Consider the following 72,089-nt stretch of genomic DNA (forward strand, 5'->3'; position numbering starts at 1 on the left):
GGTCATTTTTGAAATAGAAAGCTAAGATGGCAACACGATGCGGCCTTAAGCAGGCCGAGATTCTCTACTATGTGGAGAATGTTGCACTGACCAATCGAGTGATGAATCTCGTGCTGAGATGAATGCAGAGGAGGACGATTTTATTCTAGTGGAAATTGCTGACACAAGTGATTCACACGCATCAGAGGAACAGCAAGCAGAAACTGCTTCCGCAATATAAGCTTGAATTACTCTACCTGCTGCGTTGTGCAATGTACTGCTTTCTTCCTTCTTTTTTTAGGTGTCAGATTTAAGGATTCTACTCAAGAGCATGGACATCCCTCCCACTGATGAGCGAAATGTGTGTCCTATGCAGCACAGGGCCTTTGACAAGGACGGTGGGGTAGAGGAGCTATCGGTCAGCTACCTGATGGAGTCGGTAAGTCACCGAAGTCTTTACTCAGAAGTTATATAGCACTGGTCGTCTAATGTGCCGATGCAAATCAAACTGCGTCGTGGCCATTCTTTTGCCGTCATTCCATATCTCTCACCAATTACAAAGAGTTTTGACAGCTGACAATGGCGAGGATCCAGATGATGTGAGCTGCTCTAAGACGGCGACGGCGTAACAATGGATGCAGCTGACGGAGCAGTGAGAGGGGGACGAGGTCGCAGTACGTTGGGTTCCAGACGTGGCGCAGCAGCCTACCGTGGACGAGCAAGAAGAACTGCTGTGCGGCATCCACTGCGTGGTTAGGATCTGGAGAGTTCCAGTGGCACCAAGTGGACGCGGATTGAGCCAGGCGACACAGCAGGTAGACGCAGCGCACGGAATGTGTTGCGGAAAATATGTGGCCGACGGCACACGCCATACGATATGTTGTAGACTACTCGTCACTGTCCGCGCTGCGGCTGTTTGTCAGCGACATGATCCTGAAATTGATAAAAAAGTACACCGAAGGAAGCGCGTACTGAGTGGTCCCTAAGCTTGGGAGAACTAGATGCTTCCGTTGTGTTACTCTACGCTCGTGGAATATGTGGCACTCGTGGAGTGTGTGACGCTCCATATAAACACTTGTGGAGCAATACGTTAGGACCTCCTTTCTTTCAAACCACCATGCCAGGGAACAGATTTACAGAAATACGCAGTTATCTTAGATTTGATTCTATCTCATCAAGGAGACAATATAAGGAGGCTGATAGATTTTACTTTGCTTCAGATATACGGAATCAATTTACTGACAACTGCACTGAATGCTACAAGCCTTCGAGACCACGACTATCGACGAGCATCTGAATCCTTGTAAGTACAGGTGCCCATTCATACAGTACATGCTGAGTAAACGTGCTAAGTATGGGATAAAATATTGGCTTTTGTGTGATGCTAGAAAGCACTACATCCACAATGGATTCCCTTACTGTGGGAAACAGAAAACCAGTTACCGAAGCAAGGGTCTGGGTCACCATGTCATCATCAAGCTGGCACAGCCATTCCTCAACTGTGGTCGTAACATCACGACTGACAATTTTTTTCACCTCAATGAACCTGGCTGACGAGCTGGAGAAGAAAGAACAAGTTTAATTGGCACTCAAAGAGTTTTACAAGTTAAACGAAAGTCTTCTCTCAGTATACCATAGGAAAACGAAAAAAGTCCTTATTCTGACTAACATGCAAGCTGGATGTCAGGTGAATGAGAAGAAACTCCCAGAATCTGTTAAGTTTTATAATGATACTAAGGGCTGAGTCAACATACACTGAAGAGACAAAGAAACTTTTACACCTGCTTAATACCGTATATGGCCTCCGCAAGCTCGGAAGCGCCGCAACACGACGTGGCATGGACTCGACTAATGTCTGAACTAGTTCTGGAGAAGACTGACACCATGAATCCTGCAGGGATGTCCATAAATCCGCAAGAGTACGAGGGCGTAGAGATCTCCTCTGAACAGCACGTTGCAAAGCATCTCAAATATGCTCAATAATGTTCATGTCTGGGGGGTTTGATGGTTAGCGGGAATGTTTGAACTCAGAATCGTGTTCCTGGAGCCACTCTGTATCAATTCTAGACGTATGGGATGTCGTATTGTCCTGTTGGAACTGCCCAAGTCTGTCGGAATGCACGATGGACGTGAATGAATGCTGGTGATCAGAGAGGATGCTTACATACGTGTCACCTGTCAGCGTCGTATATAGACGTATCAGGAGTCGCATATCACTACAACTGCACACGCCCCACACCGTTACAGAGCCGTAACCAGCTGCTGATATGCAGGGTTCATGGATTCATGAAGTTGTCTCCATACCCGAACACTTCCATCAGCTCGATGCAATTTGAAACGAGACTCGCCCGACCAGGCAACAAGTTTCCAGTAATCAACAACCCAATGTCAATGTTGGCGGACCCAGGCGGGGCTTAGTTTTGTATCGTGCAGTCATATAGGGTACACGAGTAGGCCTTCGGCTCCGAAAGTCCATATCGATGATGTTTCGTTTAATAGTTCGCATGCTGGCAGTTGTTGATGGCCCAGCATTGAAAACTGCAGCAATTTGCGGATGGGTTGCACTTCTGCCACTTTCAACGATTCTCTTCAGTCACCTTTGGTCCCATTCTTTCAGGATCTTTATCCGGCCTCAGCGATGTCGGAGATTTGATGTTTTATTGGACTCCTGATATTCACGGTAAACTCATGTAATGGTTCTAATGGGGAAAAAACTCACTTCATCGCTACCTCGCAGATGCTGTGTGCCACTCGGGCACCGTCTCTAACACGACGTTCAAACTCACTTAAATCTTGATAACCTGCCATTGTAGCAGCAGTAACCGATCTAACAACTGCGTCAGACACTTGCTGTTTTAAATAGGCGTTTCCGATCGCAGCGCCGTGTACTGACTGTTTACATATATCTGCATTTGAATACGCATGCCTATAGCAGTTTCTTCGGCACTTCTGTGTAGTTTACTAAATGGCTAGACACTACTGTGTCCAAGCTGGGACCCACCGATGGCCTGTGCACGTGATTTGCAATATTTTTTTACCTTTCCATGATAAATGCCAACGGTTTTTAAGTTACTTAACTCTAAGATGATCTCACGGAGGGACTTTATCCTCAGAGATGTAGATGAGTTTTCTGCCCTCTACAAAATGCAGAGAAGACCCAATTTTCCCTTGCAGGCACACTATACCGGCGATGGCTGATGTGGAAACAGAAGGCGTCGTCAAATTCAAGTTTACTGCAAAAAACACAATGGGAATAAGACATCAAACTTATGCTTCAAGTGAACAAATATGGGTCCAAAAGCTGCCGAGCTACAACTTATTTGTTGAATGTCTGAACTGTGAGCCCATTCGAGCTTAGACAATTGTGTAAATCTTTGTTTCTAAACATTTCCAAATAATTAAAATTATAGACTGAAATTATTTGTTCTTCTGTTCCAGTTCTTTGATTGCAATAAGCAAGGAAATAAGCAGAGCATTTTAGTCACCTGCTGTGTTTTAGAATCTTTCACAAATACTCGGTACTAACCTTATTTGTCTGTAAAGTAAAAATACTGTTAGTACTCACATAAGTAGTATGTTTTGACTCAGTTCCCATCTTTTTATAAAGAGAAACGTTGTAACATAATTTTACTTACCAGTCTTAGCGATAATTGGTGAAAGACTGTGGAGTTTTTCTCTAGAATGTGGAAGGAAAAGTGCTATTCATTATGGAGACCAAGGTATCCTTTGGGTACACTTAAGTCTTCCAGCCGGCCGAAGTGGCCGTGCGGTTAAAGGCGCTGCAGTCTGGAACCGCAAGACCGCTACGGTCGCAGGTTCGAATCCTGACTCGGGCATGGATGTTTGTGATGTCCTTAGGTTAGTTAGGTTTAACTAGTTCTAAGTTCTAGGGGACTAATGACCTCAGCAGTTGAGTCCCATAGTGCTCAGAGCCATTTGAACCATTTAAGTCTTCCTGAACGTGTTTTTGACATGACGACACTCAGAACAACACTCAATTACGAATAGACCGGTTGCTTCCTACTGTGGGTCGAAAAGAGCGACATGGTGCTGCTAGGGGTAAGACAAAGTCTGATACATCTAGTGTCAATGTAGTGGGCTTTTGTCTCGTATATTTAGCGTTTCTGGTATATTAAGTTTGTTGTAATTGTACACAATGCGTTGAAAACTGTTTCTGTTTATGGTAGGGGTTTAAAACCCCTGACGTCAAGATCAGGCATGATTATTTGAGTGGATTACTAGTTCAGTTAACTATCTACCCATCTTCATATCATAAAACATTCTTGAATATTGTTGACATCATCTTGGCTTCATACATCGTTAAAATCTTACTTAAAATGACAACATCCGTACATGACTAATTAAAAAACAGCTTTGCATCGTTGGTGGCCATTGTAACTGAACAAAGTTCATAAAACAAAAGTATTATGCCGTTTCAAGTCACTGACAGAATCAGTATTTACATCATTTTGTAACTCGGATTATCATATATATATTTGTTGCTGTAAGTATACTAAGACAATCGACCTACTATCGATATAAAACCGTCCAAGTGATAGCAGCGTCACATGGAGAGGAATTACTCGTAGTCAGACACACCTACAGGGCATGTGGTATCAGTGAGCATGTTGTCCTTGTGGAATGGGCAAGACGCGCGATCCATTTGAGTTTGACTAAAGGTAGATTGTAATAGGCTGGAGTCTCTGAATTAGCATTTCGGAAACTGCACGACTTCCAGGGTATTCGAGGTGCGCTGTGGTGAGTGCCTTCAACACGTGGCGAAACCAAGGTGAAATCACGTCCACACATCGTGAGACTGGGCAGCCACCCCTCATTGCAAATGTCGTCGTCGTAGGCTGGGCAGAATGGTAAGGCAGGACAGGTGGCGAACTGTGGCGGAACTAATACTGGACTTTAATACTGGGCAGAGTACAAGTGTCTCTGAACACACAGAGCACCGAACACTCCTAACGATGGGCCTCTGCAGCTGACAACTGCAACTGAAACGGACACATGACCACCAGCACTGGATGCCGGCGCAGTTGCATGGTCTGATGAATACCGATACCTTCTTCATCATGCCGATGGGAGGGCGCAAATCCGTCGTCTTCCGCGGGAACAATGTGCCGTCCCCCTCCATGCTGTTACCTCCCTTTTGCGTTTTCGTGTTATGCGTCAATGGAAAGAGGAGTGGCAGGCAGTCGGTAAAAATAAGCTGCGTTTGGTCAAGGCCACCACGCGGCCATGGCGTACGTCCTACCAGTCCCGCAGGCGGGATGAGGTTCTCCTCACTCGCCTCCGCATCGGGCACTGTCCCTTAACGCATGGTTTTTTACTCCGGCGGGAGGACCCCCCAATCTGCAGTGCTTGTGGCGTCCAGATTACTGTCCGCCACATTTTACTTGACTGTCCTTTATTCTCTGAGCAGAGGGCGGTGGTTTCCTTGCCACCGGATTTGCCCTCTATTTTGCAAGACGACGCAACGACTGTCGTTAAGGTCTTACGGTTTTGTGTCCTGTCCAATTTGTTGCCTCGGATTTTAGGGAGAGGATTTTAATGTGCTGCTGGGTGACTGGCTCACCCAGGTTTTAGGTAAGAAGTCCGCCAGTCACGATTACCTACTTGTTTCACTTCGATTTGCGTTCTCTTTTCCTTGTGTTTCCTTTCCTTTTTTAGTGCGTTTCTTTTCCTCTTGTTTTGCCTCTGTATGTGAGGATTTGTAACTGCGTCAGGCCTGTGTCTTTCAGCCGTTCTCGTTGTTCGCTGTCCGTCTTCGTCCCTTCACCGCATGTGTTCCTGTTTCTATGCGTTTGGGCGCTGATGACCACGCTGTTTAGCGCCCGAAAGCCTCAAAACACACACACACGGGAACAGCTCTCTGACGCGTATACTGGGGATGGAGACAGTCTGGCAGCACCTCCACTATGTTCTGGGGAACACTCACGTGGGCATCCATGGGTCCAGTAGAGCTCGTACAAAGCACCATGACGGCCGAGGTGTATCGCACACTGCTTGTAGACCACATACCCCCCTTCATGACGATCATGTTGCCTGACGGCAGTGACCCTTTTCAGCGAGATATTGCACCGTGTCAAAAGGCTGGGAGTGTGATGCAGTGCTTCGAAGAACCCTGTGGCGAGCTCCATTTGAAGTGCTGGCTGCTCAGCTCGCCAGATCTGAACCCGATCCAGCACACGTGGGATCTGACTGAATGTGGCGTCAGAGCTCATCGCCCTCTTCCCTGGGACTTTAGGGAATTAGGTGACTTGTGCGGGCAGATGTGGTTACAAGTCCCTCCAGCGACCTACCAAGACCTCATTTCTTCCGTCCCACGATGCGTCGCTGCTGTTATCGGTGCCAAATGTGGGCATACAGTCTATTAAGTAGGTGGTCGTAGTTTTCTGGCTGATCAGTTTTGAGTTACTAAGCTGAAACGGCACATCGCCTTTGTTTGAAGACCTTAATTCAATTATACTGGCCACAAGCAATGAGAAGTTGTTTTTGTAAACTATGCACGTTGTCATGTCGTGTGACTAGGGCCTCCCTTCGGATAGACCGCTGCGTGCAAGTCTTTCGATTTGACGCCACTTCGGCGTCGATGGGGATGAAACGATGACGATAAGGACAACACAACACCCAGCTCCTGAGCGGAGAAAATCTCCGACCCAGCCGGGAATCAAATCCGGGCCGTTAGGATTGACATTCTATCGCGCTGACCAGTCAGCTACCGGCGGCGGACTGCAAGTTGTCATTCTAAGTAAGAGTTTAAAGATATTTGAAGCCGTGAAACTAATGAACAATGTTTTATGATCTGAAGATGATTAGACTGTCAGCCGAAACTGCTTACTCACTCAAATAAAGAAGATTTCATGTGGGACCTTGACTTCATGGTTTTCACCTCCTAACGTCAGAAAAGATTCTGGAGTACTATTTTGGGATGTAAGATAGTAAAAGTCAAAAATTTACTCGCCACACTTTACCAGCCACCTTTTGGCTAGGACAGTAATAACCTACTATTGTAGGATTACACTTTTGTTAGGCTTATCCTCAATTTTTTATCCATATAACGGATTACTTAGCTAAAAAGAATGTAACATGTATTAGAAAAAAGTAGCCAAAATGTGTTTGTGATTGGCTGTTTACGGATTTAAATAACTTAGAGCGCACTAACTTAAAACTACGCTCTCCTGGGTTATCACTTTCTTCCGTCAACCACTCCAAGTAAAAAGCTGGTAATGTTTTGCTTCATCTTTCACTATAGACGGTACAAAATTTCCAGCGATGGTCGGAGAGTTGCCAGTCCTCTCTCTCTCTCTTTCTCTCTCTCTCTCTCTCTCCCTTTTCCCCAGCTAAGATTCGCTGTCAGCGGCACACAGGTCACCGTCAGGCCTAACGCATTCATAGGCGCAGCAAACTTGCGCGAGGCGGGCCGGCGCTGCTGCTGAAACATTCAGCGCCGCCCCCGGAGGAACTGCGCGCTCTGTCGGCCGCGGCCGAGGATCAATGTAGGGGGGCGGAGGCGGCTGGGGGCGGCTGGGGGCGGCTGGGGCGGCTGAATAAGGCATGCGGGCCGGGCCTCTCCGGCACGCGCCGTTTCACTTTATTCGCACTTTGTTTCCATTTTTCTTATCATTTCATTCTTCTTTCATCAAAGGCGCGCGAGGTACAGTCTCGAAAAAATTGCCTCCACCGTTCAGAATTTCGATAGCTCCGAATTGCACACTTCGTTTGTACTTCTGTTCCTCTCTACACCTCTATCTACATCTACGTTCCGTGAGCAACTTTAGTCTTCGATGGATGATGCCTCTAGTAACAATATCTATTCTCCACCTCTAGAATCATTATTGGTAAAGCTCCATTTGAGCTCTAATGTCTCTGTCTTTCTCATCGTGGACATTTCACGAGACATATGTGGGAGTCCCAGTCAGAAAGAAACAATGTTTAAAGATGTAGGAAATGGAAGCACTGATGAACGAAGAGATACGCTTGAAGGCTGTAGATAATGCGGTAGGGAACAGCGCAGTCCAGTTGAAGAGGAATTGATATTAATGAAAAGGTCAATCACAGAAGTAAGAAAAAGAAACATATGTACAAAAAAAGATAGCCTCGACGAAACCATAGGTAACATAAGAAATACTTAAAGTGATCGGTGAAAGAAGCAACTACAAAAATGTTCAGGGAGATTCAGGGATACAGAAGTACAAGTCACTTAGGAAGGAAATAAATAGGAATTACAGGGAAACTAAAGAGAAATGGCTCCATGAAAAGTGTGGAGAAATCGAAAATGAAATGAGTGTCGAAGGGACTGACTCAGCATACAAAAAAGTCATATCAACCTTCGGTGAGATTAAAAGCAAGGGTTGCAACATTAAGAGTGCAAAGGGAATTCAAATCCAGAGGAGGGGATGGACAGTTTGAAAGATATACTGAAGAGGACCTGTATGATGGGGCCGACTTGTCTGATGAGTCGATAGAAGAAGAAACAGGACTCCATATAGAAGAGAGAGCGGATCCAGTATTAGAATCAGACAAGAAGATCCATGCCTTTATGAAAAAATGTTTGCTGTTGCCTACGGAACCATGATTGTACCCACACGTTCACCTCTTCGTCCGAAGCCAATTGACGACCTGTATGGGGGCAGGCATTACCCTGCAACAGAATCAGCATTCCTGTCGTTAATGATGTGGACCTGTAGTTTAGTGGATTATTCATATTATGATTCTTGAATAGTAGTGTGACCTGTACAACTTTACAGTGTTTGGGTACGGATCTATCGTAGAGCGAACGGATGTATATGATTGCTAAGTATGCGGCTATTGCATCAGCATACTCTGAAAGAAACCTAGCTGGTATACAGTCTGCACTGGGAGACTTGCTTTTATTAAATGATTACAGTTGCTTCACAACTCCGAGGTTATCTACTTCTATGTTACTCATGTTGGCAGAGTTCTTGATTCGAATTCTGGAATACTTATTTAGTCTACTTTGGAGAAAGAATTTCGGAAGTCTGTGTTTAGTAACTCTCCTTTAGTGGCACTGTCATCGATAGTAAATCCAATGCTATCGTGCAGAGAAGCCATCGGTTGTACTTTACAGAGGGTAGTTTACATGCAACGAGAAACCCTTTGGATTTTCTGCCAGGTTTCGAGACAAACTATTCGTATTATAAGCGTCTCGCACTGAAGTCCGCTCTTAATTTCGAGCTTCTAAAAATTGGTCAGTCTTGGGGATTTTGTGTTTGTTTCAATTTGGGATGCTTTTTTCGTTGTTTCTGCAACAGTGTTCTGACCCGTATTGCATACAAAGAGGGATCAGTTAAGTTATCCTATTACTTACGTGGTATAAATTTCTAAAGTGCTGTCGATACTATTTCTTTGAATTCAAGCCACATCTGGTCTACATTTTCATTGTTAATTTGGAATGAGCGGAGATTCCTTCTCAGAAAGGCGTCAAGCGAATTTTTTAAAGCTTTTTCGTATAGGTACAATTATCTTTAATTTTTGGAGGAATTGGTTGTTGCAGTATTCAGTCTCGCTACGACAACCCTGTATTCACCAATTACTGTGTCCGTTTTGATGCTCGTCATTACCTCAGAATTATTTGTTGCTAAGAGGTCCAGTGTGTTTTCACAACCGTATATTATTCGAACATGCTCATGAACTAACTGCTCGAAATAATTTTCAGAGAATGCGCTTAACACAATTTCGGATGATGTATTACGTGAACTTCCGGATGTAAACATGTATTTTCGACAACATGTCGAGGATCAATTGAAGTCACTACCAAATATAATTCTACGAACGTTTTTGAAATTAGACTCAAGTTTTCTCTGAACCATTAATCAATCTGAGATGAGAGGTCTGTGAAAGGATCCAATTATTATTTTCTTTCGTTTGCCAAATATGATCTCTGACCATAATAATTCACAAGCAATGTCCACTTCAGTTTCGGTACAGGAAAAACTCTTCGAAGAGCAACAAAGTCGCCATCGCCAACTGTGTTTATCCTTTCAGAACACTGTTAGGCCCTTCGCAAAAATCTCGTTTGAACTTGTCTCCGACATTAGCCAGCTTTCAGTGCTTATAACGATTTGAGCATCAGTGCTTTCTACTACCTCTTAGAGCTCTGGTACTTTCCAAACGCAGCTTGGACAATTTATAACTGGTATACCGGTTGTTCCTAGATCTACATTCATCCTATGCTTGACCAGCACGCTTTGAGACTGAGGCACTTTATGTGTTTCCTCGAGACCCTATCACCTAAAAAACCGACCAGTCCACGCTAAACAGCCCCTACTACCCGTGTACCAGCCACCGGCGTGTAATGTTCTCCCGACATATTTAACGGAACCCGAAACCCCACTACCCACACGGCCGCAAAACTGTCTGAGCCTCTGATTCCGACCTGACACTCGGCTCTGTACCAGAGATCCGCAATCGGTCCTGTGAACCATGCTGCAAATGGTAAGCCCTCCTTTCATCTCACAAGCAGAACTGACAGCCTTTACCACGTCTAATAGTCGCTCGAAACCAGAGAGAAACTCTTCTGATCCAAAGAAACACACATCATTGGCACCGAAGTGAAACCACCTGAAATTAGCTGCACCCTGTGCTTTTCATGGCATCCGGAAGGACTAGTTACACGATTGTAATGACTCCACCCAGTGTGCACACAGAGTGCGCATTGTCTTTCTTCGCGTCCTTGGCTGCCTTGTCCCTAAGCGACCCAATAACGCATCTACCGATAGTCCCCACCATCTGTGACTACACAGATCTTGTCAGACTAACCGTGCAGGCCTTACGTTCGGCCCCCTGGGAAACCTTTCGCCACCTGACACGCACTGGCACCACGTTCCACTGGACCATGTGTGAGGGGTCACTGGTGTGGACCGATCGGCGGATTCGAGAGTCTTGGCGAACGTCCATTGGATCCCCATGGCCTATTCACTGTAGCCTCAAGTCGTGTAACCGAAGCGAACACAGCCCGGAGCTGAGAGCGAAGTTTCACCAACTCAACTCGCATCTCCAATCATGCAGCAGCCCGCCTGCAATCGCAGTCCCTGTCAATATTAAAGACCGCGTAAAATTACACAACACAGACAAACAAAGGATTATTGACATGCGATACGGAAATGTACCACAGACACTGACGGAAATGCAAAAAATTGTGCCTAATAAATTAGATTAGCTCGCAAAAATCCAAAAATCAAAATGCCAAAGAACTCAGGTGAGATTAAATAATTCGATCCTGATTAGGCACTAGTAATACGTCATCAATTCGGTTTACCTTCCGAACAAACTAAAACGCGAGATCTGTGTCTATTAAATATTCAGATACGAGAAACTAAACTGCCAAAGCACGCAGATCGAAGTATATGATTTTCTCCTACCTAAGAACTCGTAAAATGACACAAAATCAGTTACTTCCCTGTTGCTACTTATGTCCTGGACAGCTGCTGCGTGACTGTCTGACTAATGCCAACGAGCGTCATTTATACGAAGATTGCAATACCAGAAGTCTGTATCAAAATGCGGAAAGACCTGCCAAGGATCGAAGTTCAGTGCAGGAATCGGCAACTGGCAATAAACTTAAAATTAAGCAGATGTACCATATTGTTCATAAATAGCCTGAAAATACCACTCCTATTCGATTACTCTACTAGCGATAACCTACATAAATTGCAACCAGGCGTAAACATCCAGAAGAACTTAAAGTATAAGATTCAGTCAACACCGTTCCTTCAGTCCAATAAACACTAAAATAATTACTGAACATAAAATTAGTTTCTAGACATTACCGTCAGAATCAACAGACGTAGAACTGTATAGTACCACATTTTGGGAACCAAGGTTGTAGGTAGACAGCGCTTGTGTTGTTTGTTACGGTAAACTGAAGTCATAAAATGTTGATGTTGGTTGAGCTCTTAGTTCTGTAAAAAATTCGGAATATGATCACTAACGAGGCCTTGATCTTAATGTGCCTAAGAACAAAATATTCTGGTGGTAACGATGGACCCTTGTACTGTATTCATGAGATGAATTCTGTCAGTAATGCAACTTTGTTCAATTAAGCGAAAACAAAACCGGATGATCTTGTAAACTTTTGTAATAAACACTTTTGAAAACCAACTTTTCGTGTATTTCACATTGATCAATACAAAACAGTTCTTGAATCTAAATGTCTTTAAACTTCGTAGAATTTCAGTAAGTACGTTTTATAGAGTTATCATTGAGTCAAGTCTTTGACTTGTGTCTCCATGTCCGATACTCTCCATTACTTCATATAGACTCCCTCCAATTCTTGCAAAAATTATAAAGGAAACAAGTGTTACTAATCAACAGAACAACAGTGCAGTAAGACCACCATAAACTTTATATAGAAAACAATATTCGAAATAAAAACATATTTTGTAAGGAATGATTGATTAGCTAAGCGTAAATCCAATTTGTACGGACTTTTAACAATTTATGTATTTCCAAAAAGTAAGCTTATCTGCCTATAACGGACAACGGAAAAAAATTTGACTACATTCTATAATTAACGCTTTCAGAGATAAAGTGAAAATGTAAAGGAATGGAACGTTAAAATACAGTGGTAAGAACATAACACGATAAATGTAATTTCAAATAGTAGTTGTTAGAATTATAATAGTTCCGAAAACTCCCATGCTGAAAATAATTTCGGCAATTGCAAAGAAAGAGGCTTAGAATATGAATGGTAGCGAACGGTTCATAGTTATATCATTATCTGTTACTTAACATACGTTACAATGGCACAGAATCGTTTCACCAATGAACTAGGGTGTACACAGGAGTACACCTCTTGGTCCGAAGCAATCTACAGCCAGGTACGTCTTTCTTCAGAGCTCCAAAAATGTGGGAAGCGCTTGGGTTGGAGAATCCCATGACAGCTTTGCAAAGAAATGCGTTAACGACAAACATATAAACGATTCAGGATACAATTTGAACAGCCGTCTTAGGTTGTTTGCAGACGTACGCCAACCCAAAACAGCAGGGAAACTCCACTTACTGCACTCGCTGGACAGTGTGTCAAAGGCGTTGAAGGCATATGCGACATTCACCGGTGCGGAGAACGTGATGCCAATCCTGAGCGGTCCATTCGGAATTTCGGAATGTTGCTGGACCCATCTGTACCGTTCTGCATGGTGTCGTGGTTGCAAAGATGGACCTCGCCATGGACGTCGGGAGCGAAGTTGCGCATCATGCAGTTTACTGCGCACAGTTTGAATCGTAACACGACGTCCTGCGTCTGCACGAAAAGCGTTTTTCAACATGGTGGCGCTGCTGTCAGGGTTCCTCCGAGCCATAATCCGTAGATAGCGGTCATCCACTGCAGCAATAGCCCTTGGGTGGCCTGAGCGAGGCATGTCATCGACAGTTCCTGTCTCCCTCTATCTCCTCCATGCCCGAACAAGATTGCTTTGATGCACTCCGAGACGCCTGGACACTTCCATTGTTGAGAGCGCTTCCTGGCACAAAGTAACAATGCGGAAGCGATCGAACCGCGGTGTTGACCGTCTAGGCATAGTTGAACTGCAAACAACCCAAGCCGTTTACATCTTTCCTGGTAGAATCACTGGAACTGATCGGCTGTCACACCACCTCCGACTAATAGGTGCTGCTCATGCGTGGTTGTTTCCATCCTTGGGCGGGTTTAGTGACATCTCTGAACAGTCAAAGGGACTGTGTCTGTGATACAATATCCATAGTCAACGTCTATCTTCAGGAGTTCTGGGAACTGGAGTGATGGAAAACTTTTTTTCATTTGTGTATTTGTGGTAGTACTCCAAAATCTTTGTCTCCTATACTTTTAACCGCTTTAGAGCTTCATCTTGAACCCTGGAAATTATTCCCTGATGTCTTTAATACATATTCTATCATCCTGTCCCTTCTACTTCTTAGTGTGTCTCACAAGTAATTTCTTTGCCGATTTTGCGGAGAACCTCATCAACCATTACCCTGACAGTCTACTTTATTTTCAGCATCCTTCTGTACTATCAGATTTCAAACGCTTCGATTTGTTTTACTGTTTCCCCACAGTTCTTGATTCACTATCCCATTTTTTTCAGAATTTTCGAACATACTACGCCATTTTACGTGCTCGACTCTTTTTCCATGCGAGCTAGGTCATGTAAATGTATCTAAATTTTTCTTAAACGTCAGATCTACCGCTCCCATGCTCTTATTTTTCCGAAAGGCAAATTAATCTTCATCTAATAGATCCTCAGTTTTTTTTCAATATTCTGTAAATTATTTTTTTCCCCAACGTTGATATATAAGTCCCAAAAACAGGGTTGCAATAGTTCCCACACTTATCCGTCCTTGACAACTTTGGCATGGTATGGTAAGGATGACGTTTTTCCGAAAGTCTGGTACGTGTCCAGACTTATAGATTCTACACACCTTCTTGACTAGTCACCTGGCCTGGTTGCCGGACCCCCCTCCCTCAATGATTTTAGATGTTCCGTTGGAAATGGCAATTCGTGGGCAGTTCCTACGGGACCAAACTGCTAAGGTCATCGGTCCCTAGGCTTACACACTACTTAATCTAACGTAAACTAACGATAACACGCACAACCATGCACCAGTGCGGACTCGAGCCTCCTTCGGGGGGGAGCAGCGCGAACCGTGGCAAGCCGGCCAGACCGCACGGCTACCCCGCGCGGCTGTTCCGTTGGAATGCTATCTATTTCTTCTGCCTTATTTGATCACAAGTCTTCCAAAGCTATATTAAACTCTACCTCTACTAATGAATCCCTTATGCCTATCATATCGGCTCCCGTTTCTTCCTCAAAAATGTTCAAGTGTGTGTGAAATCTTGTCGGACTTAACTGCTAAGGTCGTCAGTCCCTAAGCTTACACACTACTTAACCTAACCTATCCTAAGGACAAACACACACACCCATGCCCAAGGGAGGACTCGAACCGAACCTCCACAGGACCAGCCGCACAGTCCATGACTGCAGCGCCTGAGACCGCTCGGCTAATCCCGCGCGGCTTTCTTCCTCAATCAAATCATTAGACAAGTCTTTCCCCTCGTAGAGGTCTTTGACATACTCTTTCCACCTATCTGCTCTTTCTTCTGCTCTTAACAGTGGTATTTCCATTGAACTTGTTTGTCATTTTAGCGAAAGTTGCTTTGACTTTTCCATACGCTGAATCAGCCTTTCAGATGATCATGTCGTTATCTCGGTTTATTCATATTTTTCTTCAGCCATTTCGCCTTGGTTTTCCTTAACTTCCTATTTATTTCATCCTAATTAACTAATATTTCTGTAGCCCTGAATTTTCCAGCACACATTCACACTTCCTCCTTTCGTCAATTAAGTGAGGAATTCCTCCCCCTCCCCCTCTCCCTTCACCCTCCTCCCCTCCCGGTAACCATGGACGTGCCGTTAGGGAGGTTTGCGAGCCTCAGCGACGCAGAAAGCCGTACCATCGTTGCAACAACAACGGAGGGGTATCTGTTCAGAGGCCAGACAAATGTATTGTCGCTCCTAAATAGGGGCAGCAGCCTTTTTAGTAGTTGCAGGGGCAACAGTCTGGATGATTGACTGATCTAGCCTTGTAACACTAACCAAAATGGCCTTGCTGTTCTGGTTCTGCGAACGGCTGAAAGCAAGGGGAAACTACAGCCGTAATTTTCCCCTAGAGCGTGCAGCTTTACTGTGTGGTTAAATGATAATGGCGTCCTCTTGGGTGAAATATTCCGGAGTTAAAATGAACCCCCATTCGGATCTCCGGACGGGGACTACTCAGGAAGACGTCTTTATCAGGAGAAAGAAAACTGGCGTTCTGCGGATCGGAGCATGGAAAGTCAGAGCCCTTAATCGGGTAGGTAGGTTCGAAAATTTAAAAAGGTAAATGGATAGCTAAAACTTAGATATAGTGTAAATTAGTGAAGTTTGATGGTAGGAGGAACAGGGGTACTTCAGGAGTAGGTTTGATTATGAATAAAGAAGTGGGAACGCTGATAAGCTGATATGAACAGCATAATGAACGCATTGGTGTAGCCAAGACAGACACCAAACCCACACCAAATACAGTAGTAGAAGTTTATATGCAAACTAGCTCCGCACATGATGAAGAGATTGAAGAAATGTATGATGAGATTAAAGAAATTGTACAAATAGTTAAGGGAGACGAAAATTTAATAATCATTGGGGAATTTAATGATCATGGGGGACTGAAATTCGATCGTAGGAAAAGGAAGAGGAGGAAAAGTAGTAGGTGAAAATGGACTGGGGGTATGGAATAAAAGAGGAAGGATCCTGTTAAAATTGTGCACAGAACGTAACTTAATAACCCTTAATGCTTGGTTTAAGATTCTTGAAAGAAGGTTGTATACGTGGAAGAGCCCTTGGAGACACCGGGAGGTTTCAGATTGATTTTATAACGTTAAGAAGAGACATCGTAGGACATTTTCTCGAGCATATGGGTCTCTGACCACAATTTATTGGTAATGAGTTGCTGATTAAAACTGAAGAATGTGCAGAAAGGTAGGAACTGAAGGAGATGGGATATGGAAAAACTGAAAGAACTAGAGGTAGTAGAAAGTTTTATAGGGAGCATTAGGGAGCGATTGACAAGAACAGGGGAAAGGAATACAGTAGAAGAAGAATGGGTAGCTTTAATAGATGAAATAGTGAAGGCAGCAGAGGATCAAGAAGGTAAAACGACGGGGGCTAGTAGAAATCCTTGGGTAACACGGAAGATATTGAATTTAATTGATGAAATGAGAAGGTATAAAAATGCAGTGAATGAATCGGGTGAAAAGGAATACAAAAGACTCAAAAATGAGATCGACTGAAAGTGCAAAACGGCTAAGCGGGAATGGCTACAAGACGAAAGTAAGGGTGGAGAAGCATATATCATTAGAGGTAAGGCCGCCTATAGAAAAATTAAAGAAACCTTTGGAAAAAAAGAGAACCACCTGTATGAATATCAAGAGCTCAATCCTAAGCAACGAAGGGAGAGACCGTAAGGTGGAAGGGGTATATAAAGGGTCTATACAAAGGAGATGTACTTGGGGGCAATATTATGGAAATGGATGAAGGCGTAGATGAAGATGAAATTGGAGATGTGATACTGACAGAGCACTGAAAGACAGACGAAATACCCTCAGTTTTCAAGAAGAATATAATAATTCCAGTTCCAAAGAAAGCAGGTGCTGACATGTGTGAAAGTTATCGAACAATCAATTTAATAAGTCACGATTGCAAAATACTAACACGAATTCTATACAGACGAATGGAAAAACTGGTAGAAATGTAGCAACACGCGAGGCAGTACTGTCACTATAACTTATCTTAGAAGATAGGTTAAGGAAAGGCAAACCTACTTTTCTAGCATTTGTAGACTTAAAGAGAGCTCTTGACACTGTTGACTACAATACTCTCTTTCAAAACCTTAAGGTGGCATGGGTAAAATAATGAGAGTGAAGGGCTATTTACAATTTGTACTGAAGGCGGATGTCAGTTATAAGATTCGTGGGGCACGAAAGGGAATCAGTGGATAGGAAGGGAGCGAGGCAGGGTTGTAGCCTCTCCCCGATGTTATTCAGTCTGTACACTGAACATGCAGTAAAGGAAACCAAAGAAAAGTTTGCAATAGGAATTAAAATCCAGGGCGATGAAATAAACCTAGAGGTTTGCCGATGAAATTGTCATTCTATCAGAGACACCAAAGGACCTGGAAGGGCAATGTGTTGAAAGGAGGATATAAGATGAACATAAACAGAAGAAAAACGAGGACAATGGAATGTAATCAAATTAAGTCAGGTGATGCTAAGAGAATTAGATTAGGAAATGACATACTTAAAGTAGTAAATGAGTTTTGCTATTTGGGCAGCAAAATAACTGAGGATGGTCGAGGTAGAGAGGATATAATTTGGCTATGGCAAGGAAAGCGATTCTGAAGAAAAGAAGTTTCTTAACATCGAGTACAGATTTATGTGCCACGAAGGTTTTCTGAAATTATTTGTGTGGAGTTTAGCCATATATGAATGTGAAACATGGACAAGAAGAGAATAGAAGCTTTCGAAATGTTGGGCTACAGAAGAATGCTAAAGATTAGATGGATAGAAGTACTTGATATGTGCTTTTTCGAATATTTAATAAAATATGCTTGAGGCGTTTAGTTGCTGCTAAAAGATATTTAGAACAAATTTTTTCTGTGAAAAAATCTGTATAATAAGAAGAAAAAGGTAATGATGTATGATATACAATACAATATAATATGTTGTTGTTGTTGTTGTTGTTGTGGCCTTCAGTCCTGAGACTGGTTTGATGCAGCTCTCCATGCATACAGTAAAGCTGCATGCCCTCGGGAAAAATTACGGCTGTAGTTTCCCCTTGCTTTCAGCCGTTCGCAGTACCAGCACAGCAAGGCCGTTTTGGTTATTGTTACAAGGCCAGATCAGTCAATCATCCAGACTGTTGCCCTTGCAACTACTGAAAAGGCTGCTGCCCCTCTTCAGGAACCACACGTTTGTCTGGCCTCTCAACAGATACCCCTCCGTTGTGGTTGCACCTATGGTACGGCTATCTGTATCGCTGAGGCACGCAAGCCTCCCCACCAACGGCAAGGTCCATGGTTCATGGGGGGGACAATATAATATATAATTTATATAATAATAATTTATACAATTTATGATATAGTGGATGTAATTTTGTGCTGATCTGATAAAGAATGTTTCAGAGAAATGTTTATATATTGCTCTGCAGAGCAAGTTGAAGGCAGTCGCCATAATTTGTTTTAAGCTATATAAAAGCAGGAGCTGGGAGCTCTCTCTCTGTCTCTCACTCTCTCGTTTGTTTTCGGTGGCTGTTTCGTAAAATGTAAGTGTCGCCCTCGTATCTGTAACTTTTGGTTGAATAGTTACCTTGATTTTATTATATAAGCCGTGTTTGAATTACGAACCGACTTCCCTCTTCCATTTAAGCGACATCTGAATTTATTATGTTGCATTTCAGCACTTTTCAGGCTGCAGCGAGGGAGAGTTGCCGACAAATTGTTTGCTGACTACAGCCGAATGCTTCTAGTGTTCAATCGGCGTTTACTTCATCAAACTTTTTTTTTCAGTCTCCCTGAGATTCCTTTTACCAATCTTTTCTTTCAGTATCCGGGTAAGCTAATTAAGCAAACTGAGTAATTTTGAGGTCAGTCACTATCCTCTGAATAAGGCGGCCCTTCAACGTTCTCGTCTGTCTGACGGGGAATCTGATGCTGAACGGTGGAATGAAAATTCATTACGAAGCAAGTAAAAATGTTCTATACCCCATTTTACCATTCATTTCAGATGCTTTGTCACCAGCGGAAGTGATTAAGAAAGTTTTATCTTACTATTTTTTTAAAAATATTAGTGTTATTAATATTGAGTAGAATTGGGAAGAAGTGGAATTCATGGGGCAACCTAATATAAAAAGGGATCGGCTGATAGTTCACATTCTGAGGCGTCAAGGGATCACCAATTTAGTATTAGAAGGAAGCGTGGGGGGGGGGGGGGGGGAGGGTAAAAATCGTAGAGGGAGACCAAGAGATGAATACACTAAGCAGATTCAGAAGGATGTAGGTTGCGGTAGTTACTCGGAGATGAAGAAGCTTGCGCAGGATAGAGTAGCATGTAGAGCTGCATCAAACCAGCCTTTGGACTGAAGATCGCAACAACAACAAGCCTAAGGTTCTTTGCAGTTAACGTCCTTTTATATATGTTTATCCGCGCAAATTCTGTGACTGCCCTTTTTAGAGATATCGATTCCTCTTCAACTCAGTTACATATTCTGGATGTCGTCATCACAGTATCTATAACCTCAAAGAATTTTGTACGCATTTAAACATTCCTCACTTCAGGTTACCACTTCTTTGCAGATTGGTTATCCGGATGAGTGTATTAAAATTTTGCCTACTATTCATTTCCAGATTGTGATCCTTGCAGCCTTGCAGCCCAGTGTCTGATTCCATAATCTCTGTGTAACCACTACGTAATCTGGATGGAAGTCTGCCGTATGCCTTCTCGCTTTGTGATTTTCAGTAGCTGAAATTCATACCATGACACGTCCTTTCTGCTCTTTCATTCCTGTTACCAAGGCCATACATTTTTAGCTCCGTCTCTCTTTCCTTCCCATATTGTCGTAATCCAGTACCCCATAATTATTATTCATCTACCTCTACATATTGAATCTCCTGTTCAGTATGTTCACACACTTTCTCTATCTCTTCATCTTCTGCTTGTGACGTCCGTATATGCACCAGAACTATTGTGTTTGGCTTTCATTTGCTGTCGATTCCGATGATAGCAGCACTTCGCTGAACTGTTTTTAGTATCTCCACGCAGAATAATGAGTCCTACTCCTGTTATAGCATTTTCTGCTGCTATTGATATCTCGGTCAATTCGGCTGATTCATTTCAGCTCACTGACCACCACCACAACAGAGCCTATCCATTCCCCATGTCAAATATTTGTCTTCCCTATGACCTTCAAAAACTTTACTATCCATGCTCTGATTGAAGTATTTTAACCTTTGGTTGGCTATTCAGTCTTTTTCTCGTGGTTACCTTCCCCTTGGCAGCCTGACCGCGGAAACTCGAGTGAGGGAATCATCTGTAATATTTTTTTTCAATAGAGATATCATGATGACATTTTTGAAATTGCAGGCCACATGTCCTGTTGATACACGTTGCGTGCAATAAATACAGTTTATTCCATTGTCTGCCACATCCTCACTGTTAGTCATTGATGATTCTTCCGTCTTTTAGCGTCAGTTTCTCGCACCAGGGGTAAGAAATTGCCTGAAACTCTATGCACACCCGCGCCCTGTCTGACAAATATAAAACTCTCATCACGCAGGACTACGTGTTACCCAAACTGCAAGCTCCTCAGATTCTCGCAGTGACTATAATTTTAAAATATGCACTGAAAAACAGACAAGAGAACTCAGAGAAAGAATATGTGGAGCAAGAACGTCCTCGTGAGTCAGAATACGTGTCAGGTTACCGATGGAAACTTATTCACTTTAAGATTCGAGAAAACCAGTTAATCGAAATTCTGTGACCCTTATAATCCTACAATGAGGTATTAATTTTAACGAAAGACACATGTAAAACACGAAGGCATTTCTCAAAATATGAATGAGAAAAATGGAGGTTTCATTCCTGACACTTCCATCCCAGCACTTATAAAATAGGTGATCTCTGTCTCATGGAAAAGTGCCGTCTCTTACAGAGTTAAACCCTTTTTTCCGCAATGGCGAACCTTTCCATCATATTCCTTGACCAAATTAACAAAGTAACGCAGGTGGGTCTTGCGTCCAAAGAGTTTCCTGGTGAAAATTTAGTGTGATAAATTTTTGTTACCAGACATGCAGGCAACAAAAGCAAGTTTCATCATTGTCAGACGGACTCTAGAAATTTTTAAAAACACAGCAGCTGTGTAAAAGAGAAATAACTAAAGTTAATTAATAAGCGAAAGCGATCGAACTAAACATAAATAAAGACACGATTATACAGCAGGTATTTCACAGCGACATAAGGACTCACATCTGCCCTCTGGAAACACATTAGAAGTAGCAACCTAAGTTGTCTACTTCTGAAGCACAGCTACGAAAATATTTGGGGCAGAAAAATACATTAAAACAGGAGAGTTGTCTTTTGTCGTATCTTTGTGATGGCTCAAACCTCGTAATTCGGATACTAAGTGTATGAATGCCACCTTGGCAATGGGTATGAATGTAATATTTCGTCGCACTGTGTGTCCTCTGATTATCTTAGAATTCATAGAACACATTGGATTGAAACGTCATATGCTGTGTACATTAAATTACAAAATACGTGATGGCACCAGCTTCTCTAAATCTTATTATCAAAGTATTCAATAGTAATACGAAATTAGTACTCCTATAGAAGTATGAGAGCTGTACTGCGAAGTGCAATTTGTCCATTAATTATTGCCACATCTCTACTCTTTTACAGTTTCGTAACTATACTACACTACTGGACATCAAATTTCCTACACCACGTGCTACAGGCGCGAAATTTAACCAACAGGAAGAAGCTCCTGTGATATGGAGATAATTAGCTTTTCAGAGCATTCAGACAAGGTTGGCGCCAGTGGAGACACCTACAACGTGCTGACATGAGGAAAGTGTCCAACGGATTTCTCAAACACAAACAGCAGTTGACCGGCGTTGCCTGGTGAAACGTTGTTGTGATGCCTCGTGCAAGGCGTAGAAATGCGTACCATCATGTTTACGACTTTGATAAAGGTCGGATTGTAGCCTATCGTGATTGCGCTTTATCGTATAGCGACATTGCTGGTCGCGTTGGTCGAGATCCAATGACTGTTAGCAGAATATTGAATCGGTGGGTTCAGGAGGGTAATACGGAACGCCGTGCTGGATCCCAATGGCCTCGTATCAGTAGCAGTCGAGATGAGCGGCATCTTATCGGCATGGCTGTAACGGATCGTGTAGCCACGTCTCGATCACTGAGTCAACAGATTGGGACAACAACCACCTGCACCAACAGTTCGACGACGTTTGCAGCAGCATTGACTATCAGCTCGGAGACCATGGCAAAACGTAATCTTTCGGGTGAATCCAGGTTTTGCTTACAGCATCATGATGGTCGCATCTGTGTTTCGCGACATCACGATGAACCCACATTGGAAGCGTGTATTTGACATCGCCATACTGGCGTATCACCCGGCGTGATGGTATGGGGGGCCATTGGTTATACGTCTCGGTCACGTCTTGTTCGCACTGACGTCACTTTGAACACTGGAAGTTACATTTCAGATGTGTTACGACCTGTGGCTCTACATTCGATCTCTGAGAAACTCTACATTTGAGCAGGATAACGCACGACCGCATGTTGCAGGTCCTGTACGGGCCTTTCTGGATATAGAAAATGTTCGACTGCTGCCCTGGCCAGCACATACTCCAGATCTCTCACCAATTGAAAACGTCTCGTCAATGGTGGCTGAGCAACTGGCTCGTCACATTACGCCAGTCACTACTCTTTATGAACTGTGGTATCGTGTTGAAGCTGCATCGACAGCTGTACCTGTACACGCCATCCAAACTCTGTTTGACTCGATGCCCAGGCGTATCAAGGCCGTTATTACGACCAGAGGTGGTTGTTCTGGGTACTGATTTCTCTGGATCTATGCACGCAAATTGCGTGAAAATGTAATCACATCTCAGTTCTTGTATAATATATTTGTCCAATGAATACCCGTTTATCATCTGCATTTCTTCTTGGTGTAGCAATTTTAATGGCCTGTAGTGTGTATAAAAACAACTGGTTTACAACAAGTTCTGTTCTGTATCGTACACCTCAATGGGTGAGCAGCTAGTGGCATGAGCCACATCCAATCGTAATTCAATTTTTCTCCAAGTGCACTCCAGGAAATCGACGGCGTCGCTCGCAAATGGGTTGCAAATGTGTATCCTTAAGTCCGGTAAGCCTGTACCCCTACTTCAGCACACTTACGTCTTTACAGAACCCTATAGCAAGCGGTCTAGCTACATCGGGTCAAGCGAATACAACTATCTGGAAACTTTTCATTCAGAAGGTGACGTATATTTTGTGACTGTAGAGTTGATGCCAAATTCTACTGAAAAATGTCGTCCGCTCGCAGATGTTTCAGTGGTAGCAAAGCAAACGCTTGTAATTCGCCCAGATAAACATCATTGTTGACAGTAACCTGGATGATTTATAGTTCGTGAATGGCGCAACTGTGCAGGACCGCTTATCACACTTTGACCTTGGAACTGTCAGTTTCCATTTCACGTGTTTGTTGAGTACATTTTGACCCCATAAATGCACTTTAGGGTGGTTCAATTTGCTGAATATATTAAAAGTTAACTAATTGAGAAATAAATCTTTTCAAAATAAGTTATAATTTGCATCAATCTAATCTAGCACATCCACTGCAAAACTGTTCACGGAATGGTTTGTCGTTAGGGCCTAGTGTCTGAAGCAGATGTGTCTTGTAGACGGGAAGTCATAAACTCTTCTGGAAAACTTAGTGGACTGATCACTGTGACATTTCCAACTCTGTGTCCACCGCACATATTGATTTTGTTGGACACTCTCCCCCCCCCCCCCCCATACCCCCCGCCAGCTTGTACATGTTGGCGACTGAAACAATATGGACCATCCACTTCCGGTTTATTGTGAACGCAACCTGTTTCCGCTCATCACGTACGCCAATCCGAAGTAAGAATGTCAGATCAAACACCTTTCAGCCGTCTAGTTTCCAAATTTACTTTATTTGGCTACAAGTTTTGGCGATTTAATGCGGCATCTTTAGGCCCCTGATCGACGTGTATGAAGATTCCACCTCGGTTCTGGTCAAAACAGGGTCCAGACCAGATTTGGAATCTTCCTACACATCAAAACGGGAGCCAGAACCTCCTCCACGTCTGTCAGTGGCCTGAAGATGGCGTAGTTTAACGGAACTGGTAGCCAAATAAAATAAGTTTGAAACTAGGTGGCTGAAAAGTGATCTGCCATCCTGTATCGAACAGCCGAGTCCAGTAACTATCTCTGAACAGATGAACATACCGAGACTGCTACGCAATGTTGGTTTCCGTCCATACTTTGCCTCAAAGTTTCGTTTCACTTGAGTATCAGACTTCACCTCTTTGAACCGTTTATGACACTGAGCTATCTTCTGTGACATGAAAAAAAAAAGAGTTGTGAGTTATTTCAAATTTATCAAACTCATAAATTGTACTGATAATGTATGGACATACTATCATTCGTCTCCTGTAGGTCATAGTCTGACACAGAATTTATTTAACATATTTATCTTTAGGTAAGCATAAAAAGCCTGGGAAAGCAGTTTAGCATTCTTCAAAGTACACTACACTTCCAAGATTCGGTTTATGCGTCAGAGGATTTTTGCACCTTGAAATAGTAATTTCAGAGCACACTTAGATTCCCGCCACTCTTAGGAGTAGCGCAAGCACTGCTCTTGCATTTTTGATGCACCAATGGGCGCACAGACCTCCTAGTCATCGATTACGGTGCCTCGGCAAGGCATGGAGCGATGTCCTGCCAGAGTGGATGAGTGTCTGTTATACAGTACCGAAGTGGCAACTTCTCTTGGTACTGCTGTGGGGCGCCGCTAGCAGCAACTGACAAGTCTTCGGTGCATCGCCAGGACCATGGATGCTGCGACGGCCGAGCTTGCTTAGCAGTAGTAATAGTAACTTTATTCATCTGTAGATCTCTTTTTACAGGGATGTAGGATATGTCAAAGTATTTACAAGTTTAGGCCAATTTAAAAAAGTTAATCCGAATACACATACATTTACAGACTTCTAGTTAGAGACAATCATTAGATATACTCATGGTATACAATACTCTTTTTTACGAATGGTTTATTTAATTATGTAGTGCCACATTGTTCACTTATATCTCCCTACCAGTCACTGCACACACTATACACATATTGTTTCGCAACACTTCACTCACTATACACACAAACACACACACACACACACACACACACACACACACACACACACACGCACACGCACACACCGGTGATCTCTGGCTCATTTTCGGTACCACAACTTCCCATTTGCTATCCTGAAAAACTTACTCAGCATTCCTCTATAATGAGTGAGATGTTGAGCTCAGAAAGAGGTGTTAGTGTTCTTCTATGCATAGCTTGGGGGAAAGCATGTAAAGAAAAGGGAAAGAAGAAGGAAAAAAACAGTGTGAAGGTGTAATGTGGAATGTTGGATGTTTTATACTCATTATTATTATTTATTTGTATAAATTTTTATTTACCAAACCCCTACTCTGTTTTATCCAAGTAATCCTTCAATGTATAAAATGTATTGCATAACAGGTACTTTCTAGCTGCCTTTTTAAATAAGCGTTTTTTTGAAATTTCTTTAATCTGCTTTGGTAACAAATTTTTTAGAAAATGCTGTTTTGAGTTTAATGTTTATTTTTTCTTCGTAAATGTAAGTATATCTCTTGTTCCATAGTCAAGGACAGAACTGTTTGTGCAGTAATTACCAATGTTATTTTTGGTGTGTACAACTAACTGGTAAATGTATTCACATGGTGCAGTTAAAATCCCCAGTGTTTTGACAGATCTTTCTAATGAGCCCGACTAGTATTTTTGGGTATTATTCTTATGGTTCTTTTCTGGAGATTGTGCATTTGTTGCCCTAAAACAGAATCCCATAGCTAAGAGTTGAGTGTACATATGAATAGTATGTAACTAAAAGACATTGAATGTTACACACTGATGATAGGATTCTAAGGGCATAACATGCTGATGACATTTTGTTTGGAAGTACCTTTGTGTGTTCACACCACTACAAATGAGAGTCAATATTCATTCCTCGAAATTTAGGATTTGTTACACAGCCTATGGAGATGCCATCTATGTTGAATTTAACATTGTCATTTTCCCTCTGCAAACTGATATTCATGGCATTAGTTTTCTTTATGTTCAATGTCACTTTACTGCTTATTGACCAATCGTAAACTTCCTTGAGAGTTTCATTTGTTTTCTCTGCGAGGAGTTCTCTTGTAGTCTCAGTGACTATAATATTGCTGTCATCAATGAAGAGAATTTTTTCACCATGAGTAGCACTACTGGAAAGTCGTTGCGGTATATCAGGAACAGTATTCGTCCTAATGTGCTACCTTGCGGAACTCCTATATTTATGTATTTTGGTTCAGGTACGTTTTTTTACTAAATATTAAGCTCTATTTGAAGTATGCGTTATCTCTACTCTTTGTACCCTATCTGTTAGGTATGATCGAAACCAGTCATTAGTTACTCCTCTTCTTCCTAATGCTTCTAATTTATTTCAGAGAATCTTGTGGGTGACTGTATCAAAACCTTATAAAGATCCAAAAACATGCCTGTGACACACTCATCTTTATCAAGAGCATTAATTACAAATGTGAATTCTTCTCGGGCTAACTCCGTATTTTTACCACTTCGGATACCAAACTGTAATTCGCTTAAAAGATTGTATTTATTCAGGTAATTCATTAATATGTCTTTCATAATTGCTTCAACTATTTTTGAGAATGGTGGCAGCAGGGAAATGGATCTATAATTTTCTGTCTTCTGCGTTACCTTTCTTAACCAAAAGTACAACTCTTGTCAGTTTTAACTGCTCTGGAAATATCCCTGATGTGAAGAATTCATTTATTACATTTGTTAAAGAATCTTGTATAATCTCTATGCATTGTTTCAGTACACACACTGTTACTTCATCTAAGCCTATTGACCTTTTATTTATTAGTCTTTGAACAGTTTTATTGACTTCGTTCTCTGTAGTTGGAAGTAACATCATTGTATTTAGTGCAACATTATTTACAGATGTTACATTTGTTTTGGTGAATTTTTGCTGTAACTTCTCTGCAATAGACTACTTGAAAAATGCTGATTTACATAGTTTGCTAAGTGTTGTGGATCGTTTATTACCTTGAGCAGTATGTTAATCTGCGTTTGTTTGCCACTCCTCGTCCCCTTTTTCTAACATCCGAGACTGATTATGTAACAGGGTGGCTTGCCCAGGAAATGCTGGGTGTAGCGCGGTTCCGTGTGTACGGAGGCCGGGCAACCAGTGTCTCCATCAGTGACAGAAAGCAATAGTGGAGCAGAGAGAGCAGTGGGAATTAGCCAGCGAAAGCGGAAACAGCCAGCAACACACAGCACGTGAATAGCCGCATGGAGACAGAGCTGGAAGCATGACAGAGCAGCAATGCTGGTGGGGCGACAAACGGGCAAGGTTGGGTGTGCTTGCTGTCAATACGACTGACCGTTGAAGCTAGAGCAGCGGACAGTGTTTGCCTTCGTATCTCCACGGGACACAGCGCTGCTGGCAGTGAGGCAACGTGGTTTACGTTACCGCAATTGGAACGCAGTGTGTAATTTACTTGGTGCTATCTTTCCGTGCAATCCGTTGAGCCTGTGAGATAGTCTTTCCAATTCTAGCTCCTTATTGAGTACTCATGTCTTGAGCAAGGCTGTTCAGTAATAGGTTTGTCCACAAAATCTTGCACACGAGGGAAAAGAGACGGATCATCATTTTGTTATAAGAGATTTTATTCCCAACACACTCTTAATGGCCTGATTGGGTTGCGGCATCACCTAATATTGATTGTCTTGCAAGCCGAGTGCTCCACGTAACCTCTCGCTTATCCGAATGTTACATGTTTATGTGCTCTTACGTCTGGGACCGTGTGAGCCGTAGTGTGCGATGTGTGATTTTCATGCTGTGGTTGTTAATGTTTGTTGCATGGTTGTAACGGAGAGGTGTGCGGATTCAATCTTTGCTGATTGCATATAAACTACTGCCCGTTAAAATTGCTACACCATGAAGATGACGTGCTACAGACGGGAAATTTAACCGACAGGAAGAAGATGCTGTGATGTGCAAATGATTAGCTTTTGAGAGCATTCACACATGATTGACACCGATGCTGACACCTACAACGTGCTGACATGAGGAAAGTTTCCAACCCATTCCTCATACTCAAACAGCAGTTGACAGACGTTTCCTGGTGAAACGTTGTTGTGATGCCTCGTGCAAGGAGGAGAAATGCTTACCATCACGTTTCCGACTGATAAAGGTCGGATTGTAGCTTATCGCGACTGCGGTTTATCGTATTGCGACATTGCTGTTCGCGTTGGCCGAGATCCAATGACTGTTAGCAGAATATGGAAACGGTGGTTCAGGAGGGTAATACGGAACGCTGTGCTGGATCCCTACGGCCTCGTATCACTAGCAGTCGAGATGATAGGCATCTTATCCGCATGGCTGTAATGGATCGTGCAGCCACGTCTCGATCCCTGAGTCAACAGATGGGGACGTTTGCAAGACAACAACCATCTGCACGAACAGTTTGACGACGTTTGCAGGAGCATGGACTATGAGCTCGGAGACCATGGCTGCGGTTACCCTTGACGCTGCATCACAGACAGGAATGCCTGCCATAGTGTACTCAACGACGAGCGTGGGTGCACGAATGGCAAAACATCGTTTTTCGGATGAATTCAGTTCTGTTTACAGCATCATGATGGTCGCATTCGTGTTTGGCGACATCGCAGTGAAAGCACGTTGGAAGCGTGTATTCGTCACCGCCATACTGACGTATCACCCGGCGTGATGGTATGGGGTGCCGTTGGTTACACGTCTCGGTCACCTCTTGTACGCATTGACGGCACTCTCAACAGTGGACGTTACATTTCAGGTGTGTTAGGACCCGTGGCTCTACCCTTCATTCGATCCCTGCGAAACCCTACATTTCAGCAGGATAATGCACGCCCGCATGTTGCAGGTCCCGTACGGGCCTTTCTGCATACAGAAAATGTTCGACTGCTGCCCTGGCCAGCACATTCTCCACATCTCTCACCATCTGAAAACGTCTGGTCAATAGTGGCCGAGGAACTGGCTTGTCACAATACGCCAGTCACTACTATTGATGAACTGTGGTATCGTGTTGAAGCTGCATGGGCAGCTGTACCTCTACACGCCATCCAAGCTCTGTTTGACTCAATGCCCAGGCGTATCAAGGCCGTTATTACGGCCAGAGGTGGTTGTTCTGGGTACTGATTTCTCAGGATCTATGCATCCAAATAGCATGAAAATGTAATCACATGTCAGTTCTGTATGATATATTTGTCCAATGAATACCCGTATATCATCTGCATTTCTTCTTGGTGTAGCAATTTTAGTGGCCAGTAGTGTAATTACACAGGATGAGGTGAATCTATTATTCATCTTACCTCACGGTGGCGCTCTCAAGGCCGGCCGTGGCGCAAGTGCTATGCTTTACTACGCGCTCCCTTTGTTACTGTTCGAGGGGGCTGTCACTAGGACATTCTGGTTAATCTTTAAGCATTCAAACTGTGGGTTTCGTACGCGTTATGTTACAAGGTCTCTCTTTTCTATATTTTTGGTTGTATGTCTTTCTTCACTTTTCTGCACACTAAAGTACGCACCATTTGGCTATGCATTTGACGGCAACGTGGTTTTTCCAGTGAAGGTAGGATCTTCGTTTTTTACACTGATATCTCTAGTGACTTAAGTATTGTGAGTACGTTTAGTGTTCGTGATTATTGGCGTTTTGCTACTGTAATGTAATGACATGGGTCCGCTGAACTACATGGATAGTCATTCAGAGCTTATTGTTTAGCTGTATATCTGAGTACGCGGCTAGAGGCAACGAATCTGGCGAGTCCCGTTTCTCAACATGGACTGCCATTACAACGCCTAACAAGGCTAGAGCAGATAAATGTGAAAATTATCTGACGTACAGTTCTACAGGTGTTGCCTGTAATCTTCTGAACAGAATAATATACAGGATGTAAACGGTATAAGGCGCCAAAATTACACAGATGGTACATCTCGGTGTGCTTGACAAAAATGTCTAATCACATTTTCTTGTATCATGTACTTTATTTTTGTATTATTAAAATCTAATGTTCGTAGGATATGTAGTATACGCATTTCTGTTTACGTAGTCAACCGACAGTACACTGCGTACCGAGCTTATTGCCTACAACGACGGGGCGGCCAGAGAAAGACAACGAGCCGACCAGAGGATTGAAATCATTAGACGTGTACAACGACGTTGTGTGATAACCAGGTGGTACCGAAAAAAGGAATGTAAACGGTTTTTGGGTTGTCAAGAATGTGTAATTCACTTTATGTGTATTGAATACAACCAGTCTGTTTCTCAACAAGTCGATAACAAATGTCGTAGTAGTAATGACAGGCTAATATCAAACGCGATGTATTTCCATTAGTACAAATTCAGTCAATCACCAAGTAGATAGTTGTGCATTAATTACAATCAACTGTTTCACATGTTTATGGCAATGCCATAACGAATACTAAATTCACATTATTTTCCTTCTGTACAACAACATCGAAACGAAAAAGAAAACCCATTACATCGTTTCCTCTTACACCAATACTACAATTAATGTTCGAGATGACCACCATTAGCTTCTACACATTTTTCATTACGGCGAACCCAGTTTCGTCGCACTCGTTCAAACATATGCACATTGGCCTTTATGGTATTGGCGGCATCTAAAATCTTCTGCTTCGATTCGTCCACATTATTTACTGGCTCAGCATATACAAGTTCCTCCATATGGCCCTAGAAGTAAAAATCCAGTGGATTTAAATCAAGGCTGCGTGCTGGCCATCGACGTGGACCCGAACGCCCGATCTATCGTCCTGGAAATCGACTATCCAAAAATCTGCGTACTCTGTGACCAACGTGGAGTGGAGCACCATCGTGAAGGAACCACATGTTATGATTTATGCCTAACGGAATGTCTTCTAACAACGTTGGTAACAATGTTTCCTCTAGAAACGTTCGGTAATAGTTACCAGTTAAACGTGCAGGAAAAACATAGGGCCCAGTAATGTAATTATCGAGCATACCCGCCCACACATCTACGGAAATCTTGTTCTTCCCGTGCTTGTACGCGTTGAATGTAGTAAGGCCACAGACGCTCCTCTTGCCAAGTGCGATGGACGACAGTGTGCGATATACCCACGTGGCGGGTGATGCTTCTGGTACTCTGAGAAGGATCCTCCTGGATGCGGTCCAGAATTCTTTCCTCAGCTTCCAATGTACGATCGGCGCGTTGTGGGCCTCTGTCTTCTGCGCGGGGCAGTAAAGAGCCAGTATCTCTCAATCCAATGAAATTAAATACGTACTTGTCAGTTGTATTCTGTCATGATGTAACAAAAAAAGGAAAGCATATCAGAACAGAAGATACGTTTCGCATACGGACGAAAATTTACAAAGGTACAGATAACTGTAGTACTTTATTAAGATGTAAATGCATAATAATCGCATACGAGTAGAGAATTACAATGACACAAACCTTTGGTGCACAGCAGCAAATGTCTTTCGTGCAGGAAGACGTCGTTGTGGGAAGCGCTCTCGATAAATTCGTACAGCTGCCCTCGTAACACCTTTTGCCTCGCCATAAATTAAATACATATCGCATAGTTCAGCTATAGTAAATCTCCTAAAACCAAAATGTTTCTAATAAACGTGGAAGGTCAATAAGTGCAGCTTCCAGCTAATGATGTAGGACCATGTTGCAGCTTATCACCAATGCTGTTCATGTTGCACATCGAAGAAGCTATCAAGCAACTGAAACAAAATTTCAAAAAATGGTTGAAAGTGCTAGGAGAACAATTAACAATGGTACTGTTAGCAGGCCGAATAGCGATTCTGACGAAGTGTAGGGATACCAAGAAACGCATTTTGAACGAAATGGTAGACTTTCTTACAAAGGAAAATGGTTTAAGGGTAAATATAACGTCGAAAAACATGATGACAAATAACGGAAAGAAGAGAAACGACTTGATTGACATGAGAACTGTGAACGTCATCGTCCTGGAAGATGTGAAAGAAGTATCCTATCTAGGAAGAACACAGGATTGACGACGTATGAAAGAAGCACAGACAAAAAAATTCTTCTTCAATAAAATATGTCGGATATTGACAAGTAGCTGAGGAAGAAATTCCACAAAGTATATATCTGGATTACAGCTGGTATGAGAGCGATACATGGACCATAAAAAATATGAAGAAGATGGAAATGGAAGTGTACTGCTGTGGAAATTTTTATCTTAGTATGACAGACGTGGAAATTCTCTAAATGATTTAGCTAATAGGGCAACATCAGCAGGCGGATTTCAAGGAATAGAGTAAAGGTTAGCTGCAACAAAAGGCAGTGATTAAAGATTCTGACACGCGGTTGAGGTAAAAACGAAATTTTTCGCATCCTTAGGGGTCGGCAGTTAAGCAGTCAGGATGAGTCGTTATACCCTCAGTCGCGAAAATATGACCAATCTCACAGACAAGCACGTAAATTTAAACTTGCGTGGAACGACCGTTAATCAGCGCTTCTCACACCCTTGAAGACTAGACACAAATCTTCGACACCCTCGCCCACTGAACGACTAAAAACAGTAAACTTTCTAGATGGCTATAAATAAATTATATCTTAATGTCGGAAAATATATTAGCCATCAATAGAGAATTAACGGGAGAGTCCAATGGGGCTCGACTAAATTCGAAGATGTACCAGTCGTTCGCGAGGACTATAACCGGTTTTCAACTTTCAGCAACAGGAATCCGACAGTATACCTTATTAAAATCAAATATTGTAAATATACCCATTTCAAACATGATTGTCATACAGCAGCCATAAAAAAAATATGATAGCTTCCGACAAAATTTTACGTTTACCAGGTTCCGACAACAACCATGGGTGTCTTCATCAGATAATTCATGATTACCTAAAAACAATATAAACAGACATTAACATAGAGAAAACTAGAGTATAACCAGTTTTCATTCGAAGAGATTTATAAGAAGACTGGTCTTACATATGGTAATTAACGAACGAATTTGAGAGCAATAACGCTCTCGTCACATAAAGTACTTACATAAGAGGTTAATATTAAAACCACACAGAATTAAAGACTTAAAAACTGACATAAAGCTGGTAACTGACAGTAAAACTATATCTACATAGAGTAGCACAGTACACGCCGCCAAGGACTCTGAGAAACAACAGTCACTGGAGGTGGGGTCAGACTAAGAGCGTAACTGCCGAAGTTGCCACAACGTGGGCATGAAACACGTCGCGCAATGTAGTAAGATCTGCCTAATTTTTCAAAAACATTTTAAATAGCATATAAGTGTCCTGATATATCAGTGGCTAGTATTACGCAAAACGAAAATAATATAGTACATCGCAACAGAAAATATTAGGTACATTTTTATACAGAACGACTACAACGTAATAAATCAAGAACAGTGAGGAAAACGATATTTCACAGCCTACTCTGAGGAAAGAAGGGGCTCAATAGGCATTTCTATGACACGGCTTTATACCATTACAGTTTTTTATTACGTAATTGCAACTGTTCACTAAGAATAAAACAAGAAAACTCTCTGGAATTTTCTAACTCTTCAAGAATACTGAGTTTAAGCCATTTCTCTCTATGTGCAGCCCACTGGTTGCCATGAACTTCTTTAGGTCTGCAATCGATAAGTGATGAAAAAGGACGAGTTATGTATATTTTTTAAGAGATGTTATTTGTATGTAGCAGAAATTGCTCGTGGTGTTTGGGTGGACATTTGTCATCGCTAATAGCGCAGTAAGTACTGGGAGATGTAGTAGCTTGCACAGGATAGAGTAGCATGGAGAGCTGCATGAAACCAGTCTCAGGACTGAAGACAACAACAACAACAACGGCGATGATGAGGGAACTAAAGCAGGAAATGAGACACTTAAAGTAGCAGACGTGTTTTGCTATTTGGGGAGCCAAATAACTGATGATAGTCAAAGTAGAGAGGGTATAAAATGTAAACCCGCTATGACAAGGATGGTGTTTCTGAAGAAGAGAAATTTATCAACATCGATTATAGATTTAAATGTCAGGAAGTCATTTCTTAAAGTATTTGTGTGGAGTGTAGCCATGTATGAAAATTAAACATGGATGATAAATGGTGTGGACAAGAAGAGCTTTCGAAATGTGGTGCTACAGAAGAATGCTGAAGATTAGATGGGTAGATCATGTAACTAACAGGAAGGGACTGTATGGACTTGGGGAGAAGGGTAATTTGTGGTACAACTTGACTAGAAGAAGGAATCTATTGATAGGACACAATCTGAGCATCAAGGGTGAAAATTGTAGAGAGGGACCAAGAGATGAATAGGCTACGCAGATTCTGAAGGATGTAGGTTTGCAGTAGTTACTCGAAGATGAAGAAGCTTGCACAGGATAGAGTAGCTTGGAGAGCTGCATGAAATCAGTCTCTGGACTGAAGACCACAGCAGCAATTTTAAAGGCACCTGAGTTTTGTAAAGGAGAATGTGCTAGTTTCGAATTAAGAATTTGACTGCTTTCTAAGCTGTTACCTATATAAAATGCTACAGTAAAGTCATATTTTAGGAGACGTTGAATCCTGTACAACACAGGTCCTTCATTTGGTTTAACAATTTTTGTTCTTTTCATTACGTTCGTTATTAGAGGGGCCAAGAGTGGGATTCTGTTACTGGTTTTATTTTTCAAAATATTATCGACTATGTCCATTACAGACCGCAATAATTATAATCAAATTAATGTCAACTTTTACATTTTCACCAGATAAAGGAGTATCAATAGCTCTATTGATGGTAGAATTTGAAAAGGTTTTGTGAGAATGACGGCGCGTTAAACAGAACGGCACTAGTTGATCGGTACAGATTTTTTGCGAAAAATGTTGAGAAAAGTTTGTTGTCAACTACTGTTAATGTTAAATCGCAGTATCAGTTGCCATCTTTATATCATTTTTAATACTTTTAATTTATATCATTTTAAAATTAATTTCCTAATGAAACATTTTATGTGTCAAGAGCATTATTGCTCTTAAATTCGTTCGTTAATTGCCATATGTAAGACCAGTCTTCTTATAAATCTGTTCGAAAAAAATCTGGTTGCACTTTAGTTTTCTCTATGTTAAGGTCTGTTTATATTCTTTTTAGGTAATGGTGAATAATCTGATGAAGACACCCATGGTTGTTGTCAGAACCTGGTAAACGTAAAATTTTGTTGCAAGAGGTTGGCAGCTTCCTACCTAGCATATATAGATATTCTTGCTACACGAAACCACTCAAAAGTGGAATGAAGTTCTATCAGAAATAATGAATGTAAAATAGTATTATTCTATTATCGCCGGCCGGTGTGGCCGAGCGGTTCTAGGCGCTTCAGTCTGGAACCGCGCGACCGCGGTTCTAGGCGCTTCAGTCTAGAACCGCGCGACCGCTACGGTCACAGATTCGAATCCTGCCTCGAGCATGGATGTGTGTAATGTCCTTAGGTTAGTTAGGTTTAAGTAGTTCTAAGTTCTAGGGGACTGATGACCTCAGATGTTAAGTCCCATAGCGCTCAGAGCCATTTCAACCATTTTTTTTAGCCATTCCGTATAATCAAAAAAATGTCTATTTTCCCCACTCGGTTTCGGTACTGGGAATATGTGTGATGCACAAGAAGATTCTGAAGGAGGAATGATCATTATGTTCTAGCATGCTGTCAGTATACTCCTTTAATACAATCTTTCCAGGAAGTGCTAATGGGATGTTATCAGTTGAGTCTGCATTATATCCTGCTAATGTAATAATCCCTAAATAGGAGTTAACACTTGAGTTTCTACATCTGTGTCTCCAAGTTTCTCTACTAATACATTTTCTTCTTCTTCGACTTCCGCTAAAACTGCTTGTAGACTACTTGCAATAACTACTGTACCCCACTCGATATGGCTGCAAAACGTAAAATACTCTTGTGCCTTCAATTTAAATGAGAATTTTCACTCAAAATACAATTTGCTGTCAGATTCTTAATAACACAAATCCTAGACTTCTGCCTAAAACTTTCTGTAATAATCTTTATTGGGTCCACCCATTTTATCCCAATAACAAATTAATTAACCTGTTTACATTTTGTTCCTTCTCATCTCAACTTATCCGATATACAGATAGATTTATTGGCACAAAATCAGTCATTATCCATGGGCAATCAAGCAATGCACAGATTACCTCAAAATTAACTGTAGAATAAGCAACAGGTATATTCTGTAGTAAGTCTATCTTCACTGTGCAAATAGCCTTTCCTGCATCCTCCTTTTATTGTAGTTACTGTCAGAACTCACAGTTCACATCATTCTTTGGACAGGTCCTACTTAAATTGCCCAAATCACCACAATGCAAACACTTTATTCCTATCTCGTTTCCCTTCTGAGAATAGTATTCAAGGCCCGACTTGTTATCGAGACACCTTGTATACTGAGGTCCGTACTATCACAATTAAAATACATACCAAAACGGCCTTGCTGTTTCGGTACTGCGAACGGCTGAAAGCAAGGGGAAAATATAGCCGTAATTTTTCCCGAGGGTATGAAGCTTTACTGTATGATTAAATGATGATGGCGTCCTCCTGGGTAAAATATTCCGGACGTAAAATAGTCCCCCATTCGGATCTCCTGGCGGGGACTACTCAAGAGGATGTCGTTATCAAGAGAAAGAAAACTGGCGTTCTACGGATCGCAGCGTGGAATGTCAGATCCCTTAATCGGGCAGGTAGGTTAGAGAATTTAAAAAGGGAAATGGATAGGTTAAAGTTAGATATAGTGGGAATTAGTGAACTTCGGTGGCAGGAGGAACAAGACTTTTGGTCAGGCGAATACGGGATCATAAATACAAAATAAAATAGGGGTAATGCAGGAGTAGCTTTAATAATGAATAGGAAAATAGGAGTGCCGGTAAGCTACTACAAACAGCATAGTGAACGCATTATTGTGGTCAAGATAGACACGAAGCCCTCGCCTACTACAGTAGTACAAGTTTATATGCCAACTAGCTCTGCAGATGATGAAGAAATTGAGGAAATGTATGATGAGATAAAAGAAATTATTCAGGTAGTGAAGGGAGACGAAAATTTAATAGTCATGGGTGACTGGAATTCGACAGTAGGAAAAGGAAGAGAAGGAAACGTAGTAGGTGAATATGGATTGGGGCTAAGAAATGAAAGTGGAAGCCGCCTGGCAGAATTTTGCACAGAGCATAACTTCAAGAATTATGAAAGAGGGTTGTATACATGGAAGAGGCCTGGAGGTACTGGAAAGTTTCAGATAGATTATATAATGGTTAGACAGAGTTTTAGGAACCAGGTTTTAAATTGTAAGACATTTCCAGGGGCAGATGTGGACTCTGACCACTGCAGATTAAAACTGAAGAAACTGCAAAAAGGTGGGAATTTAAGGAGATGGGACCTGGATAAACTGAAAGAACCAGAGGTTGTACAGAGTTTCAGGGAGAGCATAAGGGAACAATTGACAGGAATGGGGAAAGAAATACAGTAGAAGAAGAATGGGTAGCTTTGAGGAACGAAATAGTGAAGGGCGCATTAAGTAGGTAAAAAGACGAGGGCTAGTAGAAATCTTTGGGTTACAGAAGAGATACTGAATTTACTTGATGAAAGGAGAAAATACAAAAATGCAGTAAGTGAAGCAGGCAAAAAGGAATACAAACGTCTCAAAAATGAGATCGACAGGAAGTGCAAAATTGCTGAGCAGGGATGGCTAGAGGACAACTGTAAGGATGTAGAAGTTTATCTCAAGAGGGGTAAGATAGATACAGCCTACAGGAAAATTAAAGAGACCTTTGGAGAAAAGAGAACCACTTGCATGAATATCAAGAGCTCAGATGGAAACCCAGTTCTAAGCAAAGATGGGAAAGCAGAAAGATGGGAGTATGTAGAGGGTCTATACAGGGGCGATGTTCTTGAAGACAATATTACGGAAATGGAAGAGGAGGTAGATGAAGATGAAATGGGAGATATGATACTGCGTGAAGAGTTTGACAGAGCACTGAAAGACCTAAGTCGAAACAAGGCCCCGGCAGTAGACAACATCCCATTAGAACTACTGACAGCCTTTGGAGAGCCTTTGGGGAGCCAGGCCTAACAAAACTCTACTATCTGGTGAGTAAGATGTATGAGACAGGCGAAATTCCCTCACACTTCAAGAAGAATGTAGTAATTCCAATCCCAAAGAAGGCAGGTGTTGACAGATGTGAAAATTACCGAACTATCAGTTTAATAAGTCACAGCTGCAAAATACTAACACGAATTCTTTACAGACGAATGGAAAAACTAGTAGAAGCCAACCTCGGGGAAGATCAGTTTGGATTCCGTAGAAACACTGGAACACGTGAGGCAATCCTGACCTTACGACTTATTATAGAAGAAAGATTAAGGAAAGGCAAACCTACGTTTCTAGCATTTGTAGACTTAGAGAAAGCTTTGGACAATGTTGACTGGAATACTCTATTTCAAATTCTGAAGGTGGCAGGGGTAAAATACAGGGAGAGAAAGGCTATTTACAATTTCTACAGAAACCAGATGGCAGTTATAAGAGTCGAGGGGCACGAAAGGGAAGCAGTGGTTTGGAAGGGAGTGAGACAGGGTTGCAGCCTCTCCTTGATGTTATTCAATCTGTATTTTGAGCAAGCAGTGAAGGAAACAAAAGAAAATTTCGGAATAGATATTAAAATCCATGGAGAAGATATAAAAACTTTGAGGTTCGCCGATGACATTATAATTCTGTCAGAGACGCAAAGGACTTGGAAGAGCAGTTGAACCGAATGGAGAGTATCTTGAAAGGAGGGTATAAGATGAACATCAACAAAAGCAAAACAAGGATAATGGAATGTAGTCGAATTAAGTCGGTTGATGCTGAGGGAATTAGATTAGGAAATGAGACACTTAAAGTAGTAAAGGAGTTTTGCTATTCGGGGAGCGAATTAACTGATGATGGTCGAAGTAGAGAGGATATAAAATGTAGACTGGCAATGGCAAGGAAGGCGTTTCTGAAGAAGAGAAATTTCTTAAGATCGAGTATTGATTTAAGTGTCAGGAAGTCGTTTCTGAAAGTATTCGTATGGAGTGTAGCCATGTATGGAAGTGAAGCATGGACGATAAATAGTTTGGACAAGAAGAGAATAGAAGCTTTCGAAACGTGGTGCTACAGAAGAATGCTGAAGATTAGATTGGTAGATCATATAACTAATGAGGAGGTATTGAACAGAATTGGGGAGAAGAGGAGCTTGTGGCACAACTTGGCTAGAAGAAGGGATCGGTTGGTAGAACATGTTCTGAGGCATCAAGGGATCACCAATTTGGTACTGGAGGGCAGTGTGGAGGGTAAAAATCGTAGAGGGAGACCAAGAGATGAAAACATTAAGCAGATTCAGAAAGATGTAGGCTGCAGTTGGTGCTGGGAGATGAACAAACTTGTACAGGATAGAGTAGCATGGAGAGCTGCATCAAACCTGTCTCAGGACTGAAGACCACAACATCAACCATTCCGATTCCCCCATTTACTTCATCTCATCGACTCAATGAATAGACATCCCCTCCTCCCTTCTTAAGACGTGTTGAACGATTTGTTATTCGGGATATGGCAAATACAATATGAATCTTTTTCCGATTCTTTGCACATATACGAACAAATACATTTTAAGAAAGAAAAAGTCTTCCAACTCATATCTGGGATGAGCTACAGCAGCTAGTAAAGTACGTGAAGGAACAAGCAGTCTAGTTTTCAGTTACCGTCAACCTCTAGTGCCATTTGCGTTGTGCCTTTTAATTGTGCTGTTATTCTTTGTTGTTATTTTTTCATTCCATATTATAGTCTCAATAATTTTTACGAAATCGTCAACAGTAGTTTCTACAGGTCTGTATCACATTGACGCAGACAGTTTTTACGAGGTACACCTATCCTCTCGCCACAGTAATTTGTTTCCCTGTTCTTTTACTGAGTTGAATCCACTGCCACTTACCTTTCTTAACTTACTGACTTCAAGTGCGAGAAGCTTTCGTATGGTGTGGGGATAGGTAATGTGTTTTTTGATCGATACCAGTTAATTTTTTTATAACATTTACAACACGTTACACTTGCTATGTTAGTTCAGATGTTATGCCTTGTTGTAAGTCAGTGTCGTGTGGGGCTTTGCCCAGAGGTAACTGTGTAAAGTGCTCAACGTAATATTCAGACAAGGCATACAGAACAATGCCACACGAATCCCTGTCTCTGGCAACAGTTTTGATGACAAAACACTCCAAACCCATAACTGACAAATTGAAGCCGCCCCCTATTGCCACGATATGATCAGGAAAATTACAAATGATATTCTGCAAGTTCTGTCTGAAGCGCTAGAAAACTGAACCCGGTGGTCTATAAAATCATCAGATCACCAGTTCTGACCGTTCTTTGATAGTTTGTTTCACCCAGATTAATTCACATTCGAAATACATGATAACCCCGCTAGATTTTATCGAATTTTTGACTGCAACAAACACGTCGCACACAATTGGCGACTGAACTATCCTTACGATAGACATTCCAATCTGAACATAGGATTCCGTTGTCATTTACGTCTGGTTCCAACTAGCTTTCTGCTCCCACTTCTATCTGTGCGTCATAACTTTCAGCATGTGATTCCAATTGTGGGACCTTTCCTGGGATGCTCCTGTAGTTAACTAAAATATTTTTAAGCTTTTTTATCTCTGATCTACAAGGACCAAGGTTCTCTGAATCACTGTGGCTGATATCACAGGTAAATCGTCTGTGATACCAAGGAGTTCCCTAACCCAAAAAAGCCCCATGTGCACGCCACACGTACTCCGCTACCCTAGTGGCCGCTTCCAGCGTGTAGTGCACGCCTGATGTATTAAAGGGAACACTACAACTCTGCACACGATAGCGGAGGTCGAGAAATTCGCATCCGATACCGTCGCAGAGTTGTCTGATACTCTGGTTTAGAGCTTCTACTCTAAACCAGAGGACCGCTATCAACCCTGGGTACGATGCTCCAAATAGACAGCTTAGCCGGCACCCCGCGTGGTTTGGTACTTGCCTTCACCAAATCGGCCAGCCGCCGAAAGGAGCCGAGGTCGGCCTCAGAACCCAAGCTGCAGACGTCATTCGTGCTGACATGTTCCACTACCTGGAGCCGGTAGCACCCAGTGTGCTCGATAGCCACCGACAGGGCCTCCTCCACATCACGGATAAGGCCTTCCGGTTAACATACCGAATGCACACTGGGATTCTTTCCCGTCTTGCCTGCTATCACCCTGAAGGGCGCCATCACCCGCATAAGACTGGAGCTCCCAATGACAAGCATATCCACCCTTTGTGCTTGTCCGCACTGGGCAGGAAAATCGACCGCTGGCACAACAGGAGAGGCATCTCGTACTGGCTCAGAGTTATCATCAACACTGGGAAGCACCTCGTACCAGTTCCCGAGACGTAGTGAGCCAGCCGCACGGCCTGCTCCCTCTTTCGCCTTCCACCCAGTGACACGCGAACCCACTGTTGTCTGCCACCCACTCTGGAGTGAAGACGGACCGGTCAGATGTTGCGTATCAGGAGCCGCAGCGACGTCCGGGCCACCAGGGGATTCCAGTGGCATCAAAGGTGTCGCAGGTCTCGTCACTGGTGTCCCGACATCACCGCAACTTTGAACATCAGCTGGAAGCTTGTCGACGATAGCCAACGCAGCTTCCAGCTGTTTACGGACAGCAGGTAACTCTCCATGTGTCCTCTTACAACAAGCACAGTCCCTAATAATATCGTAATGTGTATCAAATAGATATCAGGTCTCAACTGGCGCTACTGAATGACTTGTCTGAGATCTTGCTGACTAAGCAGGAAGAAAGTGTGTGTTGCTTTTCACATGAGCATTTCAATCAACTCAGTGGCATGTGACCCACTCGGAAAATGCGTCATTAATTCTTTCAATTTGCCCGTGCAGACGTCAGTAAGTCTTGTCTAGCTGAGGAATCAGGAAGGCAGATATGAAAAGCAAGTACCCAGTAGTAGCAACAGGTCATGTATTGAGGGCGCACGCCTAAATGTTTTGAAGTTTCTGCCGAAACAGCGCAGAACCAATCGGTGTGTCAACATCGCGTACTGCAGACGTAGCAGAATCCAAGTCCCTAATCGAGCATTGTCAAAAGAGCAAATATAACAAGAAAGCATTATGAACTAAATGCAAGCAATAGGGCCTACTGAAACAGTCAAAATGACGGGTCTTTGCCGTGGCCTTATAGGAGGCACGCGAAGAGAAAAAGTTAGGATTTAATGTCGCATGGCGGATAGATAGCGAAATCTCGCTTGCCTTGGCTTGAGCTAAAGCTCTTTTGGTGCGCTGCCTGGCACGGAACAGTGCTGAGGCGATACGAACTGTAGTGGACTGGTTGTATTGGATGTTTATCGTCGTGCTGTGCTCCTTTAGAAACGGTCTTATCGAGCAGCGTTGTTGGGTAGGGTGTGCACCACTTGCATTGAACTTTTCTGCCTGGTCTGGGTTAAACGAGGCTGTTTATTGCTGAGATATATTCACTGGTGATTTACACTCCATCTCATCTGTGCAGCAAGATCGTGTTGACTCTGGTAAGGCTTAAATTTTACGCTGAGCCAGAGCGTTCTTTCTGTGGGGAACCTTGTTTTTGATTGTATGTACCTGGCTGCACTTTGGCTATGTTAGAATTATTTCTGTTGAACACTGTCTTAAGTGGCTTTTCCTGTGGTGAAATAATTTTGTATTCTGGTTAGTTTCCAGAAGTCAGTCATGAAAAAGTACGAGCCAACTAGGCACTGGTGTTACATAAACCGAAGATATATTTTCCCTTCGAGCTATTAAGCCCAGTGTAATGCCAAGCACAGCTTAACTAGTAGTTATTGTTGGCACACGTTTCATATTTTAACGTCCATTGAGTAGACATATTTCTCATGTAGTCAAGTGTATGGATTTTGAGCAACTTTCTGTATCTTGTAGTTAATTGCCCATTGGCGGTAGTGGAATTCGTAAGTGATAAGGCAGACACACCACCTGTGCGGATCAGAGTTTACGGATGAATTGACAATCATCTGTTATTGCTTTCGAAACCTATCTGTCTATCATTCTTGCTAGTAACACAATATTTATAGCTACATTTAATGTATGCGGCAGCGTCCTTTTATGGGTTTCTAAAACTGATTTTATATATGTAATTACTTAAATCAAGCAATAAGCTTAGTGATCACGATTAATGTTACTTCTTTTAATTTAATTTCATATGCTGGTTGGTTGCCTAAACTTGAATATGTCTTTTCATTGATTGTGCACATTTCCTTTGTGGAAGTCTCTGGAAAATAACAGTAGTTATTGTATTAAAACCTGTCTCCACTGGAGTACAGTGCGTACTTCTTCCTTGCTCCATGCTCCATGCACTTCCTCAAATGTGATCCTATTTCCATCATCATTCCTATCCCATTGTACCTCGAAATCTGAAACATTACTGATCGTATTTTCAACTACATTGAGCAACTCTTCAAAATATTCCCCCCATCTGCCCAAGGAATCCACAGGATTTACCAGCAGTTTTCCTGACCTGTCCAAAATACTTGTCATTTCCTTCTTACCTCCCTTTCGAAGACTGCTAATTACACTCCAGAATGGTTTTCCAGCAGCTTGACCCAAAGTCTCCAACCTGTTTCCAAAGTCTTCCCAAGATTTCATCTTGGATGCTGCAATTATCTGTTTGGCTTTGTTTCTTTCTTCAACATAACTTTCTCTGTCTACCTGAGTTCTAGTATGTAGCCATTTTTGATACACCTTCTTTTTCCTTTTACAGGCTGCCTTGACTATGTCATTCCACCAAGCTGTTTGCTTCATCCTACCTTTACAGACTACTGTTCCAAGACATTCTTTAGCCACTTCTAGTGCTGCGTCCCTGTACCTTGTGCATTCCTTTTCCAATGACTGTAATTGACACATTCAACTAACTGGTACCTTTCTGACATCACTGTTATGTACTTGTGCCTGATTTCTTTATCCTGAAGTTTTTCCACTCTTATCCTCCTACATATGGACCTGACCTCCTGCACTTTCGGCCTCACAATACCAATTCCACTGCAGATTAAATAATGACCACACGGAGCATATCGATGTAGAAATCAAAGGCAGGGAAAACAATGTCAGCAGAAGCATCCGTTAAACACAAACGTGAATGCTTCAATCAAAACATTCCCAATACGACTTAGCACTGCACAAATAGATGCTCAGACGGAATGTTGCTTGGCAGGCGAGAGCAAGGAATATAAATTTCTGGTGGACATGGGTGCATAAGGTCCGTCTTCAGTCTGGACTTTGCCGGCCGGGGTGGTCGAGCTGTTCTAGGCGCTACAGTCTGGAACCGCGCTACCGCTACGGTCGCAGCTTCGAATCCTGTCTCGGACATGGATGTGTGTGATGTCCTTAGGTTAGTTAGGATTAAGTAGTTGTAAGTTTTGGGGACTGATGACCTCAGAAGTTAAGTCCCTTAGTGCTCAGAGCCATTTGAACCATTTTTTTCAGTCTGGACTTCCACCTTGCAAATTACGTTGACCCGCTGACAATAACGCAAAATCGTTAGACACGACAATGGCCAGTTTCAGTATTGAAACTAAAAAGGCGAACTCCTCAAGATGGTATTTTTGGTCAAACTGCTAACATTTACGCTGAGGTTTGAGTCCTATGATAGTATACCATCAGTTACAGGGAAGTTAGTGTGGGTTCCTGTTGATACCTATTTACCACATGAAACACTATGTCTAATATAGCCACTGGTGGATAATGATGAATTAGACAAAATGCATTGTCTTGTGTGAAAAATCATGCCATGCATAAGTAATATTAATGGTGAATTTATGTTTCTTGTATGCTTGGATAACTTTGGCGTCATCATGATCAGCCTAGTGAAAGACTCAATGATTGCCACTTTAGTATTACACGAAGAGGATATGAATAGGTCACGTGATGACCAGAGCCGCAACGAAAGTGTGTCACTCGCAAGGAAGTGATTAGCAGGCAATGGAGGCAATGCTGCTATGGTTTGTGGATTTATTTAACACGCGTAGTCCTCCACCAGCAACACCTTCCTTATAGAACTGTCTACCTATGGCTGATAAAATGGCAGGCTACATATTGTCATACTATCAAAGAGTCACCAACCCCTAATGGAGGAATTGTTAGATCAACAACTGTAGAAGGCATGCTAGATCATAGTGTTAGTCCATGAGGCGGAGCAGTGGTCATTTAAGCGAAATAAATCACTCGATGGTACTAAAAAATTCAGATTCTGTTGCAATTACCATTACTTGAATGACAAAGCTTGTCACCGAAGCATATCCTTTTTCCAATATTACGAAAACGTTAGACAGAACAGTGCCAGGACTTTGCAACGATAGAGCTAAGAAGTGGATATCACCGTTTAGACGCCGTCCCAGAGAATAGCCCAAAGACAGCTTTCATGGTACTGGTACCATAGGGCATTATCAGTGTCACACATTGTGACTGGTGTGACGTGGCCCTCCATCAAAACCGCTCCTGTGCCGGCCTCCTCATCTCTGAGTAGTTATTGCAACTTATATCCTCAGTTATTAGCTGGATGTATTCCGTCCTCTATCGGCTTATACTGTTTTTGCGCTCTGCAGCTACCTCTAGTATCATCCAAAATAATCCCTCATATCTAAAAAGGTGTCCCATCATCCCTTCTTCTTCGCAGTGTTTGCAAATATTCTTTTTCTCGCCGATTCTACGAAGAATCTCCTCATCCCTTACATTATTAGTAAACCTAATTTACAACATTCGTATGTAGTACCACATCTCAAATGTTTCCATACCCTTCTGTTTTGTTTCCGCACACTCCATCTTCCACCATCACACAAAGCTGTGCTCCAAACAAATATTCACAGAAATTTAAGGCCTGTGTTTGGTACTGGTAGAATTCTCGTGGCCAGGAACGTCATTTTTATGAGCACTAGTCTAGTTTTTATGTCCTCCTTGCTCCATCCATCGTGGGTTAGTTTGCTGCTTAGGGAGCAGACTTCCTTAACCTCGTCTACTTCGCCATTCCCAATTTTGATGTTATGTTTCTCGCTGTTCTCACTTCTCTTACTTCTCATTACTTTTGTCTTCCTTACAATCTTTGGAATTTTGTGGATGAATGTTTTCCTGCAAGTGTGATAGTATATCTCCAGACTTACATATTTTACCCATCAACGTTAATAGTCATTTTGTTGTAGTGTCCGCCCCCGGTAGCTGAGTGGTCAGCGCGACAGACTGTCTACCCTAAGGGTCTGGGTTCGATTCCCGTCTCGGTCGGAGATTTTCTCCGCTCAGAGACTGAGTGTTGTGTTGTCCTAATCATTTCATCCCCATCGACGCGCAAGTCGCCGAAGTGGTGTCAAATCGAAAGACTTGCACCCGGCGTACGGTTTACCCGACGGGAGGCCCAGTCACACGACATTTACATTTTACATTTTGCCCCAATGATTTCAGAAATTCCGATTGAGTGCTATCTATTCCTACGGTCTTATTTGATCTCAAGTCATTCAAATCCGTTTCAAATGCTGCTTCTAATACTGGATCCTCCGTCTCTTCTATATCGACCCTTATTTCCTCTTCCATCACATCATCAGAAGGGTGCCCCCCTCACAGCGGCCTTCAATGAAATTTCCCACCTATCCGCTCTCTCTTCTGCATATAACAACAGAATTAACATTGTGGTCTTAATGTTACAGCCCTTGTTTTTAATTTCACCAAAAGTTGATGTGGCTTTTGTGTATGCTTTGTTAGTCCATCTGACAATTACTTCTTTTTCGATATCTTAACAGTTTTCATGCAGCGATTTCGCCTTAGCTTCCCTGCACTTCTCATTTATTTTATTCCTGAGTGACATGTATTTCTGTATTCCTGGGTTTCTCTGAACTTTTTGTACTTTGGGGCCTGAATCATGCATGGCATATTTGGACAATATCATTGTATCCTTGAAAGATACGTCAGACTGTGAAACGTTTGGAAGATGTGTTCAGCAGACTACAATCTTCGTGTGTGATGCTTAGCATGGATAAGTGCCATTTTGCAAAACACAGGTGGTCTGTCTTGGACATGGATGATGTTCAAATCGATGGTACTTCACAAAGTCACAGGCCACAGCCATTTATAGGGTTATGTAATAACTATTGACAGTTTTGAAAAAAAAAAACCACAGTTCAAAGAATCATTGAATACGTTATTGAAAATGGATCTGAAGTTTCTCTGCTCAGCGGAATAAAAATTGGCGTTTGAAACATTGGGCACAGCTTTAGTTCCTGATACAGAATTGATCTTTTCTGATTTTAAGAAGGAATTAACACTCTCATGCAATGCCAGAAGTGGGGTGATTGATTGTATTCTGAGGATATCCTTGGGAAGGAGCATCCAAAAATTTATTCTTCAAGACAGCTGAACAAAGTGGAGTGTAATTACTCCACTACAGAAAATTAAATCTGATGACAGTCTGATTACAAGTTTATCCACATACCAGGTAGAAGGAACACAAATACCAATACACTGAATAGAAAAATTTCAGTACTGAACACTTTAGGGAAAAGTATAACCGAGTGGCAGAGAGTGCAGATTTCTGAGAAAGACTTTCTGCATTTCGATCACAAGCAAAGTTCGTGAGACATGTTGATTTACTTTGCAGAATGACTCAACATGGGCCACACATACAATTTCCACAGCTATCAAGAATGAGGTGTTACCACAAGCACATGGCCATATAACGCCAGATCGTGGAGGAAGAGAATGATGGACAGATAAGATGTGGAAAAGTTGTGGTAGAAGACAAGAAAGCGTGATTCTGAGCCATACATAAAGGACAATGAAGCTTATGCAAAAGGATCATCGAAAAATTCCTTTACTAGGACTCCCAATGGCGTCTAAACCTTTTCAGATGCTAGGGCTTGATATCCTGTTGCTGGTCAGTAGAATACGAACAGAAAATAACTACATACCGACAAATGTAGAACACGTCTCAAGGTTTATAGGAATGATAGCGATTCCCACTCAACAGACCAGTAAGGTAGCGCACTTTAGAATTTAACAATTGTGTGCCTCTATTTGAGGTGCCTAATATTGTAATTACAGATCAGGGTAAAACTTCAGTACCAGACTTCATGACGCAATTATGTCATGTAATTAATATGCAAAAGTTACGAATACACTCGTTCTACCCACATGGCAGGAAAGAGCAAGTGCATAGGACCGCTTCTAAAATGTCAAGTCGTGCTGACAATGATTGGGATACGTACCTACAATTGGTAGTTTCTGCATATAATCCTAAAGCACTTACTATCACCAGACTGTTGCCATTTGAGGTGGTGTAAAGCAGGAAAATGCTGCCCACCTTCGACACTACGATTTCTAAATTAGGACTTAACGATGAATCAGTCAAATATTTGTTAACAATATACATGAGGTGTGGTAGAACATGAAGTGCCAACACTAAATCTTGGGATGACAATAACAGTTGAGGCAGCATACAGGAAAACTACCGCCATGTCGAATTGGTCAATTAGTATTAGTCACCAATTCTTAAGTATCTAAGGGAAATCTGAAATCGTTATTCGTAAGTATCACGGCCCTTATCATCTCACTGATATGACGACCAGCTAAGTGCTCTTTTTGACTATAACATCTGTTGCCATTTTAGTAGTGTTAAACCTTGGATTACCACCAATTACGACATCAAAGTCAGTGCAGGTGAAAATTACTAAGAAAGTCAAGAACAGTTTACCAGTAGATAAACATGAGACACAAAGTCAACCCTACACACCTATTCGTTTTTCGTTGTGTAATTCCTGGAGCTATTTAATACTCGTTCCGTTTTATATTCTTCCGTGTGTTATTGAGATTTTATAGTTACATTAATTACCATGGGTCATTATAATTCTTGCTTTCAATATTGGTTATTTCGAAGTTGGTATGTCCTGTACATGTGTTTTTGAAGGACAAAGTAAATGATGAAAGTTGCTTCTCTTAGAAGATGGGAAAAAACTTAGCATTGTTTTACCACATAGCAATTGTAGAAGTAAGTGTGGACGGAGCAAGATTTTATGTATCAGTTCAGTTACTAGTAGTGGGAATGAACACCAGGTACCAGTGTTACACAATTCACCTTTATCAAATAAGACGGGAAACAATGGGCATGTGGATAAACATGATGACGCGGGAGGTAAGATTTCTAAGTATGGAGAGGCCCACGTTCTTACGTTACCACCGGTTTTTTGGGAGAGTCTACAGAAAAGCATCGCCACTTGTCCAGTCAGAGGAGCATAGATGACGCATAGAATTCAACCTGTTTCCTGTGAAAACGGAAGCAATGGTGTACGAAAATGAAATACTGGCAGCAAAACTTCGTTTTCAGAAGGTAGAAGCACGTTGGATCTTCTCGTTTTTTGCACGATAAATCGAAATCATGAATTGCTATGCTACGAGGTGCATTCAAGTTCTAAGGCCTCCGATTTTTTCTCTCCGGACTGGAAAGAGATAGAAACATGCGCATTGTTCTAAAATGAGGCCGCGTTCATTGTCAATACGTCCCAGAGGTGGCAGCACCGTATGGCAGATGGAATTTTACCGCCAGCGGCGAGAATGATAACTGTTTTAAATACTTAAAATGGCGACGTTTTCCTTACTTAAACAGCGTGCAATCGTCTGTTTTCTGAATTTGCGTGGTGTGAAACCAATTGAAATTCATCGACAGTTGAAGGAGACATGTGGTGATGGAGTTATGGATGCGTCGAAAGTGCATTCGTGGGAGCGACAGTTTAATGAAGGCAGAACATCGTGTGACAACAAACCGAAACAACCTCGGGATCGCACAAGCCGGTCTGACGACATGATCGAGAAAGTGCAGAGAATTGTTTTGGGGGATCGCCGAATGACTGTTGAACAGATCGCCTCCAGAGTTGGCATTTCTGCTGGTTCTGTGCACACAATCCCGCATGACGACCTGAAAATGCGAAAAGTGTCATCCAGGTGGGTGCCACGAATGCTGATGGACGACCACATGGCTACCTGTGTGGCATGTTGTCAAGCAATGTTGACGCGCAACGACAGTATGAATGGGACTTTCTTTTCGTTGGTTGTGACAATGGATGAGACGTGGATGCCATTTTTCAATCCAGAAACAAAGCGCCAGTCGGCTCAATGGAAGCACACAGATTCACCGCCACCAAAATATTTCGGGTAACCGCCAGTGCTGAAAAAATGGTGTCCATGTTCTGGGACAGCGAGGGCGTAATCCTTACCCATTGCGTTCCAAAGGACACTACGGTAACAGGTGCGTCCTACGAAGATGTTTTGAAGAACAAATTCCTTCCTGCACTGCAACAAAAACGTCTGGGAAGGGCTGCGCATGTGCTGTTTCACCAAGACAACGCATCCGCACATCGAGCTAACGTTACGCAACAGTTTCTTCGTGATAACAACTTTGAAGTGATTCCTCATGCTCCCTACTCACCTGACCTAGCTCCTAGTGACTTTTGGCTTTTTCCAACAATGAAAGACACCCTCCGTGGCCGTACATTCACCAGCCGTGCTGCTATTGCCTCAGCAATTTTCCAGTGGTCAATACAGACTCCTAAAGCAGCCTTCGCTGCTGCCATGGAATCATGGCGTCAGCGTTGTGAAAAATGTGTACGTCTGTAGGGCGATTACGTCGAGAAGTAACGCCAGTTTCATCGATTTCGGATGAGTAGTTAATTAGAAAAGAATCTGAGGCCTTAGAACTTGAATGCACCTCGTAATGGGAAACGTAAGGCATGGTAAAACTCGAGTTACAAAATAGTGGTATTTCGGTGAACGGCACAACTTATGTGATAGTTGGGTAGAACTTTCGACTCACAGCTACACTCGCTGGTACGACTGTACTCGAACTAAACCACTCTGCCTTGTATTGGCCAGAGGAACCACCGAATGTTCTACTAGCTCTAAATCCAACTTACATTAATAATACTCTAAATCCCAACCTAACGCATTCTTTAGACAAACGAGTTGCATCTCTGAAGGAAAAATTTTCGTGCGGCAAATGTTTCAACACATTTAGCAGTGTGAAAAAAAAAGACATCAGAACGTTCTTTCCGTGTTTCTGATAGCAAACTACATACTTCATTTTTGCAACAGACGTAAAAACATTCGTTTTCCCAACCTACCAATACACAGCAGTCACTGATATAAACCGAAAAGTATAAAATACCTACCGAAAATGTAAACTTGTGTTAGTTTATAAGAACTCAAACGGAGATAGAGCGTGAACATACCAAGGATTCGATGAACTGTAACTCGGAAGCATTTTTATAAACCTAAGAAAGGAAAGAGGACCCAAGTGGTTCATATAAAATGAGTCAAAATATTGGTGCAATGAGTAAAATTATAAACGTAAATGTAGGACAGTGTTGCAGAGGACAACCAGCCATTGCAGCCTACTTGGACATTGCAGATGAGGAGACGACTGGTGTGCCACCAGCTCTCTCCCTAGAGAGGGTAGTTCGTGGCTGATCTGTAAGCCGTCACCCGCACACCGTCCACGTGTAGTGTGTCCACAGAGACCCCTGGGAATCCCGTGACCATTTGCTGCAGTCTTGGTCGTCCCATGGTGGGAGCCCAGGGCCTGTCCTACATGGGACCTATCGTAATGGACTCAGAAGATGGCTATACTCACTGAAGGGCACAATGAGCAGTGTAAAAGATGAAACATGTAAAGCTGCCCTGCGCTCTCAAAATACACTCCCGGAAATGGAAAAAAGAACACATTGACACCGGTGTGTCAGACCCACCATACTTGCTCCGGACACTGCGAGAGGACTGTACAAGCAATGATCACACGCACGGCACAGCGGACACACCAGGAACCGCGGTGTTGACCGTCGAATGGCGCTAGCTGCGCAGCATTTGTGCACCGCCGCCGTCAGTGTCAGCCAGTTTGCCGTGGCATACGGAGCTCCATCGCAGTCTTTAACACTGGTAGCATGCCGCGACAGCGTGGACGTGAACCGTATGTGCAGTTGACGGACTTTGAGCGAGGGCGTATAGTGGGCATGCGGGAGGCCGGGTGGACGTACCGCCCAATTGCTCAACACGTGGGGCGTGAGGTCTCCACAGTACATCGATGTTGTCGCCAGTGGTCGGCGGAAGGTGCACGTGCCCGTCGACCTGGGACCGGACCGCTGCGACGCACGGATGCACGCCAAGACCGTAGGATCCTACGCAGTGCCGTAGGGGACCGCACCGCCACTTCCCAGCAAATTAGGGACACTGTTGCTCCTGGGGTATCGCCGAGGACCATTCGCAACCGTCTCCATGAAGCTGGGCTACGGTCCCGCACACCGTTAGGCCGTCTTCCGCTAACGCCCCAACATCGTGCAGCCCGCCTCCAGTGGTGTCGCGACAGGCGTGAATGGAGGGACGAATGGAGACGTGTCGTCTTCAGCGATGAGAGTCGCTTCTGCCTTGGTGCCAATGATGATCGTATGCGTGTTTGGCGCCGTGCAGGTGAGCGCCACAATGAGGACTGCATAAGACCGAGGCACACAGGGCCAACACCCGGCTTCATGGTGTGGGGAGCGATCTCCTACACTGGCCGTACACCACTTGTGATCGTAGAGGGGACACTGAATAGTGCACAGTACATCCAAACCGTCATCGAACCCATCGTTCTACCATTCCTAGACCGGCAAGGGAACTTGCTGTTCCAACAGGACAATGCACGTCCGCATGTATCCCGTGCCACCCAACGTGCTCTAGAAGGTGTAAGTCAACTACCCTGGCCAGCGAGATCTCCGGATCTGTCCCCCATTGAGCATGTTTGGGACTGGATGAAGCGTCGTCTCACGCGGTCTGCACGTCCAGCACGAACGCTGGTCCAACTGAGGCGCCAGGTGGAAATGGCATGGCAAGCCGTTCCACAGGACTACATCCAGCATCTCTACGATCGTCTCCATGGGAGAATAGCAGCCTGCATTGCTGCGAAAGGTGGATATACACTGTACTAGTGCCGACATTGTGCATGCTCTGTTGCCTGTGTCTATGTGCTTGTGGTTCTGTCACGGTGATCATGTGATGTATCTGACCCCAGGAATGTGTCAATAAAGTTTCCCCTTCCTGGGACAATGAATTCACGGTGTTCTTATTTCAATTTCCAGGAGTGTATTTGGAACTTAGATTGCATACTGATTTTCCCTTGCAGCCTGCACACCTCCACGCTGTCTGTCATTCGTTGACCCGTGACACCATGACTCACTGATGAAGTGCACCAGCAGTTCTCCCCAGAGCACACTGGGGCCCGCATACTGTACAATTCTATGAGGCAGTTGCATAACTCTGTTTGTTCCTCCCGCCCCAGAAATGTTTTTCCAGTTATCACTCTATTTTTCTGATGGCTTTGGGTGTAGCGCCAGACCCCTCCCACGCTATCGCAGACCTGTAGCAGCCTTGACCAACATGAGCTGCTCTACATTGATGTTGTTACTAGCATAATTATCTGCACTCGTGTGTGTGTGTTTGTGTGTGTGTGTGTGTGTGTGTGTGTGTGTGTGTGTGTGTGTGTGATATCAAGGGATTTATAATTACAAAATGCAAGTCTTAACATTCATTACACGCTAATACAAGTAATATACTTCGTAATTTGACTGTCAACTACTTGTCTTAATTCAACAAAACAGGTATTCTTCCGCTTGTAGAATTTGAAGCAGCTGGGTGAGAGTGGAGGAGCAAAATGAAATGAAAAGCTGTTCAGCATTAGAAAATGGAGAAAAACATCTGAGTTCGAGCGCAAGAAGCACTCACACGAAATTTGGAGCAGCACTGCCGGTTTATTGTAAGAATGGCCACTTACATCTTTCTGCAGGATTCACAGCCATTAGCGCGGAGAACCTTAATAAAAAGTAGAGAAGTAAATATGATTTCCTAAGGCAGGGTAAATATTATAGATGAAGCCGGTTTTGACAATAGTTTTAAGCACTAAGCTTGTAGTAAAATGGTTCAAAGGGCTCTAAGCACTGTGGGACATAACATCTGAGGTCATCAGTCCCCTAGACTTAGAACTTCTCAAACCTAACTAACATAAGTACATCACACACATCCATTTCCGTTACAGGATTCGAATCTGCGACAGTAGCAGCCGCGTGGATCCGCACTGAAGCGTCTAGAATCGCTCCGCCACAGCGGCCGGATGACCTTGTAGACATACGGTTTCCTACTATACGTCTGTCTAGTAGTAACTGTTTACATGTTAGTACGTTAGGATATAAAACAATTGTAGAAATGTCATTTCAAATTCATAATGTATGAAGTCGTGAAAATATGAGAAAAATTAATGTTTGCTCCCAAATGGAGTTAAATTCGATAGAGTTTACTTTCCACATGCAATCTGTGGTTTTCGTGATAAACTAACTTCCTTTTCAGAAGTAAAAGCGGAAGTAATATAGATGCTCGAGAAATACCGCTTTACAAAATCTGAACTCTTCGTTGCCTCTAACGACTTCGATAAAAATGACAGTATTAATTCACAGAACCGTCTCTGCTTCAGAACAACAAAGTGGTTGATGGTTACATTAAGGAAATAATATTTATATTCTGTACGCAGACTACAGTTCAGTTGCAGTTCAATTTTACTAATGTAGATAGATCCGCTGAAATTTGATTAGCTGTTGGAGAATTTTCATGTATTAATTCAAATTCTAACAACTTACTGCTTGCAATAGATGCGATTATAAAAAGTGTTAAAAGTGAATAATGGATGAAGCATCTCTGAAGAAGATGAAATTAGATCTGGAACAGCAAGAAACCTCTAATTTGGACGGCGTTTCTGCCGACTCCACTTTTAAGACTAGAGTATGTACAGATGTGGTAACTAATCAAGTAGGCTTCAGAGATCTTAGACACTTCTGGTATAGCTGTTTCATGATGCTTGTGAGTAACTTGCACAAGACTGACCCAGCATTTAATATAAAATGTTCATTTGCTTTGAATGTTTCCCGCCTAAGAAAGTCGCATGGCACAAATTGCTGGGAGACTCCGAAGAGCAGCTTCATCTGCCTAGCTGGAATGTTATTTCCTATGCTCCGCACCCACGGGTACCTTGCCTTCACGAAGTACGAGGATTATGTGTATCTGTTGACAGTGGATGAAAATAATGGTTTGAGTGTGTAGTGTCGTGCTCTGTTTGTGACGCAGATGGTGAGAGACGGGAGATGGTGAAAAACGGTGCCAATGTGTAGCCTTCTCCTCTTGAAGAGCACCAGGGGGCCCACGAGCTTAACACCCCCGTCCGGCAGACAGATCACCATCAACAGTGGTTTTAATGACACGCCTGAGGGAAGAGTGGAATTCAGATCCGAAATATTTGAAACCTAATAAATAAATACACAAAGTAATAATTAAAAGTTAAGTACAATGAACAGTCATATCGACTGTAGGATACAACCACAGAAGCAAATGTAGAATTACGTCTCTCAATTACTTTTGTGAAGGAACGACAGCTTTTTCTTTTAGATGCGGGCCAAGACGGGCGCTTTTCTACGATTACGGAAGATTTACGCTGCACACCTAAATTATCATTCATGTTTTGTAGAGAGCAGTGCTGGAATGATTTTCAAAATATGATACATGCATCAAATACTTTAAACCACCTAGATTTTGGTCTAGGTTTTTGTATGACATGTGACGCCTCATGGAATGGCTTAGGATCTTGAGTATTTCAGGTGGTTAAGGAGGCAGAACTGGAACAGGTAAGAATCGTTCGATTTGCAACCTGACTCTTAAGCGAATGTAAACGAACATATTCGACAACTGAATTAGAAACCCTTCCATTGTCTGGGCTTTTAAAAAGTTTAATTATTATGTAGACGGCAAACACGCGAAAATCTGTACTTATCACGAAGCCCTGAATTTTAAATAACTCTAAGTTAGTTCATCCCAGATTACCACACTGGGCTTTGTCGTTGCAGGATTACTCATTCGAGATTGTTTATATTAAGGGAAAGGAACACGTTATTGCTGACGCTTTGTCTCCTCTTCCTCAAGTAACATTGATCTAGAATGTGAGAACGACTAAAGAGTACTTTTAATGCAGGGTAAATAATGTTATCAATACGACACTGGTTTGTGCAAAAGCACAGCAGATTTACAAAAGTCAGATCTGCACTCGAACAACGAAAGGACCTTGCTGACTAATGAACCGAATCATCCACTTTCTAGACGTTATAGGATATATCAAGATGTGTTACTCTCTCGTCGACATCTAAATGGCTCTAACTAGTGTTTAAGTACACCCAAGGATTCAGAACACAACTTAATCAGACACACACACTTAGTTTGGGAACATGACGGGACGAATAAGTGTCTAGCAAAACTCAGCAAAAAAATGGTTCAAATGGCTCTGAGCACTATGGGACTCAATTGCTGTGGTCATCAGTCCCCTAGAACTTAGAACTACTTAAACCTAACTAACCTAAGGACATCACACACACCCATGCCCGAGGCAGGATTCGAACCTGCGACCGTAGCAGCAGCGCGGCCCCGGATTGGAGCGCCTAGAACCGCACGGCCACCGCGGCCGGCAAAACTCAGCGCATGCTGTTATTTTACCAACGTGAGGAGAAACGTTCACAAAGTACGCGAAACATGTATATCTTGTCAGGAAGCTAAACCAAAGAATTTATCCTCAAAGACAGATTTCATTCCAATACTACCCAGTAAACATTTGAAAATCGTTATTACAGACATTAGTAAACCCCACCCCTACAAGTAGCGGTGGTGCAAAACATGTATTAGCATGTTAAGCTTTACGCCACTAAATTTGCGACTGCAGACACTGCCATAAGACGATTTTCACGCTAACACATTCCTCACGTGGGAATGCCAATGCCAATTTTATCTTACAATGCCACACGGTGTACAAATGGTGCAAATTCTTAAAAGATAATGACAGTAAGAGCATTTTTTACATCGAAACATAGCACTCAACTAACCCCACAGCCCGAGTTTTCAGGGAACTGAACAGGTTTATGAGGATGTACATACCTACACAACATTCTAATTGCGTAAGCTATCTTTTTGAAGATGTGCTCAATAATCTCAACATACACGATAGGAAGTATACTCCCAATGATCTAAAGTACGACAGTAAGGAATCTAATGAACGGTGTAATCCGTTGCTGAAATTTCGAAATGAACCGGTGTCGTATAATGAAAAGATTAGGAAAATAAAACAAGCAGAATCATTGGACCTTACGCTCATAGAGCTTTTAAGAGTGTTTTATTCTAATTAATAAGCATATCTTAATCTGTAACAGGTAAGTAAACAGAGCATCAGCGAATTATATGTACTGCACACTTCTTCAGTAAGAAATGTAGATAGAGCAAGAAATTTTGTTTTCAGCTGAACCAGCCTGCAGTAGCAAGAAGAAAAAGTACGCAAATCCATGACTGATAGACGTCTACACTAAACGAGATGACCACCAAATACTTTAGCCTAGAAGCAGATTAGGTGCACGTCATGTAGAATAAATTATGGTCACGCCAAACCAAGGCCATTAACTCCACACAATCGAAGCGCGAAATCTCTGTAAATTTCAACTAATATTTGTTCCGAATTACACTTGTCTATTAGTAGACGTGCGCTTGTGATTGTAATAATGTCTTATCTAATCTTTATAGTCTCATAAGTCAGTTGATATCATTCACTAGTACAAAGTTTGGTTGATAAATCTATAAAATATATAAAATTAGAAATATTTGTAAACGAACATAAAGCAAAATGTAATATGATTATATGTAAGACAATAATAATCAGAATTTGTAATGTTTAACAAATATGGGTAAAAGCACAAGACTAATGTAAAAACGTGAAGGAACATTTTCGTGGATCGCAATGACTGTAATAACGTTGAAACATTTGTGTAAAATATTTAAGAAACATTCTTTGTACATTGCAAGATAGATTGTAATCGCAATGGAATAGAATATGTGAAAGTGCAATAGCATATTTCGTACATCGCCTACCGCGATGGTACAGTACGCAAATTATAAACGCCTAAACTACTGGACCTATGGTAGAAAAGCGTAAGCATTGAAGACAGCTCTGCGTGTGGAGTCGTTTTGAAGAGATTTCAGGGAATTAAATGTTCTCGGAATGCGACGGCTCTCACCTGGATTAATCGTGGATCGATGCCAGAATATTGCTGTCCGCAGTTTCATATCCATCTCCTGACGGAACAAGATATTATGGAATGGTTATCCACTGGTCTTCATCCACGCTACGTACGACCTAGGGAAAGAGTGAAGATAAGTATATAAGTGTAAATAAACAGTGCAAGGTGTGAACAAAGTCACGTATCTGAGATCGAACGGCGAACAATAACGTTTCAGTGCAATAAAATTTGCGTAACAAAAACTAGCAGAAACAATGCTTACCTCCGCGTTATTACTGTGTGTATTGTGTGTAAGAATACTAAACGACAACTCGTCGTAAGAGACTGGAAATATGCAACCACAGACATTATAAAAGCAACAAACTTTATCCAATGAGACATTCAAACAAAACGAACACTATATCTATAAGCAGATGTAATAGTATTAAGGTTATTTTACCTACATAGATGTAAGTGCACACTTTCTTCTGAATACTCAATGTAGTGTTCTGTCACTGTGATGATTTCCGCACACGCACAAACGGAACTGCTAGTGAATTTTCAACAGCGTTTTGCGAGATGGACCATGAAGTACTTGAGAATACTTGACTGTGCATGTGCGTGGCAATCGCTACGACCATTGAAATGTGCCTGGCGCACCCGCCACATTCAAATTAGCTTACCTAGAACTATATGCCGGCATCACTCGTAGATACAGAATAAAATGCGCGTTAGGGCGAACTGCTCGCCTGCAAGTGTGTCGTTTCGCCTCAAAGTTCAGTGGGAAACTTAAAGGCATATCTGCGGGAAGAGAGTAATTTAGATACGAAATATTTGAAACGTAATAAATAAATAGATAAGGCACTAAATAAAAATTACGTAATATGAATAGTTGTATCGACTGTACGATACAATCGCAGAAACAAATGTAGAATTACGTCTCTCAATTATTTTTTGTGAAGGGGCAGTAGCTTTTTTTTTTAGAAGCGAGCCAAGACGGACACTTTTCTGCGATTAGGGCAGATTTATGTTAAAAGTTATCCTCAGCTATACTGCATCTTGACATGGCGGAAGGTTCCATCTTCATTAAATGGACACAGGTAGTCAAGTACGAACCATTTGTTCGGTGAGCAAACGTTTTCGATGAAGGTTTCATTTGAAGAGATCGGCTGCCGAGTGAAAGAAAAAAGGACTTTCTATAAAAAGCCATTGTCCAGTAAGCCTAACAGAAGTAATGTGTTTACAAACATTATTTATTTAAGAAATTGTTCAAGTATTTTAATAAGTCGGTTCACTCCCCAGTATTTACCTACGCATGATCCCGTCAGCATTTAAACGTTGCATGTCGTCACTTCTTGAGAGACTGTGGAGACGTTTGGAACCGAACCTCGGACATTGGCGCAAAGACTAGTGACCAGTATTTCATACCATAACCGCTCCTGTCTCCACTGCCGTAAAGGGAAAGGGAAAATTGTCAACAGCACATGACATATCCAGATGGTCACCAATCCTTGTCCAATGGTGATAACCTTTGGTGGTCTGAGGTTGACCAGTGTATCCATATCGGCACAGCCATTGACTCCATACTAAAGAGAAGTAAACGAAATGTACGTAAATACAAAGAACATAAATTTAATTCCACTCCGAAACTAAATTTACTAGTACTCAACAAGTGTGAGAGACACAATTTTTTTAAAATAACTTTGTAGCTTTGAAAAAAGACACTTAGGCTGTGCATTAAAGGAATTAGTAAAATTAATTAGCTCAGAATTGGTGCAACATATCTGCAACTCGCTTACAAGCTTTTCAATCTGTTTGTGACGTCCTGTATATCTTGATGTTAACTGACATTACTGCTGACGACAGATGCAGTATCTTAAAAAAAAAAAATGGGTTCAAATGGCTCTGAGGATTATGAGACTCAACTTCTAAGGTCATCAATCCCCTAGAACGTAGAACTACTTAAACCTAACTAACCTAAGGACATCATACACATCCATGCCCGAGGCAGGATTCGAACCTGCGACCGTGGCGGTCACGCAGTTCCTGACTGTAGCGTCTAGAGCCGCTCGGCCACCACGGCCGGCGCCGTATCTTCCAGTGTTCAGTATTTTGTCGGTTTCTCCAGTAAATGTTGGCACTTATAATGTGAAAGGAATTCCAGATAATTCTGACACCATCATCCGACTATAACAAAAATAAATTAAGTTATACTTTTTACGAGAAGGAAAATCTGCACTATTCACTACAGAAGTCTAAAACAATCTTTGCATCATAAGTTAATATTAAAATACATACAGAGAATTTTATCATTTATTGAAAAGTCTCTGGATGAGGTTCATATATAAAAACAAATGAATGCGAATGTTTACCTATTTATTTATTTACGTCTTTCACACCTACATTGTAGCACTTAAATCAAACATTGTACAACAGGGTCTGCAATGGATAAGCTTAGATCTCAGCAGTCAACAGTTTCTTGCTTTCCCAAAACTTCTTCATTTGGAGTGATCTTGAGGCTCATTCTTCTGCATATATGACATACTTCTTCCGTTGCGACGTTTCAAATGGCAGCCGTATGTATTTGTGATTCAGAAGCAGCTTCTCTTCTCAGCGTTCAGTTTGATGTTTGGTAATATTCAATTCATTCAGATCCATTTGTACGTCTTTATACCAGTTGTTTCATGTGTCAGTGACCCAAAAGTAGACAAATATTGTTTCAAGAATCTAGTAACCGCTAAGGGAGAATTGTGGCCAAAAAGTGCTACCCTTCCTTTTCACATGGTATCAACAATGGGTTCACTTGCTTACTAAACCATCAAATTGAGCAAGAGCACTGACCATTAACTTTCTTTTTCTTTATTGATAATGGTTCGGAGTATTCTTCAATCGTCTTCCTGTAATTTCATCTATTCTTGCTTTAGTGATTTGTGTTGCCTCCTGTTTAACGACTGAGGAGTAATCCTGAGGATTAGCATTTATTAAAAGAGATCGTTTTTGTAACTTGAACAAGTAGTTCTCTGTGCTCACTGTAGTTTTAATGTTCTTCTATCTCCTTATGCTACTTCCGTTGGCATTCTAAGTAATAATCTCGTCAATATATTTAAGCATTTTTACAACCATAATTTTGGGATGGTTATGGAGTATAATATAGGATATGTCAACTGGGAAAGTTGGCCAATCTTTGCCACTAATCGTTCTAGTGCTTCATCGATACTGTTTGCTAACACTGCCAAATCATTTGCAAACGCCAGACAGTTAAGTCGAATCTTCGTTATAATCTTAACAGTAAGTGGACATATCTAGTTCCATTCACACATGATTTCCTCAAGCACACTATTACACAGTAGTTGAAACACTCCATCAACTTCTCGAAGGCCAGTTCGAACCTTAAATGGTTTAGAGAATTCGTTTCTGAACTTTACTCTAAATTCAGTATTGCGGAGGGTGACCGCAATGAGGTTGAGAAGTTTTTGATGCAAAACAAATTCTGTAAGGACAAACAGTAGACATTCACTATGGATACTGTGATGGAATTTTTAAGGTCGACGAAGGTGATCACTAGCTTGTTGTTCCTGACCCCTTGGTATATCATTATCTATTTAAGAATAATAATTTGATCAAGACAGATTACTCCTGGACGAAAACCTTCTTGGCTCTCGCCTAATTCACCTTCAAACTGTTCATGAATTCTGAAACACAGAACCTTAGTGAAAATTTTGTGAGTAGTATCGAGCAAAGACATACCTCTATAATTATTTGGATACCATGTATCTCCCCTTTTGTGGAGATGATGGGTTATTCCGTTGCTCTAGCAGTTTCTCAATATTCCAAATTTCAAGATAACGTCTATGTAAATTCAAAATAGTTTGTACAGTACATATTTACACTTCGAAAGTTCTGTCAGCAGCTGATTTGCATCTGCCACCTTATTAATCCGAAGTGAATTAATCGCTGCTTATACTTCGTCTGGATGTGGGAGGATAACATTTCTAGATGTGTTGCATTTCTCAGACAGGGGTCAAATTCCAAATAATGTTTGGGTTACGCCTTACTCAGTAACTGAAGTATTCAGCCAAAATCATTAAACTGTCACAGTTACGTGCTACTGTTACGTGCTACTTTTCTATTTATATACTTTCACTGGTACTGCTTAAATGTAGTAATCGCTCGTCTTATGGCAACTGCAGGCCTTCTGGTAGATTTTAGGAAGTCCTGTAACACCCCACCCGTCACTTATCTGGTTTTGGCGTGTGTTCGCCCCAGCTAATTGACTAATAGATCAACAGAGAGTGCAAAACTGCCGCAATATCGGATAACACAAAAAAAAGTAATAAGGCCCTGTGACTCCTGATTGAACTGTGGCGGCAGTGTTGACATTAATTAATTCAGAATTGATCACTTTTAATTAAAAAGGGGTGTACATTGATGTGATATTCAGCTATTGAACACCAGTTGCAGATGTTGAACATAAAATTAATTAAGAAAGTTACTTGGGATTTCAACTACTTGATTGAAAACAGATGCAGTCGATTAGCACAAATTTATTTTAACTCCAGACCTTCAATCATCACTTTACAAATTGCGTTTGCGTGTAGTAAAGCGCGATAACTCAAAAGTAATTCCTATCGACTGACCCAGGCATAATGCAAAGTGCGAGAAGAATTCTACAATACACAGCCCATGAAACCCTCATGGAAACTTTGCCGACATGATCCAACAAATTAATCAGTGGCTGGAGTGGGCACAATATCACTGAATGCAGCATGGCGGAGTGGTGTCATTGTGTGGACGTCGGCCGACCTTGTGGTGCTGCAAGGCTGCGCTCGTCTATTCACTCCTAGCTATCTTGCTCAGTACATAGCTGAACCAAAACTTCCTATTTCCAAGCTCAATCGTTCCATTTGCAAAGTTCTAAACTGCAGAGATGCTCACTCTTTCTCAGACAGGATGAGTAAAGAACACCATGTCTGCATCTAGGCAAGCTGTGAGTGGAAGATCCCTACAGAGACATCTCCCAGTCCTCTATTCGCTCAGTTTCCCCTCCAGCAAAATCACTTACGCCAATTGCAGCGCAAGTCACGTTAATTATGCGTCGCTTCCCAGCGCTGACCAATGCCTGCTCTGGGAAGTGAACAAATTCCCACAAAATTTCCCTTCCTCTCAACTTCTGCTATTTAGGTCCTCCCAGGCCACCCATCAGGGTTAGCGTCTGCACACACACTAAGTTTTCCAGAATTCTGACTCCCAGGAGAGTACTTCAAATTCCTTGGTCCTACGTTCCCATCGGAAGCTGGTGTATTTCATTCTGTCGCTCTTCACCTGATTTACTTCAGACTCTGTGGACCGTGAATTCAGCGTGAATTTGCTATAGTCACAAAGATGCATATTTTGACCTCTGTTGGCTGTTCCATCGTAGCTTTGCGCGGCTTTCTTGCATGTTTCACAGAAAACAGGATGACAGACATTTATCAGCAGGCGTACAAGTTCTCTGTCTGCTTCCTGGTACACCAGCATGGGGTCAACCACCCCCCCTCACTGTCACTCATCTTAAGGCAGCTGGAGGCTGTGCCCCATTACTGCTTTCTCAAGAGTTTGAGCCGCCCTAAGCTGCCTATTGTCGCTTCCCTACACCGCTCCCCAGCCACGTGCCATGGTCAACTTGAATACTTTCCTGGGGTAAACTAGCCTCCAGTAAATCGACACGTTTCCACAAAGTTTTCATGTCATGTGAATTACTTTAAAACCATCACCTGACATTAATTATTTCAATACGTCCATACTATGCCCTCTACAGGATGCATTGTGCTTTGTCAGTCATTTTTGTTCAGCCCTACTGTTCACTCAACGTGAGTTAGGTGATCTTTAATTACTTCATGTAAGGGGCATAGTTCTTGCCATCTTACAGTCCTAATGTAATTTCCTTTTCTACCTTCAAATTTATTTAGCAGTTGATCATCTAGCATTGATTTATTCCTCCCTGGAATTATCAGTTTCCTTTTGTTGGTCACTTAACCAAGCACTATGTTTGCATAGAACTGCCATATCCTATTCCTTATTCCACCAAATACTAAATATATCATTCCACTTATGAATAAACAAACATTAGGATTAAAGAAAGGTGAGATAAACTGAGAAATTGTGGTTGCATTCATTAGACTGAGAGCTAAAATGCATGTGCTGGAGACTAAATTACAATATGTAATAGAGAGGGCAAAAGGAGTAAAACAGTCTTCTGTTAAGGAGCTAACATGAAATCTGTTGTAATTTTAGGGATCAAAACGACTGTTCAACATATTACTTCATCAAAGTATAATGTAGTTTCCTGTTAGCAATACTGTAAGTTAACATTATCAGCCAAAGCAGATGGTACATATGAAGGGATTCATGTAGGGTTGCAGAGAGGACTCCCCAAAGGTATTTAAAATAAAAATGCTGTGGTAAACACTCATCTTAGAAATTATGCTTCTTTCGGAGGGCTTATTCTCATTGGTCAGTAAAGGAATATATACTTTCTCTGTATCACCTTATATATCTTTTTCAGATGAACTGAACTTTTCTAACACGTCGTTTCCTACCGAGTTCAAGCAACTGCACATATTCCAAAAGCAAAATGATTTTCCCTCTATTAATATGTATGGTTTCCACAATTCCGAATACTAATGGCAGGTTTTCTAGGAGAAAGAAAAAGAAGAGGAGGAGCAGGAGAAAAATAGTAAAGCATCTTGAGGAAGGTGAGGGTAAAGAAGATCAAAAAAGAATTGTGGTTGTTCCAGTATACATCACAAAATATATTTGTGAAAGACATGTAAATCTCTCAATGCTACAGTTTGTTAACGGAGACATCTATTATATCTATCACATAAAAGGCTTTTCACAGTTGGTGCGCTTTAGCATCATTCCTCATAATGAGTCTGTAATATTATGTGAAAAATGTCTTTGTTAGTCTCATTCAAAAGAAAAAATTAGCTGAAGAAAACCAATCTGCCTGTTAACAGCTCATACCAATTAATAAAAGAATGGTAGTAGGAAGAGTGATTGTGTAAAGTTTATCAACTTCAGGAACCAGCAAAACATGCATTTGTAATGTATGCAGACACTGAGTGCAAGCTGGAACGAGTTGTCACATGCAGCCGAGAGTTCAAATTATAATTCATACTCGTATCCATTACATGTACATACATCATTCAGTATATCTGATTATTTGCATTGTAGCTACTATGAAGAATACTCAGATTTTAAATTATATGGAGGTAGCGATTTTATGAAATGGCTCACAGATGGGTAAAATTTTTTGTATTCTGAACACTGTGAAAGAATTCTTACTGGGAAATAAAAGATGGACATAAGCTGTAATGGAGAATTAGAATTTCAGTCGACAAAGCTTTGTAATATTTACCATGAATCTCTCCAGGTCAGGATCCCACTTTACTATTACACATAATGAAGCTGCACATAACAGCTCAGGTTGAAAAAAAGATGTGATTTTGTAAAAACCATTTTATTTCACACCCTGAACAATTACGATACCCATTCTCTGATCACAAACGTATGTGATTGTAGACTGTGGCAATGAAGTAAAAATAAATATGCGATACGTTTCACTGCCACCATCGAACATGGAGACATGTAAGTCAATTTCAATCAACATTGCTGCAATATTCCAAAGGAGATAGTTTATTGTAAGTTTCAAGTATACAAACTTATTTATTTTTTAGGATATTTTCTAGAAATCATATTTAAAAACAAATGATCTTAGGATAATAAGATTATCTTTCTTTCTAAATGAAAGTGTGTTTAATCTAATTAATTTGAAAGACATAATTCTATATGAATACGTGAATAACGATCCTATTTTATTAGAAGATCATTCACTCTAATGACAAAAGGCAAAGTTCATTAAGAGGAGGAAACTATTATAGAAGGTAAATACCAAAGACCTTGAAGCATATGGCATTTGTTCAGTCATAAGTCACTAGGAATGTCTTCTGATTTGTATTTTCAAGATTGATTTGCTACTGTTTGTTCATGTATTCGAAAACATAACCAACCATCGTAAAACATATAATTTGGATACTTTTCATTGTATTGGTACGGCTTATTGTATCGCTTCATCTGGTTTAGTATGGGATGCTAACTGGAAACTACTAGAGCAGAATTACATGCTATTACTGACATTAAACAAAAAGAGACAAACGTTCTCTACTGCTAAGAAAAGTTAATACCCTTGCATAGGGACACAATAATGTGTAAAAAATGTATGGATTGTAGTTTAGTTTTCTGTCTACAGTAAGTAAACTAATAATAATTAATTATGACCTTTTATTTTTATCGAAATCCGTTTTGCAACTTGTACAGTTAAGTGTAACATCAGGTGGACCAATAATCTCACACCTCACATTCAAGTTGCAAACTCAGAAAGAAAAAAAAAACTGATATTCAGAGATAGTCATTAGTCTGACAGACTGCTGTTAATCTATGGAAGCTGTGTTAAATATTACATAGATAAGTAATAATTGTTTACACGTATTTCATCCACTTGAACAAGAAATATACAGCAACCAATCTCAGTAAAGTTCGTCTTTTAGCGCTGTTAAACCGTAATATTTCGATATTTTCATGTACTTCAGAATTTGTAAGATATATTGTTAAACCAATTTCGTGAAATAATGAACGTTTTACAATCGATCTTCTTTTAAGATTAATTGAATACATGAGATTCGTGCTGTTTCTTATACTTCCACTTCTCCAAATTTTTTGGAGAATTACTATATAGATCTTTAAATATGCCACTTTTGCAAAGGACTGCCTACTGAATTTATTTATTCTGTCTGTTCTGATGTAGTGGAAAGATAACTGAAATCTGGTATCTGAAAGCATAGCAACCTCTTTTTCTGAAAAGTAATGGAAACTGTGTAGTTGAAAACATCAGTTGCCTCAGTTTGTTCCTATATAAAAAGCAGCTGGTAATAGGTAACTGAAAATACCACATGACCAGTTTCTTACCTATAGTAGACGTGGAAATAACATTGTGATACTTAATTTGAGGTTCTATTATGCCTTCCACCGAGTGCATACAATGATTGAACCACAGTGAATGCCAAATGTATGTTGACATGTAAACTAAGGCAGTTGTATTAATAAAGAGATACACATGTGTCTGATAGTACACACAATTATTACCGATAGTATTTGGTTTCTTTAAACTAATATTTTATTTTGGTACGAACATGAAAGTACAGCAGTCACCAAGTATTCCTTTACCTATAAGTTAGAGAAACAACGCCACTTGCGTGAGTCACATGTGTTTTGTACTGCTATAGAACAGTAATGCAAGTAAATCAGACCGGGAAATGACATTGTGAGATTTAACATGAGGGTCATTATGGTTTGCAGCAAGTGCGATATAAAGATCGAAAAACAGTCATGTTTGTGTGCCAAGTGTGCTACAGAGATCAAAGTGGCTGGTTCTGGGCGTATGTGTTGGCTGTTTCGTTTGTTATAGCCAGTAAAATAATGAATTGTAATTTAGAGAGTAAAATATGTTTGTGTTTGTGTGTGTGTGTGTGTGTGTGTGTGTGTGTGTGTGCGTGTGTGTGTGTGTGCGCGCGCCAACTCCTGCCTTTCTCCCAACCACCCAACCTGCGCCTGTATGTAGGCAACATAGGCATGTGGAGTCAGGAAGATCGTACTGCTACAATACAGCACTAAGCTTATAAACTGTGGGCCAAGCGCCCAATAACATATATACTGGAAAGTTCTCAATTTAGAGAAGGCGTGGGGTCCATCGCTTATTTTTCTAAGATATTGCGGGTCATCGCGTCGACCCCAGCAATGAGAGGCTGACAGAATACGCATTTCATGGAAAATCAGTGTGGTCTCTGTAACATAAAAGAGCATAAAAGGACATAGTGGGCATCAGGCATACATGTGAAAGTAGCTCTGCCTGCTACTTCACAAAACCAAAATATAGCAAAAATAAGAAATTGACCTCTAAAAGCGTAAAGTAGGGAATGGAACATTTTTTTCTTCTTTCTTTCATTGAAGATAAATTTCGTCAATTAATTAGCAGATTTCCAGTATAATATACACATTCTACTGTGGATAGCTGTTTCAAAAGGTTGATGCACCGATGCCTACTCCTACTCATGCCACTTGGATGCCCCAGCACATGGGTGCAATGAGACATCTGAGAAAGTTGTGGTGTAAGTTGGGGTGCACACATGACAGGCTATTCCCACCTGAAAAAGTGAACGTGTGAAGATAACTGACTTTACTGCATGTACATATGTTATAAAACTTGATTTGAGTGAACTAATAATTATTTGCCTTTCGCGGGCAAGTGCTCTACCAGCTGAGCTACCGAAGCACGACTCACGTCCGGTACTCACAGCTTTACTTCTGCCAGTATCTCGTCTCCTACCTTCCAAACTTTACAGAAGCTCTCCTGCGAAACTTGCAGAACTAGCACTCCTGAAAGAAAGGATATTGTGGAGACATGGCTTAGCCACAGCCTGGGAGATGTTTCCAGAATGAGATATTCACTCTGCAGCGGAGTGTGCGCTGATATGAAACTTCCTGGCAGATTAAAACTGTGGTAGAGCACTTGCCCGCGAAAGGCAAAGGTCCCGAGTTCTAGTCTCGGTCGGGCACACAGTTTTAATCTGCCAGGAAGTTTCATATCAGCGCACACTCCGCTGCAGAGTGAATATCTCATTCTGTAATAATTATTTATTTTCTTTCTTTGGCAGTTTAACGCTGTGTAATATTTTTAGAAAGTCCATATTTTTTTAGAAAGTCCACATTTTATTTTAATGGTCAATTTGCTTCCTTGAAACAGACATACATTTCGTAGTAGATAACAGATATTTTGGTACTTCTAGTTTCATATTTCAGTTGATAATATAGAAACAAATTAAATAGTTTTTTTAGCAAGTCATTGTTTTTTCTATCATCCTTTTTGCTATGAATATTTCGTATTTCCTTTAATAAGTAATAGAGATGAGAGAAAAGAACTTGTAGTTCGTAATATTTGTTAATAAATCTCAGAACAATAGGAATATATTCTTTTTGTACCTAGACACTACCACTACATACATACATGTATATCTACACCACTATATACCCACGTATTTGTAAATTACCAGGATACTTACACAACATCGCTCATCGTAACTCGGATACTGATATGGTAACGCAGCTGCAGGTAAAAGCCAGTCAGTTGTAAGTGGTGGCGAGAGGCCAACAATGGCTTAAAGTCTGGCCTTAGTCCAGGTGGCGAGTGCATATAACAGCAAAACTCGCAGTACCTGAAGAAGACGACGGCACGAGAATGGAAATGTGAACTGGGCTAAACACCATTAATCAATGACTTCGAGAAAAGAAACCAAATCTGAAGCGAAATGTGTACAACGAGAATGTGATGTTGTATGTGATGTAACCACAAGGGGAAAGGGTGTGTGTGAACATTGGAGACCGTGCAGTTGGTTACTCCAAAGTCGCACACTTAACTCATACTAACTCATACATGAGTAAAATCAGTATAGATTTAGGCCACAGCATCATTAGACTCTAAAACATTTATGTCTTATACCTTCACAAAAATGACCCTGATTATGAAGGCTTAAGCATCTGAAATACATAGAAAAACTGCAACAATTTGTGACTCATAACAGTAGATTTGTTGTTTCATTCGATAGTAATAAGAGGCGCAGTTAAGGCTAAGCTAAAATATTCGCATTTAAAGTTTTCCAATAATGATTAAGGTGAACCTTCCAGTACCATGTTACCGAATTAATTCAAGTTCGCTGATATATGTCAACCAGGAAACACTCGACCTGTTGCCAATGTTTTATTTATGTTATTGATGGAAAAACAATGAAGTTAAGATCGCACATAAAATCATCTGTTTTTGAATGGATTATTAGTTTCGGCTAACAATCTCGACAGCCTCAAATCATAAAACAATCTTGATGTAGGTAGCACAAACATCGATAAAAGCTCTCTTAAAATGAAGGCATCCATGCATGACATAGTTAAAAGCAGCTCTTCCTTGGTTTTCAGTCCCTAACATAAATAAAAAATCTTCAAAAAAGATCGCATATCTCGTGGTTGACAACGTCAAATTTGATACACATCACATGTCAGCAGATTTCAAACAACTACGTAAGTTCAGTTACACTGGCTAAGAATGAGAAAAAGCTGTTTTTAACAATGACGTGTATGAATACTGTCATTTGAAGATAGGTTTTAACGATGGGTGAAGACGTAACGGCACCGATAGTAATCAAGAATGTTTTATGAAGAACAGTTTAATTTATACAGAACCTGGAGACAGGAGGAGAAAGACACACGCTGTACAGTACGGAGCGGTTCTGCTAAACCGCGCTGCGGCTCCAGGTACATTAGGAGCTTCGGTTGATTCCGCTGGCAGCAGTTGACTCGGCTGTGCACAGTGTGGGCCAGTGAGATCCTCGTGTACCTGCAGAACAGAAGCCGCAGCCGGGAGCTGCAGGCCGTTCCCCCTGCCACATCCGCCCACCTATCCTCCCGCCACCGTGTCCTACTCCTGAAACAACAGGCCATGAATTTCCCCCGACTGCACCGTAAAAACCCCCACGGCTTGTGCGGCGGCGGCGGCGGCGGCGGCAGTGGCAAAGCCGGCCTCTTCGGGGTGGTTTTACGAGGGGAGGGGCTGGGGTAGGCGGCTGGAATAACTGGGGCCTCGCGGGATCATCCCCCCTCCCCCTCGGGCCACCCAGCCACCCCCTACGCAGTGGCGCCGCCGGCGACACCCCTAATCCGCTGGGGAAGCGGCTCGCGGTATTCAGAGCCGGCGCCCCCACACTCCTGAGACAGGGGAGCCGCGCCGCCTTCCCCGCGCCTCTTTTACTGTCTACCAGTCGCCGATTACACCTAACGCGCCACTACACGGTCTTGTCAGTTCACACGGTACTAAATTACTCGTTGTGGGGTGCTTAAAACCGTACGAATCTGCCAGCTCGTCTAAACGGTCCATTTGTCCAGGAACTAACTTCACATTACTTGAAGAAATACAGCATCCAACTCGGGACTGGAGGCGGACGTCATAAAAAATTAAAAATTAAAAATACAATAGAAATAAAAAGAATCTTCTTCTTGTCTGAAGATTTACTGAGCACGACGTTCAACTTTTTTCTTTCGTTGCTCTTTTCTTTTCTTCCACTATTCCTTATTCCTTCAATATGTTTCATTTTTCTGACTGTAGACCACATTGTGAAAGTTTTATTTGCCCCCCTCCCCCCTTCGGAATTCCCTTTATTTCTCTTTCCAATATTTCTCATCCTCTTGTGTAACTCATTTTCAAATCTTTCCTAACCTCGTTTCCTTAAGATTTTTTATCTAACTGATTGCCACCCTAGTTTCACTGCTCCATTTTAGTGCTTTCTCTTAAAATTTTAAGATCGGTAATTTTTGCTGTACGTATTCTTAG

The sequence above is a fragment of the Schistocerca serialis genome, chromosome 5 (genome assembly GCF_023864345.2).
Source record: "Schistocerca serialis cubense isolate TAMUIC-IGC-003099 chromosome 5, iqSchSeri2.2, whole genome shotgun sequence".
Classification (NCBI taxonomy): domain Eukaryota; kingdom Metazoa; phylum Arthropoda; class Insecta; order Orthoptera; family Acrididae; genus Schistocerca; species Schistocerca serialis.